We start from the raw sequence: 71799 nt of genomic DNA, 5'->3' as shown, positions 1-71799 counted from the left end.
TCTCCGGTGAGTCTCGCCGGAGCCGCCGCCATCTGCATTGCCGGAAACTGGGAAAATTTTCAAAACTTCATAACTTCTTCATTTCTCAACCAAATCCCACAAAATTGGTACCAAAATGAAGCTTACAACAAGTAAAACAAAACCTTACCACTTTGGAGCCCTAAAACCAACGGAATCTCGCCGAAAAAACCCACGATATTCCGGCTAATCCTGCAACTCACGATCCCGATGTCCAAAACCTTCCAACGAACCACCCCAAGCTTCCTAAGGACCTCATTAAGCTTCCTACAAGCTTCAAATTTCCTGAAAGACAACATTTCATGTATGCATAAATAGTGACCAAAATCGGGGTTCCCTGGTTCGACGTGAAATTGAAGGATTTCCTACCTGAAATGGGTATGGTTGAACTCGTAAGAACCTCATGAACACAAAGCTATAGTTCTCTACTTCGATCCGTAACGTTTTTTAGTGCCTTGGTTCTTGTCCAAACGAAAAACGTAGAAGAGAAAGAGAGAGAGAGAGAGACACGGGATAGGGCAAAAGATGAGGATGAGAATGTGGGTGTGTGTGTGTGGTCCAGATGCAACCAACCATAACCCCAAAACAACCACACAATGAAACATAACCACTAGGGGCAAAAACATCATTTCACACCTACGATACGAATAATCCGGGACGGGCTGTCACAACCTACCCACCTTAACAAAATTTTGTCCCGAAATTCATAGCAACCACTCACACCAATCATTAGCGATCAAAGAACAACTGAGGATACAAATCTCTCATCTGATCTTCAGTCTCCCAAGTAGCCTCCTCCGCTGAGTGATTCCTCCATAAAACTTTCATTAAATTCACAGTCTTGTTCCTCAGAACCTTTTCCTTCCAATCTAGAATCGTTACTGGTTCCTCATCATAAGTCAAATCTGGATTAATTTCCAATGGTTGAGGAGGTATCACATGTGATGGATCCGCAACATAATGAAGAAGCATGGACACATGAAAAACATTATGCACTTTAGCCAGCTCAGAAGGCAACTCAAGCCTGTAAGCCACTTCACCAACCCGTTCAGTGATCATATACGGTCCAATATACCTGGGACTTAACTTACCTTTCTTTCCAAACCGTACAACACCTCTCCACGGTGAAAGCTTCAGAAACACCCAGTCTCCAACTTCATACACTCTGTCAGTAGCATGTCTGTCTGCTAAGCTCTTTTGTCGATCATGGACCGCCTTCAGGTTAGACTTGATTACCTAAACATTTTGAGTAGTCTCCTCAACAATTTTTGGACCCACCAAAACTCTTTCTCCGACCTCTGACCAACATAAGGGTGTACAACAAGATTTACCATACAGTGCCTCAAATGGTGACATGCCGATACTCGAATGAAAGCTGTTGTTGTAGGCAAATTCCATTAAATCCAACCGCTTGTGCCAAGCATTGCCAAACTGCAACACCGAAGATCTCAACATATCCTCCAACGTCTGAATGGTCATCTCTCACTGTCCATCTGTCTGAGGATGATATGCCGTACTATAGAGTAATCTCGTACCCAAAGCTTCTTGAAAAGCCACCTAGAATTTAGAAGTAAATCTTGGGTCACGATCCGAGACAATCTCACTGGAGCACCATGGTACTTCACAATCTTTGATATGAACAATTCAGCTAATCGGCCCAAAGAATACTTTTCCCTCACTGGAATAAAATGTGCTGACTTAGTAAGCCTATCAACAATCACCCAATTGCCGTCAAAACCATTATATGTACGCGGAAGCTTGTACACAAAATCCATAGTAATGTTTTCCCATTTCCACTCTGGAACGGGAAGCGGCTGCAACAACCCAAACGGCTTCTTTCTTTCAGCTTTAACTTGTTGGCAAACGGCACACCTACTCACATACTCAGCTATCTCTCTCTTCATACCCGGCCAATAATAAAATGGTTGAATGGTATGATACATTTTAGTAGCTCATGGATGCATCGCATAAGCTGAGATATGTGCTTCATCAAGAATTGCTTTCTTTAAATCCAAATTATTTGGCATAAACATTCTACTCTCCTGCATAAGCATGTCATCTGATTCACGAACTCTGAGATCCTTCCTTTTCCCCTGATTCCTAGCTTGAATTATTTCCTGAGTTTCTTCATCAATCATCTGGGCTTCAAGTACACGATCAATTAAAATCGACCTAACTTGAAAATTAGCAAGTAAGGCTACCTCCTGATCTTCTACGTCTAACCTCACCTCCAGTTGACCTTAAGTCTGCCAGAAGAGGAACATGACTAACGTACAACGCATTGATACGGCCCTGAGATTTCCTGCTAAGTGCATCAACTACCACATTCGCACGACCAGGGTGATAATCAATCGTGCAATCATAATCACTAAGCAGTTCCAACCACCTTCGCTGACGAAGGTTAAGATCCCTCTGCATGAAAAGATATTGGAGACTCTTATGATCCGTAAAGATCTTGCATTTTTCACCATAATGATAATGTCTCCACATCTTCAACGCAAAGATAATAGCCGCTAACTCCAAACCATGCATAGGTTAATTCAATTCATGAGGCTTTAATTATCGGGAAGCATAAGTAATCCCCCTACCATGCTACATCAACACACATCCCAGACCATTTAAGGAAACATCACTATAAACTTCGAAATTACCACTATCGTCTGGAAGTGCCAAAACAGGTGCGTGAGTGAGACAATACTTCAACTGCTGAAAACTCTGCTCACAATTATCATCCCACTCAAATTTAACATCCTTCCTCGTTAACCTCGTCAGTGGTAAAGCAATCACGGAAAAATCCTTTACAAACCGTCGGTAATACCCTGCTAAACCAAGGAAACTCCTCACCTCAGTGACGGTTTGTGGTTGCTCCCACTTCTCCACAGCTGCTACCTTTTAAGAATCTACCAAAATACCTTGAGCAGATATGACATGTCCCAAAAATGCCACGTGATCTAACCAAAATTGACACTTGCTAAACTTAGCATACAGTTGGTGTTCCCTCAACCTTTTCAACACCCAAGTAAGATGTCAAACATGCTCAAATTTAGACTTAGAGTATACCAGGATATCGTCAATGAAGACAATGACAAACCTATCCAAATATGGCTGGAATACTCGGTTCATCAAATCCATAAAAGCTGCTGGTGCATTCTCCAATCCAAATAACATTACCATAAAATCGAATGACGATAACGAGTCTTGAAAGCTATTTTAAGGACATCCTCCTTACTGATCTTCAACTGATAATAACCAAACCTCAAATCAATCTTGGAAAATACACAAGCACCTCGAAGCTGATCAAACAAATCATCTATATGCGGCAATGGATAACGGTTTTTAATTGTTACCCGATTCAATTGTCGGTAATCAATGCATAGCCTCAAAGTCCCGTCTTTCTTCCTCACAAACAACACTAGAGCTCCCCAAGATGAAGTACTAGGCTGAATAAAACCTTTATCCACCAATTACTGCAACTGGACTTTCAATTTCCTCAACTTAACAGAAGCCATAGAATAAGGAGTCAAGGATATAGGATTAGTACCTGGAAGCAAATCAATGGTGAACTCCATGTCTCGGTCTGGCGGCAAACCAAGTAAATCATCAAGGAAAACATCAGGAAAATGCCTAACTACCCTTACATCCTCCACACTACTAGGAGCAACATCGTTCAACACCACATGAGCTAAGTATCCTTGGCAACCCTTTGATAACAACCTTTTTTGCTCGCACAGCAGAAATAACGCCATGTCTCACCCCACTCTGCTCACCCACAAAAGTAACCGTAGGTAATCTAGGACAATGGAAGGTAACTATTTTCCCGTAACAATCAATATTGGCACGATTGAAATGCAACCAATCCATGCCCAAAATCACATCAAAATCAACAATATCTAACGAGATAAGGTCAGCTGGCATAACAACATCTTCCACCATTGCTGGACATCCTGGGTACACATGATCAACAATACATCTCTCCCCTCTAGGCATAGCAAACTCTAAATCATACCCTAGAGGTGTAGGGTGAGGATGCGTCACTTGAGCAAATGTATGAGAAATAATAGAATGTGTAGCACCACAGTCAATCAATACTCTAGCAAAATAACCAAGGATATTTAACTTACCCATGATCAAGTCTAGATTATTCTGAGCATCCTGCAGAGAGATATTGTGGATATGCCCCTGGGTCTGCTGCCGTCCACCATGACATCTACTAGTCTGACCACTACGACTCTGTACACTACGCCCCTAACTAGGCTAACCGGACTGTCTTGAAGATCCCGCACTACTAGCAGCAATCTCCCCCTACTAAAGTTGTCCTCCCTGGTACCACTGAGATCCACCTGCTGGAACTAGATGATACGGTATATAGCCACCAGAATACTGGGGATACCCACTCTGCAAATACAGATCCTGGGGATACGGATATTATCCTGGCGCATAAAGAACGGCATCACCCTGATAATAATAGGCACTACCACGACCCATCTGACCATAACTACCAGGGTCAGGGACCTGCTAGATCGGCGCAGGTGGTGGCAAGAAAAACTGTTAGGGCCTCTGCTGACTATGGGGACAATTTGCAGCTCGATGTCCCATCTTCCCACAAGTGAAACAACCACTGCTGCCTCTCTTGCACTCTCCAAAATGCCGATTATTACACCTGCGGCAAACTGAAGCGCTTCCTCTACTAGTATCACCCTGCCTCTGGCCTCCAATACCCCCAGCAAATCTACCACCATGACCCTGACCAGTGGCACTAAAACCACCGCTAGAAGAACTGGAACTAGTCCTACCTTGCTTAATAACTCTAGGTCTTACGAGGTCCAAGAGATGCTTGACCTTTGCCCTTGTTGTCTTTCCTCTGGTTGCTATCTTTTTCTTCCTCCTCACTTTCGCTGGGCATGTTCTCGGAATCCTCAATCCTCAACAGAATCTCATAGAACTCCTGGTAAGAGTCGCAAGGGGTAGTGGTCGCCATAGAACGCCACTTCTTCTTAGTACCCAAACGGAAACGACGAAGCATCTCACTCGGATTGGCAGCAACCTCCGGATAATAACAGGATAAATCAGTAAACCTCCGATAATACTCGTTTGCCGTCAACTTCCCTTGCATCAACTCGGTAAATTCCTGCTTTTTGCGATCTATGTAGTCAGGAGGCACAAACTTTTCTGAAACAACTCCCTAAACACCTCTCAGTCAGTCCTTTCCTCTGGGGTCAAACGACGAACCTCCTGCTCCCACCAGGATGCCGATTCCTTACCTAAGAACCAAGATGTCGTCTCAACCCACTTCTCAATAGGGAGATTGCCCTGATTATGCAACACTCGGAAGGTCTTTTCAATATGTTCTAGCCACCACTCAGCTCCCTCAAAACCCTCGTGGCCCTCGAACTTATCTAGCTTCAGATTGTACATAGTCTCCAGATGAGTCCTCTGGGAAGGGCAAAGCGCCGACTGAATAGCGGTAACGATAGCTTCCCTCAATTGAGCTACATCAGGGAAACTAGGTTCATCAGAGCGATGTGGTTCCATACGATGCGGCATAGTTCTGATAGAAGACACCAAAACAATTAAAACACTCACAAAATATGCAGGACTGCCAAACCTATGCTCTAATACCAAACTGACACACCCCGACCGAAATCAGGGCGTGCTGGCTGTCATGTGAGAGTGACGTAACCATGTGCACAGTGCAGAAGCTAAGAATAATAATAAAAGTACGAACAAATAAAAACCAAACTACACGCAAAGTAATTAACATACGTGTGCAAGCGTACATGTGAAAAATAATATTCAGAGCACAGAAAACCTAGTGCAGTCCGGAGGAACAAACACCAACTAAAATACACCCAGAGGGGGTCCTATAGTGGTGAGAATCTGTCAGATATGCCGTGAATCCCTCAAGAGCCACCAAAAGAGCAATCCAAACTAAAACCTGGAGGGGCGCAAAACAGAAAGTGTGAGTGGGCAAAAACAAAGCTTTTCAAAATCATTTCATTATCAAAGGTTCTAACCCCTCGTCGTAAAACCTGTATAGTTTCCCAGAAAAATAGAATATACACATATATAAAAAACATGCTCATAAAATATTCCATGTCGAATGCCTCCACATAAAATGTAAGTAGACCAAGTAATGCCAATCAATGCAAGTAACATATCAGCTGGAGTTACCTAACGTGACCTGTATGGCTGAATCTAAAGCTCAAATCTCCAACTCACTAACTATACCTGCACACGTGTCGGAACCACCTAAAATGGTCTGTACGATAGGACTGGGTGTAAATGAATACGCTCAAGGGCTACGATCACGTGAAGACTGGGTGAATAATTGCGGGTCACCTACGAGTCGGAACCATCTATAGTGGTCTGTACAACAGGACTGTGCACCTAACTTGGATCCAAGATGAGCATGTGGTGCGGGAGGTGAATATCACGTGAAGGACTGTGCCCTACTCTGGACGGGAGCACTAACACCGAAGGTGCAGGTTATGAGCTCTCTACGCATCTCACATAACTACTAATTAAAATTCATAATCATAACTTACCTGGCACTTACCTATGCGTCCACAGCACCAAACATACATATATGCAACTACTAATGGATAAATAGATTGGCAAACACTATGCCTGGCATTTAAAACATATAAACATTTCATTTCATTTTCTGGGAAAAACCACAGTATATAGGTATATACAGAAAACCAAAAGTCCACTCACTGGTATGTAGAAGGGTCGTAACCCCCTTGGCTCGAGTGACTGCGCTCGTCCTCGGGATAAGTCTCACTTATATGCGAAACAACTATAAAAACGTTAATTTAAAGCACATAACCAAAACTAGGTAATAACTTCTCATACAATGCTCAAATGGGGTGTATGAATACACCAACGTGATCTATTCAACCTCACGAACATCCCCATATTTTTAAAATAATTTTTCGACGTCCCACGCGCCCCCACGCGCAGGCACGTGCCTGGCATGCTGACGGAATCCCTAATGGCGTTAGGCAATATTTCGTCCAACAGTAAGCATATTCCGTTAAAACTAACCTGCCGCCGTTAAGAAAATTCCGTTAACTTAATGGAATATTCCCCTGTCTTCTTTGGTGAGTCTCGCCAGAGCCGTCGCCGTCTACGTTGCCGGAAACTGGGAAAAATTTCAAAACTTCATAACTTCTTCATTTCTCAACCAAATCCCACGAAATTGGTACCAAAATGAAGCTTACAACAAGTAGAACAAAACCTTACCACTTTGGAGCCCTAAAACCAATGGAATCTCGTCGGAAAAACCCATGATATTTCGGCTAAACCTGTAACTCACGATCCCGACATCCAAAACCTTCCAAGGAACCACCCCAAGCTTCCTAAGGACCTTACTAAGCTTCCTACAAGCTTCAAATTCCCTGAAAAAAACAACATTTCACGTAGGCATGAACAGTGACCAAAATCGGGGTTCCCTGGTTCGATGTGAAATTGAAGGATTTCCTACCTGAATGGGTATGGTTGAACTCGTAAGAACCTCACGAACACAAACGTATAGTTCTCTACTTTAATCCGTAACGTTTTTGAGTGCCTTGGTTCTTGTCCGTACGAAAAACGTAGAAGAGAAAGAGACACGGGACAAGGCAGAAGATGAGGATGAGAGTGTAGGTGTGTATGTGTGGTCCAGATGCAACCAACCATAACCCCAAAACAACCACACAACGAAACATAACCACTAGGGGCAAAAACGTCATTTCACACCTACGGTACGAATAATCCAGGACGGGTTGTCACATAAATAACCTTTTTTTTTCAAGGGTAATAACATTTTACCCCCTCAGGTTTGGGGTCAATTTCAATTCCTTACAACATCTTTAAAACATTTCAATTTCATACATTTACTTATTATTTTATTTCAATTTCATACATCTGTTAGAAAATCTGTTAAGTTAACCGTTAAGTGATGACATGGCAAATATGTGGTCCCCATTTGTGCTGATGTGGCTGCCATATTTGTGCCACGTGGCTAAACATTTAATAAAAATTTTAAAATATTAAAATTATTATTGTTATTATTATTTATATAATAAAATAAAAATAAAAAAAAAAGGAGCCTGAAACCCATCCCTCCCCGCAACCTCATCCCATCCCACACCCATCCCATCCCATCCCAGCCCACCCCCACCTCCCGTTCAACCCCCCACACCACCCCAATGCGAATCCTTAAAATAAATTTCATCCTTGAAATTTATAAGACCTTAACCGTTGTATGAGTAAGGTAAATAAATCTAAAAAGACAGAGAAAAATATATATCAAATATTATAATAATAGTTGTAAAACATTAATGAAGTGTTTAGTTCGAGTGGTTGCATGGAGACTACCCTTCCATATAAAGTGGATTGCACTTCTCCAATTTAGGCCTTCCAACTCTAGCATAACACCTCTAATTGAACATGATAGGAAAACAAAATTAGTCTTTAACTGAAAATCACATAATAATGAAATCAATATAGAAACATTGATGGTTAAGTAAATCAGAAATATAACTCACCAATCACCTTATTAATTGGATTCTTATATTCTCATCAGACACCATTTAAAATTTTATCTCATCACATTGTCCAAAACTATGTAGGAATGAGATATAACTAGCTCATCACACAACCTGTAATTGTTTAGGAATGAGAATTATTATCGACATTACCAATTCGTGTAGGAATGAGAATTTCACTTCGCATTGACCATTTTCGTCCTTTTTCCTTTGTGAGTATGAATGAATTACATCCAAATTTGTTTCAGCATCAAAATTGTATATGAACTTACTAACAAATATTACATAGTCCGAATAAATTGCAATAGTTATTATATGTATAAAATCATCAAACAAATAAGCATACTTAAATCAAGAGACACCGTTAAAACACTTCAAGTTTTTGTGAAACAAAACTCAAATTCCAAAAGAAATGGATCACCCTTTCCTTATCTTTGCAGTGCAATAATATGAGTCCAAAAGCGAAGTCTAGCTCACAAGAAACTACCCATCTAGGCATAAGTCCCATCCCAACTTACTCTATAAAAATCAAACGTAATACTTTCGAAATCATTACACAGAATGTAAAATTAGAGTCTATTGACAAACATTTTATCCTAGATATCTAATCCCTAGGCTCTGATACCATTTGTCACACCTCGATCCGTAAATAAGGATCATTCACGAGTTAGGATGTGAGCCGTATCTTAGCTGTAGAAATAAATTCTACAACAAAGAAATGGTGGAAAATAAATAATTTGTAACGATTACACCATACATCATATAACAAAATCTTACATAAAATTTATCGAATACGCAGCAAAATAACAATAGTGCACAAATTAATTCACAACAAAAACTACCAATTAAATAATAGTTAGAATGTAATAATTTTTTCATTTAAGGAAAACTTCAATCCTTGAATATCCTCACAACTCAAACACTTTACACAAGTGAGCACATGACGCAACACAACTCTTTTTCTTACTTCGCATGAATGCTCATGTATATACCATGTATCAATAATTATATGCTCTATATAGAATCTGCAATACTAATCAAAATGGTTAGTAGCCAAAATTATACTATATTATCAATAACAAAATATTGATAACACACAACAATATAATTGAGAAATATTACTTTACCATTTTACTTCATCTCTCTCTAGGTGATATTGATGCATAACCCCATTTGAGATTTCGTAGAGCAATTATGTTGGAATATAGCTTGCTCAGTTGCACGAGTCTTAACCCCAACATCGTCGTCGTTCGCCATAGCTCCCATTGGTGAGTGTGACTCGCCAAGCGTAGCAGTTGTTGTTGCTTCTTGGTGGTGGCGTTTCCGAGACTAGTGAGGTGATCGAGACAGACTATGTTGGATGCCTTGATCATTTGGGGTATAAAACTCTAGTTGTTTCTAGTTGTATATTAATGGGATTTCATATCATTACTTCATTTTGATCTGGTTTTGGGTGTACTGATGAAGCTTTGATCGTTGAGTATGAGTGCTTTACTTGACAACTATCTCAAAATGTGAATGCATACACACAAGATTTAAGTGGTTCATCAATTTGGCTACGTCCACAGAGATGGTTTTTTTGTTTCAATTTCACTATATATGGAAGATTTACAATACATGATTTTAGCTTAAGGGCAAAGGATCTCAAAAACTCAAGTTTTAAGCTTTTGTATTTAGGACAAATAGACCGAGAAATGATGTTGGCACCACCGTGGATAACTCTAACAAAAGATGTGGTAGATATTAAGATGATTGAGGATAAATTATAGCAATCAAGATTGTGACAGGACAAGAATTTGTCAATCTGATTAGTGTACGTACAGTGGGTTGGATAGGAGCCTAAGAACAAATTTTGGGAAGATTATGAGCAAAATTAGAGGTTCCCATGGTGCCCATGGTTTTGAGAGAGAAACGAGGAGGGAGAAGCCATTTTGGATTTTGCAATGGCATACGATCTCTTTTTCGCCCATACCTTCTTAGAGAAGATCATGTTATCCCCTACAAGAGTGGGTCATCAAAAACACAAATAGATTTCTTTTTGTTAACTGAAGCAGCCAGCCATTGTAGACTTAAGCAGCCAGCCATTGTAGACTTATCCAGCCATTATTGACTAAAGAAGCAGCCATTGTTGGCTAAAGAATTAGGTGAAATCCATTGTAATTAATATAGTAGTTTCATAGCAGTTTTTTATGACTTCTTGTACTAGTTTCATACCTGATCATCATTGCTTGTATTCCTATATAAATCCTCCGATTGGGAGATGAATAGATCAAGAAATTAACTCTATTTTGGCATGGTATCAGAGCCATTCTGATCCAAAAGGAGTTTCTATTTTGATTAACCTACTGGCACTACTGCCATCTACCCCATAAGACCTGCAGAATAGCAGGCCTTCTACTTTCATACGAATCCAATCTCTCTTTGGCCATATCTGCCAACATCACTACCCATATTGAGCTTGTTAACCATATATATTCCGCTGCATCTCTACCTAAATACTACCCCATACCCTATAAACCATACCCGTTGGAATCACCCAACAAACCCGTGCCATTGCCTCTTCCTCCTTGCATTTTGTTCCTGCATCGTTTCAATAAAGAGAATTTGTTGCAGTAGTAATGGGTGACTCCAAGACCACTGTTTCAGCTACTGTTACACAAAATGATATGTCTCTGCATATCACCCCAGACAAGTTGGATGGGTCCAACTATTCCTCGTGGTCCCAAAGTGTCCGCATCTACATCACTGGCAGAGGCAAATGGTCTTATGTCAGTGGAAAAAAGAAGGCACCAGCAGAAGCCGATGCATCGTATGCTATATGGGAGGAAGAGAATGCCATGGTTCAATCTTGGCTTCTCAACTCCATGACTAGAGATTTGCGGGCCATTTTTCTCCGACTCTCTACTGCAAAAGATGTTTGGGATGCTGTTACCCAAACTTACTCAATTGAAAAAGATGCATCAAAATTATATGAACTTCGCCGTCAAGCACTGGCGACTCGCCAGAATGGTGAGCCTTTATCTGCATATTATGGTAAACTCCAGCAAACATGGCAAGAAATAGATTTCTTACGTCCTGGAAAATTGAAATGTGCTGATGATGTTGCTGCTCGAGAGACAGAAATTTCAGAAGAAAGATTGTATGATTTTCTGGCTGGCCTTGATCCACATTTAGATCATGTTCGCAGTCAAGTTTTGACTCAAACACCTTTGCCATCTGTTCGTGCTGCTTATGCTCTTGTGAATGCTGAAGCAAGTAGGCAAACCATTATGTTGGTTGGCCCACAAGTGGAAGGATCAGCCATGGTAGCTGCTCCGTCTCGATTTCCCCGTGGAGTATCGAATTCTCGATCAGGTGGATCTAAAGTTACTGATACAAGGAAGTGTACTTATTGTGACAAGGATAAGCATACTAGAGACACTTGTTTTAAGTTGCATGGATATCCTGATTGGTGGGTTCAAAAGAAGGAAAATCAAAAGAAAAGCATTGTTGGATCACAAGCACACCTGTCTACACCAACGCCTTCCGTGCCTCGAGTAGATCAATCTGCTCACTCAGTTTCTCCTACTACTGCTTCCACTTCCTTAGTCGACGCAGGTAACTTTGGTTTTGCTTTGAACACCACATTTGGTGCTCCAAATAAACCTTGGATCATTGATTCGGGGGCTTCTGACCATATGACCAATAACTCTTCATGGTTTGCTTCTCACACTACTCCACCTTTAAATACCGTTAAAGTTGCTAATGGTAGTACCACTCCAGTGCTTGGAGCAGGCTCCATATCATTAACACCATGCCTATCTCTCTCATCTGTTTTACATGTTCCTAATCTTTCTCACAATTTGCTTTCTATTGGTAAACTCACAAATCAACTAAACTGTCTTGCCATCTTTTCTCCTACTCATTGTTGGTTTCAGGATATTCGAACGAAAGCGTTGATTGGTCATGGTAGAGAGAGGGGAGGTCTATACTACTTGGACTTACCACCAGATTGTGAGAAGACAAGTTACAGTTGTCAAGTGGAAGCTAAACAATTTGAAGCTTCTGAAAAAATTTGGTTATGGCACAAAAGATTGGGACATCCTTCCTTTCAGTACCTGCAACATCTATTCCCTTCCTTATTTTCTAAAGTCAAGGTTTCTAATTTCCATTGTGAAACTTGCATCTTTTCTAAAAATCATCGTGTCTCATTTCCTTTAAGCTCCAATAAAAGTGATGTTCCTTTCTCTCTTATTCATTCTGATGTTTGGGGACCATTTCATATTCCTACTCATACTGGTGCTAAATACTTTGTCTCTTTCATTGATGACTGCACTCGAGTTTCTTGGGTATACTTACTAAAAAATAAGAGTGAGGTTATGTCTGTTTTTCCAATATTTCATCAAATGATTCAAACCCAATTTAATGCTAAAATTCAAGTTGTTCGATCTGACAATGGGAAAGAGTATTTGAATTATGGACTTGGAACATTTTTTCAACAAGAAGGTATCATTCATCAAACATCTTGTCCACATACTCCTCAACAGAACGGTATAGCAGAACGTAAAAATCGTCACCTCTTGGATGTGGCTAGATCTTTATGCTTTGCTATGCATGTTCCTAAACGTTTTTGGGGTGATGCCATTCACACAGCTGTTTTTCTTATCAATCGCATGCCATCACGTGTTCTCCAATTTCAAACACCTATCCAAACCCTTTCTCAGTATCATTCTCTTCCTTCACTCCTTCATATTCCTCCAAAAGTGTTTGGTTGTGTCTGCTATGTTCATGTCCACATGCAAAATCGTGATAAGTTGGATCCTCGAGCCATCAAATGTATGTTTATTGGCTATTCTGCTACTCAGAAAGGGTATCGATGTTACTATCCTCCCAATGGGAAATTTTTTGTCTCTATGGATGTTACCTTTCAGGAACAAGAGGCTTATTTTTCAGAGGGAGATTCGGTCACTTCTCTTCAGGGGGAGATGGGGAGCAAGGAGGAAGAGCAGTGGCCACTTGACATTGGTGGTATGCATTTTTCGGATGAACACTTGTCTGATGCCGGTGATGGTCCAAATTTGCCTAATGATGAGGCAAAGAGTGGAAAAATATTGAAGGTATATGAGAGGACAAGAAAAAGGGGAGATAAAGGAAAAGAAAAAGAAAAAGTGGCTGATGAGATAGACCACCCACATATAGATCCCCTCATTGACCAACTCTCTGACCAATCAGCTGCTACTCATACGAATTATCCTGAGGTAACCACTCATTCTCCTTCTCTTCAGCCTACTATATTTGATGAGTCCAATCATGAGATTTCATTAAGTGCTGATCCAAATGAACCACATCATGAGTCTGGTTCTCGTTATCCTATTCGAGAAAATCGAGGGATACCCCCTGTTCGTTATGGTTATTCTTCTACAAAGGGTATTCAATATCCTATATCTAATTTTGTTTCATCTCATCGCTTGTCAGACTCTTATATAGCTTTTGCAAACCAATTGTCATCAGTCTCAATTCCTAATAAGTTACAGGATGCTCTTAAAAATCCAAAATGGAAAAAAGCTATGATTGAAGAGATGGAAGCTCTTCGAAAAAACTCCACTTGGGAACTGGTTAAACTTCCTGAAGGCAAGAAACCTGTTGGGTGTAGATGGGTGTTCACAGTAAAGCATAAAGCTGATGGTTCAGTGGAGAGATACAAGGCCAGATTGGTAGCCAAAGGTTATACCCAAACCTATGGCATTGATTATCAAGAGACATTTGCGCCGGTAGCAAAGATCAACACTATTAGGGTTCTTATGTCATTGGCAGCAAATCTGGGGTGGCCTCTACGACAGTTTGATGTGAAAAACGCATTCCTACATGGAGACTTGGATGAAGAGGTATACATGGATCTTCCTCCTGGATTCACTACCACTTGTGATATTGGCAAAGTATGCAGGTTGAGAAAGTCCTTGTATGGATTGAAGCAATCACCAAGGGCATGGTTTGGCAGGTTCGCTCAATCCATGAGAAGTTATGGGTTCAAGCAAACTCAGGCTGACCATACCTTATTTCTTAAGCATGATAAAGGTAAACTTACAGCCTTAATTGTTTATGTGGATGATATGGTGGTTACAGGTAATGACGTCGAGGGAATTCAAAAACTTCAAATGTATCTAGCCAAGGAATTTGAAATGAAGGACTTGGGTACTTTGAAATATTTCTTGGGTATTGAAGTTGCAAGATCAAAGCATGGCATTTTTCTTTCTCAAAAGAAATATGTTATAGACTTATTAACTGAGACTGGGATGTTAGCTTGTAAACCTGCAGACACACCAATTGAGCAAAATCATAGATTAGGAGACTATCCTGATCAAGTTTCGGCTAACAAGGAAAGATACCAAAGATTAGTTGGGAGGTTGATTTATTTGTCTCATACACGACCTGACATAGCCTATGCTGTAAGTGTGGTGAGTCAATTTATGCATAGGCCAAGTGAAGCCCACATGGATGCTGTACAACGCATTCTCAGGTATTTGAAGTCTGCTCCTGGAAAAGGCTTGATGTTTTCCAATCATGGACATCAAGAAGTTGAAGGATACACTGATGCAGATTGGGCTGGGTCGGTAACTGATCGCAGATCGACTTCTGGATACTTTACATTTGTTGGAGGAAATCTAGTTACTTGGCGCAGTAAGAAGCAACATGTAGTGGCTAGATCCAGTGCTGAAGCTGAATTTAGAGGTATGGCACACGGCGTGCAAGAATTGTTATGGCTCAAGATTTTGTTGAGAGAATTGGGTTTCAATTCTACAAAGCCATCAAATCTTTATTGTGATAACAAAGCCGCCATCAGCATTGCTCATAATCCAGTTCAACATGATCGAACTAAACATGTTGAAGTGGATAGGCACTTTATTAAGGAAAGGTTGGTTGATGGTACCATTAACTTGCCTTATGTGAAGAGTGATGACCAGCTAGCAGATATTTTAACAAAGGCAGTGTCAAGTAGGATTTTCCATCTTTCACTCAGCAAGTTGGGCATTCGAGATATTTATGCACCAACTTGAGGGGGAGTGTTAACTGAAGCAGCCAGCCATTGTAGACTTAAGCAGCCAGCCATTGTAGACTTATCCAGCCATTATTGACTAAAGAAGCAGCCATTGTTGGCTAAAGAATTAGGTGAAATCCATTGTAATTAATATAGTAGTTTCATAGCAGTTTTTTATGACTTCTTGTACTAGTTTCATACCTGATCATCATTGCTTGTATTCCTATATAAATCCTCCGATTGGGAGATGAATAGATCAAGAAATTAACTCTATTTTGGCACTTTTTAACAAGGAATCTTGGTCGTGGAAGGAGGAGGTACATGAAAAGGTTAAAGCTAAGGATGAATGTTGTAAAGCCTTATACATGATAGAACTGATGAAAATTGTGAGACATATAAAATGGCGAAGAAGGAGACGAAGAGAACCATGAGAGAATCAAAGCTAGCGGCTTTTGAAGATATTGTGTAAGCGATTAGATACCAAAGAAGAAGAGTTTAATATCTATAAACTGGCTAGAGCAAGGGAAAGGAAGACAAGAGACTTAAACCAAGGTACATCAAGGACGAGAATGAAAATGTTCTAGCTACGAATAACGCAATAAAAAACAGATGGATAACTTATTTTCATAACCTTTGCAATAAAGGACATGATTGGAGTACTTCCTTGGGTGAGTTGAGTAACTAGGAAGAGTATGAAAATTGCTCTTTCTACTGTCGAATCAAGAAAAAGGAAGTGGTTGTAGCTTTGAAAAACTTGAAGCATAGGAAAGGAGTGGGTCTGATGACATACCGACCAAAGTATAGAAGGTCTTTGAAGAGATAGGTATAACATAGCTCACAAACTTTTTCAGTAAGATTTTGAAAAAGTAGAAGTTGACAAATGAGTGGCAAAAAAGCACTTTGGTACATATATACAAGAATAGGGAGATGGCGATGTGCAAAATTGCATGAATTATAGGGGTATTAAGTTACTAGTCATAGAATGAAGCTTTGAGAGAGTAATTGAGCATAGACTGAGGCAAGAGACACAGGTCCTAGGCAATCAATTCGGGTTCATGTCAAGTTGCTCAACTATGAAGGCAATCTATCTCTTGTAGAGATCAATACAACGGTACAGATATATGCGAAGAGTTACACTTTTTGAAAACGTTTTACAAAACTTTATTTTTATAGGCACACTTTTGTTTTTCTCCCCACAAGGACTTAGTAGCAATGCTTGTGTGACGAGGATTTCTAACAATCACTCATATGTATGAGGTTTCCCCTTCCGGTATAATCATTATGTACTTTAATACTGCAATTTAAGGGTTCAACCCGCTCACATGCGCACTTTAGGATTAGTTGCTTTAAGTTTTAAATTAATAGCACTTTCCACATCACCGTCACTTTATGACTTGGTCACCTTCTAAGTATCGGCCAACACAACTCCAATGTCCAAGTGGACACTCTGGGCATGGTATGTCATGAAGCCTGAATGTGGTCACCAAGGAAATTTATGATTGTAAAAAGAAGTGTTAATTTGGTCATGCTTCAAGTCCTCACTTTCACTATACATACAAAAACAACTAACAACATAAGAGAGCTTATCACCAATTCATTACAAACTATGTCATGATTTCTATAAGAGGACAAATTATTCTATGCCATGGTTCTTAATGTAAATAGGCTGTAAGTAGATTTTCACATGTATGCAAAATGGTCTTGCCTATCGAATATATGTAAAACTCGCAGCACTGCGCAAGCAAGCACTCTTGCTAATCATAACCGTATTAGTTTTCGTAATGTACTCCTAACCAATATAGCCTCTGTCATTCATGTCAATATCAGCAACACAAATTTGTTTTCTTTCTAAAACGGCTAACTTCCCAAGATTACATTAAGGGGCTGCCCCTATCCCTATTTGTTGACAACTATGAAACTGCCTAGTTAGTGAAAACAAGAAAAAAGAAACAGAAACAGAAGTGATTTTCGCTCCCCTTTTGTCCTCTTGCACTCTTCAGTTTGTTTATGTCCGTTGATTCTGCTTTGATTGACTCAAGTCGATACTAAAGCGAGAAAAAAGGGAGTGCATGAGGGTAAACGAGGTGTAGAAATTACTTCATAACAAAAAATGCAGAAAACGAGGAAATCTGCCTTAGTCATTATGGTATACAACCATATGTGTGATGAGAGAGAACGACATGGTTGTACAAAACCGGTGACACCCAAGAATTGCATGTAGAGCAGAAAGAAGATGCTGAAAAAGTGAATAATTTGTTTAGGTTTTTGAATTTCGTAAGTTGCTCTATCATTGTTAATAAGAAAATAACGTCCCACATCAAAACTTGGAACACCAGAAGTTACGGCTTAGTTTCAACTGCAGTAATGTTGGGTGCAATGCATGTTCACCAAGTTTGTTGTCAGGACAGAATATTACCCATCAATGTAGGTAACACAATAACAGTCTGAGGTTCTCACAAGATCAAAACACCAAAAGCTCCTTCATTCAGTGGCAGCTGTATCCTCAGAAGCGGCACTTCCTCGATCTACGTAAAGTAGTACAACAAGATAAATGGCTTTTCTGTTCTTTTTATTTTCTTAAATGTTAGGGAGAAAATATGGAAAGAATAATTAATTTGCAGAAATGGCTTTACAGAGTTCTAATGATTAGCAATACCTTCACCATCTGCTGGAGCACAAGGAGACTTTCTGTATCGTGTTTGCTGCTGTGTGGGCTGAAGCATGAAAAAAAAAAAGAGTATTAAAGCAGCGATAAAATAACCAAGGAGAACAATGGAAAGTGTAAATTATCTTGTTTTTATTCCTTGAAACCTCTAATGCATGGAAGGAGGGGAGGGGAAGAGAGCAGATTAACATGAATTGAAAAATATGAATATTGATGTACCAAAAACAGAAGGTAAATTTTTCCTGTTTAGCTCCTTGATTTTTTTTTTTTTTCTATTTATCCATTAAGGATTCGTTCCAACTTTAGCATCCTTTACTCCGGCAAGATTATACTTAAGATGCAAATACTTGGCATATGTGCTATTTATATCCAATACTTCTCAAAGAGAATGAAATTCTTCTGTTACATCACATTTCAAACAATATGTCATGAATTTTTTGAACATCATTGTCTTGTCGTGAACCCGTACAAGTTTGCCATCTCATCTAAAAGCCTGATATTGTGGCCTGGTCAAGACTTCGGAGCAACATTGTCTTTCAACCAAACTACCAATAATATACTCAAGTAATTTCAACTGCTTTTTAGCACCATAATCAGCAAACAGAACTCAACTAGTTGACATCACAAACAACGACAACAACAACAACAAAGCCCTTTCCCACTAGTTGACATCACAGCAAGTAACTTTTTTAAATGCGGAGTTCTCAACATTCAACGTGGCCAAAAACTCTCATCTAACAGAAAGTATTAATTGAAAACATTTAAGACAGCCACATCAGAAAGAAAAGGTGACACAACCACTTTAGAAAATGGCAAATACCTGTAGTTTTGGCCGAAGGGCTTCAAGTGGTCCCTTTGGCTTCTCAACCCCTTGCTGTTATCCAAAAAGCATCAAATGATATGAAATAACTAACATAATAATTATTTTGATACTCTGAAATAATTATTTGTTGCAAATACTGTAACAGGGTAATATTCAGTGTTAAGAGGACTACCTTTCCAAGTGCCCAATCAGCAGAATCAAAATAAGCACGTTCATGGTCCTGAGATCAATAAGCATTCATAGATGAAACACGGTACAAACTAGCATATAATTCGAACAAGACGTGACAAATATCAAATTCAAATATCACCTTCGAAATTAGTGGTGGTTTTTTTGGAATGATTCCACCATACTTTTTCTTTAAAACTTCCTCCTAACAGAGAGAAATAAAAACTTGGGTCAATCCTCTATAGCAGTACAAAGAATTTGATACAAATAATTTTTCCCTACACATTTCTACAGAAGTAAATAAGGTTCTTAACAATAACGTATGGAACACAACCTCCTGTGGGGAAGAATTTTCAGACCCCTCATCCACCCGTTGCTCTTTGCCGTCCTCCATCCCCAAAAATAACGTCGTCACACCACCCTGAAATACAAACTGCAAGAGCATACTAGTTACTTTCAAGTCATCAGCCAACGCCCAATGAGTTTACACGCAATGAATATACTATAAGCCCACAAGTTGCAACTACAATTAAACAAGAGAAAATACTCGTTTAATATAATTTCAACTGTAACAAATATACACCAAGGTTAAAACTCAGGTACAGCGACAATCCAATTAGTTAGAATATAAAACAACAGTGAATCGGAAAGGTTGTAGACTAATTCATTGGCACAAACAAGTATGCTACGATCTCCCAAATTCATACGCGGCAATCGTCTAAACATTTACATACCACATTTTGAACTCTTATTGTAATAAGGAGGATTATTGCACTAAGGGTTCAATATCAGTTCCAAGTAGGTCCATAGTTCTTTGTAAGACACCTCGATCAGCTAAAACTACACATTTAACATTCACCTCAATTTCCTCAAAAAGTTCAACAAAAATGCTGACAGTAATAATCAAACTTTATTATTTAACATTCACCTCAATTAATCTTCTGAATTTCGACCTAAATATATATAATATTAACTGAAGAATTATGATTCAAGATGATAAAAACATTGAACAATCAAAGAAACGCGAAATTAGCTGAAAATTCTTCAACCAAAAAATGGGATATTGATTGAGAGATACAATTCCTTAACCTAACATTACTTAATTATACATTTCTTTTCATATCTGTAACAAATGCAGTTGTAATTTGATCAGCATTCATCATTAAAATTTAGGGAATGAGAAGCAATAAAAGTCGCGGAAGTTAGAAATGCAATTCAAAATTTAAGAGAAAGAATTAAAAATTCAAAAAAAAAAAAAAAAAACACTCGAGAATTCGTACCTGAAAGCGATCTAGATGGATGAAAATCTAGAGAGAGAAGAAGGCGAATCTTAGAGAGAGAGAGAGAGAGAGAAGGAGGAGTATAGGGTTTAAAATGGTACGAGGGGTGGGAGAAGAGGGAGGGAGGAAATCTCGTCACATGGTGCGAGGACTGTTTCTACATTTGGTGGTAGTGATGATCCCCATCCATTATTTCGGTCAATCTCATTTTCTGCTGACTGACTCACTTAACGCGTTTTGTTTTCGTTAATTTCTCTCCCAAACAACATACAAACCAACAAACAATATTTTGTTAAAATTTTGCTTACCTTAATTATTTCCCACTTTCACGAATAGGCAATAGGGAAGTGATATCCACACACTTTTTTTACTTCTTACACACCTTTCTAATTTTCGGCCATCGGATTAGATGAATTGAAAAAAATCAATAGACAGAAATTAACAAAAGATGTGTGAGAAGTAAAATAGGGTATGTGAATAGCACACCCCTAGGCAATAAACACCAATAAACCATATATATATTAAAAAGGAGACCACGTGGTGGCTAATTTTCGATCATCGGATCGGATGAATTGAAAAAGATCAATAGACAGAAATTAACAAAAGGTGTGTGAGAAGTAAAATGGGGTGTGTGGATAGCACACCCCTAGGCAATAAACACCAATAAACTATATATATATATATATATATATATATATATTAAAAATGAGACCAGGTGGTGGCTTCATCACGACAGTCCACCATTCCGAGGGCCAAGAAGACTCAGTCTTCCTATGGCCACCAAGAATCGAACTTAGGATGTCCGTGTGAAATACAGGCCTAAAATTCGTCATTAACCACTAAATCATCATGTGATAGTTAAAGACCAATAAACTTCACTATTTATTATATAGAGCTTGATGAATTTTTGAAGAGCTATACATTGATTTTGAGTGAGTTTACTTAACTTCTATAGAATTCATGGGGATTTTGATTGAATTCTATATAGATTTTGATGAAGTTTGTGAGAATTTATCATGAATTTTAATACAATTATGTGGATTGTTGTAGACTTTTTAATGATCAATTTATAAGCATTGTTATTTTTAAATTTTCATTATTTGAAATAGTGATTGTGACTATGACAAAGTGGTCGTATGAGATGGAGGAAGTGTCGCATGTGATTTTTGGTTATATTGTGGTAGTAAAGGTGGTGTCTTTGGTGGTGATAATGATTATAATAAGGGTGGAAATATTGGTGGCGATGTGGTGTTGGGGTGGTGGAGTAGGCATGGGGCGGTAGTGAGGGGTGGTACAGGTGGCGTCGGTCATGATGAATGTGGTGTCGATGGTGGTCATGGTAGTGCCAATGATAACAACAAAAAGTTAGTCATGAAAGGTTGCGGTATGGTGATGCTAATAGTGAGAAGATGTTGGGGGTGATGGTGATGTCATGATTTTCATGGTAATGTGGTAGTTGTCGGCATGGTGTGGAGGTAAAGGCGGCTGTGGGGGTGGAGGGATGGTCATGGTAAGGTAGTGGGTGGTGACATGGTGGTGGAAGTATAGTCATTGTTTTAGAGTGGATGACGAGTATATTATCAAAAGTGAAAAAATGAAATCCATCAAAATCTTAGGGTAGATGTTGGATTTTGTGGGACCAACATTTTTGGGCCCCTAACATTTGGCACCTCGGGTGGTGAAAATGATTGGAATTCCCACAACACATGGCACTTAGATGATCAGACGATTTGAATCAAAACAAGAAGTTTAGTCATATCGAAGTAAGATACTCTCATGAGCTTAGCCAAAATCGAAATAAGTTGGTCATATCGGAGCAAGCTAGCCAGATCAAAGTAGCCAGGCTACTCTGACAATGTGACTAGTCAGAAGACCAAGCGTGGTCAGACATTCTTAGTCAGTCAATCTAGACTTAGGCCCATATGGATATTACTTGTCTCCCTAGAAGGAGACCCTAATTCATATCAAGTTATGATATCTAGAGATTAGGCAACGTAGCCATAATATTAGGAGGACTTAGCCCTAGTTTGGTACTGATGTGATTTTGAAAAAAGTGGCTATCAAAAAAAGTTGGGAGCTTTTTTATGTTTGGTAAACATTCAGTTTTAGCTTTTCTTCACAGTTTTGGGTGAAAAAAAGCCAAAAACTCAAAGCTGCAAAACCCAGCTTTGAAAAATCAGCTTTTTTTTCACATTTGTTTTATATAAAAGTTTATCAAACACTATAATACTGTTTTTTTTTTTTTTTCCAAAGCACTTTTACAAAAATGTTTACCAACACTCTGCTGCTTTATTTCACAGCTGTTTATTCTCACGGTACAACAAAAGTAGTTTTTTTTTAAAGTACAGCAATACCAAACCAGCCCTTAATCATTTATCCTAGATTCCTTCCCAGATACTCTATCAATCATTAAGGATTACTTTCTTTAATACAAATGCCCTAGCTTGAGCATCTACCAAGGGATCTCTTTAATCATCTGATACATCAACAAACTTAGACTCTACGAGACATCACCCATATCTTCTAAACGCCGCCATCTACATATTAGACATATTTCATAGAGATTCATCTCTCCTACACGCCTCATCTTAGACTTACTAGTTTAGGATGGTTCTCGACGTAGCCCACTTCACACCACTCCGTCTCTAGAGCTACATCTGTGATTTGATTATCCTTTTTGGAGATATGTTGGTAGTCCATTACGAATTCAGTCACACCCCCCAATCAACCTCATTCACTTCTCATTTGTGTTCATATGAAGTTTTGATCAGTTATCATCGCCATCCACATATGTGCGCAAAATTGGTTCTAACAAATTTGATATGACAAAAACCTTACTTTAAAAGCACTCAAAGTCCTTAACTTTTGAAAATCCTTCAAATCAATAAATATTTTTAATACACTTATATTTTTGTAGGCTTGCAAAAAGTCATACTTGAATACTACAAGTTTTTCATTGACTTTTGAAATGTCATAAAAAGTGTTTAGTTAATACATGGTGACTTTTATTAATTCCTTAATATATATATATATATATATATTGTCAAATGATAGAATTTGTTAGAATAAATGTTAGATTAGCCATCGACGGGATTTGAACCAACGCCGTCATGTAAGGGCTCAATACTTTAAAAATATGTAATGAATACACATGAATTTTAGAATCAAGCAAAGAGAATCAAAGACCATTAAACTTCATATAAATGTAGAGACGAATAATTTTTATTTTGAGCCGATTAGATATGAAAGAAAATTTTCTCTTATTACCATATCATCTTAGAGAAGATTGAAAGGGATGAGTAACACATGTTTTACCCTTCAAGGAATGAGGGTTCACGGTGGTGAGATGAAAAATGGGAGAGAACTAACATAGCTTTTTCGTGTCGATTCTCATAAACGGCGCCAAATGTTGATACATAAAATCAGATCGATCTTGGACAAACTTAAATTCAACCGTAAATCACACAAACACACAATAACACAAAGATGTATCGTGGTTCACGTTTAATTAAGGTTACGTCCACAGTGGTATTTATATGGTTTTAGTAAATTGAGGGTTACCTTCCCCTCTTACATACATCATGAGCTAAGTAGTGAGGTCCAATATATGAAACAACAGACACAAATTTATGGAAACTTTGATTCCAATTTCTTGTTAACCAATATCTATATTAAAATCCTATTGGTTTGAATATTTTAATTTAAGGGCAAATATTAATTTCAGTATTAATTAAGAGATTTTCCTTTGCTAGAAAGTCTAAACATTTATTAAATTCTCCTTTTATTTATGGAAGTTTTCAATATACTAAAATTTCCTTTCAATTTAAAATGTCTATAACTTGTTTGTTCAAACTCGAAATTGCGCATTGTTTGCACCTATATGCTCGTGGGCTGAATTCTACGGCAAAAAATTGAGAGAGATGTGTAAAAAGTAAAAAATGAGTGTGTAGATAGCACTACACATAATTTAATGTATTGTACGATAATCTTGAGCAACCAAGGTATTGTACACTGTCCAAAAGCCCCATCAATAATAGTTTTCAGTCTACCCTCAATGCTCAACTTTTGGTAGTTCCTTATCTTAGCCATCCAAAAAGCTCGATGAAGCGCAATAGCCTCAATTATTACCATATCATCTTAGAGAAGATTGAAAGGGATGAGTAATACATGTTTTACCCTTCAAGGGATGAGGGTTCACGGTGGTGAGATGAAAAATGGGAGAGAACTAACATAGCTTTTTCGTGTCGATTCTCACAAACAGTGCCAAATGTTGATGCATAAAATCGGATCGATCTTGGACAAACTTAAATTCGACCGTAAATCACACAAACACACAATAACACAAAGATGTATCATGGTTCACCTCTAATTAAGGCTACATCCACAGTGGTATTTATATGGTTTCAGTAAATTGAGGGTTACCTTCCCCTCTTACATACATCATGAACTAAGTAGTGAGGTCCAATATATGAAACAACAGACACAAATTTATGGAAACTTTGATTCCAATTTCTTGTTAACCAATATCTATATTAAAATCCTATTGGTTTGAATATTTTAATTTAAGGGCAAATATTAATTTCAGTATTAATTAAGAGATTTTCCATTGCTAGAAAGTCTAAACATTTATTAAATTCTCCTTTTATTTATGGAAGTTTTCAATATACTGAAATTTCCTTTCAATTTAAAATGTCTATAACTTGTTTGTTCAAACTCAAAATTGTGCATTGTTTGCACCTACATGCTGGTGGGCTGAATTCTACGGCAAAAAATTGAGAGAGATGTGTAAGAAGTAAAAATAAATGTGTGGATAGCACTACACATAATTTAATGTCTTGTACGATAATCTTGAGCAACCAAGGTATTGTACACTGTCCAAAAACCCCATCAATAATAGTTTTCAGTCTACCCTCAATGCTCAACTTTTGGTAGTTCCTTATCTTAGCCATCCAAAAAGCTCGATGAAGCGCAATAGCCTCAATTATTCTACATAGGCTATTGCGTTGAGCTTGAAAGACTCAAACGATGCTAAAATATACACGTGAATATCATTTGAGTAATCTTTTCACACCAAAATGTACACACGAGCATCGTTTGACTCTCGAATAGAAAAAAACATAGGATCCATCAAAATGAAGTTGAAGGTTGAATTCCCTTGAACCTTGCACATGGCAATATTTATATTATCTGGATAAGAGAAGTACCACTTGAATATTTGATTCCTCTACAATAATCTGGTGGTACTCTCTTATCAATTATGAGAAAACCAAAAATTTGAATCTCTCTTTTCCGATTTCTTCGCTCATACAAAACAATTAACGTTCATTTCCAATAAACCAATGCATCAAAATTGTTGATGCGACACAAAAATTTAATAAAAAGGTAAAGATTTAAACAAAAACAAATACGAAATATAAAACATTAACTGAAAAGTGATTAACCAAAACATTAATTTAAATAAAAAAATAAAATAAAAAAAACTAGATACACCCTCTCTTCCTCTCTCTCTCACCTCTGCTACAACTCCCTCCATCTTTTTCCTCTTTCATATTTTTCTCTCCTCCTCTCGTTCTCTTTCTTTTGTTCCTCCATTTCCTCCTTCTTTCACTCTCTTTGTACTTAGGGAGATTCAAAGCGTGATCAACGATATTGTTGAGAATGAACGTCACATTAATAAAAAGGAAGAAATTTGCACATCGATTTAAGGTTGGAAAAAACGCCGCCGCACATTGAGCTTTATGTCAGAAGCACTAAAGACTAAGAATTGAGTAAGAAGAAATGAACGGAAAAAACAACAAAGAAGAAGAAGAAAGGAAAAGCAGTAATCAATTTTTGGGGTTATTACTGTAAACAAACTTTTATCATAAAAAAATGAGGTTTTTTTGGTCAAACTAATTTACTTCCATTAAAAAAAGGCAAGTACAAGGAAAAATGCATTCCAAAAAGGCAGCTCACTACCTAAATACAAGCCCACCAACAAAAAGGGAAATACAGAAGATAGGCCCAAAAGTGACCAGTTGAACAACAACCAAAAAACCTTGAGACTGTAATGGAACCAGCAGCCACCAGATGCACATCCATTGCAAGGCCATCACGACCACCAAGAGGACAAACCAGCAGAACAAATGGATTAACAAAAAATGGGGGTGAGTAAGCCACCCGTGCAGGAAGTGCTCCCATAATCCTACCATATAGTGCTAAAAGCATCATCAAAAACCATTTTCTTTTTCTTCTTTTAATCAAAGAGGCCTTATTTGTGGCACATCAACAAATTCAACCAATTTAGAGCTTGTTTGGAAGTACTTTTAAAATAGATAAAAGCAGTTTCGGTGAAAATATTTTCAAAACCATTCCTTAATAAAAATACAAGTAAATTATACTTCTTAAAAGAAGCACATCATTGATATTTCTTATATAAAACACTTCAAATACTTTTAGAATCAAAAAATATTTTCTCTAAAAACACTTTTAATTATTTTAAAAGCATTCCAAAATGAGCTCTTATCTAATTTGTTAATGAACTTAGATGGTAGGGAAAAATTGAGACCCAAATAGAGTTTTTCGAGAAAAAAATGAAAATGATAAAAAAGGGTTCAGCCCTTAACTGTTCGACCCAAACAATTCAATCTAAACCGCATTAAACCGAATCAAGATATTATATTTTTTTAGCTTTATTTAAGATAAAACCAAATCAATCCGAAATCCAAATCGCTAAAATCAAATCATTCCGTAATCCAAATCGTGCCAACCATAATTTTTTGTGGAACAATTTTTTTTATCTTGAAAGGGAAAAAGGTTAAGACGAGTGTAGAGTTGTAGTATCCTATCGTAGTGGCTGCTGTCGTGTCGTTGTCATGGCAAAAATGGTGAAGATTTTTGTAGAAAATCGGAAACAGATGGCAGCAAAGCAGAATACACAATCACACTTGTTCGGTTCCGTATCCATAATCCATAATCCATAATCCATCCGTCCATATCCTAAACAACCACAGACCCACATTCCTTACTTCCTTATCCACGCCCCTTCCACTGCGCGTGCATTACTCTCTACACGATGACACAATACAAAAACATCACGAAAATAACGATTTTCTGTTCAACACGATAATTAATAGGATCGTTATCAGATGATTCATTACGAATCAGTTAATAACGGGTATACATAGGGGTAACCCATTTCGACCTGTTTAAGAAAATTTATTTTGATAATTTTAAAGTTTAATTACTAAAAAAAACTTAGTAATATTGTTTTATTTCTTTTCATAATTATTTATTCATAATTTAAACGGTTTATAATATTTGCTTTTTAGTTTATGTGGAAGAGTACTAATGTGGAAAGTCTTACTAAAAACATTATCAATATTATGCTTGAAGAAAATATATCAAGTTAAAATTCCAATATCGTTTCCAATGACAATTGATGAAAATTGTAGGTTTTATTGTAAGAAAATGTGCAAAGTTTCACAACCTTGAAATATAGCTCCTTTCATGTTGCAAATCCTTTGAACATTTGACAATTTCTAATGTGTTAATGTATTTTTCATTATACTCTTATTTTTGGGTATGTAACACTTGAAACACAGATGTATTTATGTTTTGAATGTGGCAATGTAATTGTATATATTAATTTGGATAGTGTTATTTGCATTCTAAAAATCTCATTATACGCTCATCACAAGTGTATTTTTCTTTCCTAATATAAAAAGTTTGGAGTGTAGAATGAGATTTTTGAAGTACTAATAACAATTCTCTTTTTAGTATTATGATTTTCATTTAATTATTTATTGGTTTAAAATATACTTCTTTATAACAGGTAACTGCTAGAATCATATCACAGAATATTTTTACGTAACGTTGTAATCCTTATTTATTTTAACGGATGATACACAACATAACTCAGTAAGATATTAAATATGACACAAATACGAAAACCATGACGTAGAGAAGTGGTGTAAGTAAAGATATATCGTACTCACGTGGGTCTAACGCTAAAAGACAAAACCCCCACCTCAGCTGCCATAACTCCTCCCTCCCTCCCATCCTCCTCTCTCAATCTCTCTCTCTCACTCATTCCCTCCCTCCCTCGCACCATGGCCCCCACCATCAATGACCTGCCGGAGCCCATACTCTCCACCGTCATCACCTTAGTTTCCGACACCCGGACCAGGAACTCGCTCTCCCTTGTGTGCAAAAAGTTCCTGAGCATGGAGAGGGCCACGCGCACATCCCTCACGCTCCGGGGCAACGCCCGTGACCTCCACAGGATCCCGATTTGCTTCACGGCAGTCGCCCAGCTCGACCTCTCACACTTATCCCCATGGGGCCACACTCTGCTCTCCCCCTCCGCCGCCAACACTGACCCTCTTCTCCTTGCCCAACGCCTCCGTGACGCCTTCCCATTCGTCACCTCACTCACAGTCTACTCCCGATCGCCCCGTATCGTCCAGATCGTCTCCCATTTGTGGCCGGGGTTGCGCCGCGTCAAGCTCGTCCGCTGGCATCAACGGCCCCAATCACCCCTCGGCGCCGACTTCGATCCTCTGTTCTTGGCCTGTCAGTCGCTCTCAGAGCTCGACTTGTCAGAGTTCTACTACTGGACGGAGGACCTCCCGCCGGTTCTGGAATCCTATCCCAAGGTGGCTCGATCTCTCACCAAGCTCAATCTCTTGACGACGTCGTTTACCGAGGGGTTCAAGGCCAACGAGATCATATCCATCACGGCGGCGTGTCCGAAACTGCAACATCTCCTGGTGGCGTGTATGTTCGATCCGAGATACGTAGGCTTCGTCGGCGAGGAGGCGCTCTTATCGATCTCCACGAACTGTCCGGAGCTCAGAGTCATTCATTTGATCGATACGACGTCGCTGGCCAACGCCCACAGCGAGCCAGATGACGACGGTTTCACCGCCGAAGACGCACGGGTCGGGCGCGCGGCGCTAATCGACTTCTTCTCGGGGCTTCCGCTGCTGGAAGAGTTGGTGCTGGATGTTTGTAAGAACGTGAGAGACAGTGGGTTGGCGCTGGAGGTGCTCGGGTCCAAATGCCCCAGGCTGAGGGCGCTCAAGCTGGGCCAGTTCCATGGGATTTGCTCGGCGATTGGGTCCGAGCTCGACGGCATTGCCTTATGTGCCGGGCTGGAGTCGCTGTCGATTAAGAACTGTGCCGATTTGACGGACATGGGGTTGATTGAGATTGCGAGAGGGTGTTGTAAATTGGCCAAGTTTGAGGTCCATGGATGTAAGAGAATAACGGTTAAAGGGTTGAGGACGATGGCCTGTTTGTTGAGGAAGACTTTGGTTGATGTCAGCATCTCTTGTTGCAAGAATTTGGATGCCGCGGCCTCGTTGCGGGCTCTGGAGCCCATTCGTGATCGGATTCAGCGCCTGCACATTGATTGCGTGTGGGAACCGGAGGATGGTCATGGCTTTGATCTGGATCAAGTAAATGTCGATGATTATGTTGGTGACGGCATTGCGGTGAATCGGAATGGTGATGATGGTGGCGGTTACATGGACTTGAATTGGGCAGCCGAGTACGAAAACAGAAGTAGGAAATGTAAGTTGGGGATGGATGGGGAGTGTTCCTATATGCCACCAAGCAATGGCAATGGCAATGGAAACAGAAATGAGTTTTGGTACGGTGAGAGCTGGGAGAGGCTGCATTATCTTTCGCTTTGGGTTGGGGTCGGTGAGCTGCTGACTCCGTTGCCGTCGGTGGGTCTCGATGATTGCCCCAATCTTGAGGAGATTCAGATTCGGGTTGAAGGGGATTGCTGGGGAAGGCACAGACCCACGCAGCGAGATTTCGGGTTGAGCTGCCTCGCAGGCTATCCTTGCCTGTCCAAGATGAAGTTGGATTGTGGTGACACGGTGGGTTATGCACTGACAGCCCCGCCAGGACAGATGGACCTTAGCCTCTGGGAGAGGTTCTTCCTGACTGGGATTGAAAGCTTGTGCCTAACGGAACTCGATTACTGGCCTCCGCAAGACCAGGACATAAACCAAAGGAGTCTCTGGCTTCCGGCTGCGGGGCTGCTGTCGGAATGCGTGACATTGCGGAAGCTTTCCATCCACGGCACAGCTCATGAGCATTTCATGATGTTCCTCATGAGAAACCCGAGCCTGAGGGATGTGCAGCTGAGGGAGGACTACCATCCGGCACCCGAAAATGAAATGAACATTTGACAATTTGTAATGTGTTAATGTATTTTTCACTATACTCTTATTTTTGGGTATGTAACACTTGAAACACAGATGTATTTATGTTTTTAATGTGATAATGTGATTGTATATATTAATTTGGATAGTGTTATTTGCATTTTAAAAATCTCATTATACGTTCTTCATAAGGGTATTTTTCTTTCCTAATATAAAAAGTTTGGAGTGTAAAATGAGATTTTTGAAGTACTAATAACAATTCTTTTTTTAGTATTATGATTTTCATTTGATTATTTATTGGTTTAAAATATACTTCTTTATAACAGGTAACTGCTAGAATCATATCACAGAATATTTTTACATAACATTGTAATCATTATTTATTTTAACGGATAATACACGACATAACTCAGTAAGATATTAAATATGACACAAATACAAAACCACGAGATAGAGAAGTGGGGTAAGTAAAGGTATATCGTACTCACGTGGGTCTAACGCTAAAAGACAAAACCCCGCCCTCAGCTGCCGTAACTCCTCCCTCCCTCCCATCCTCCTCTCTCAATCTCACTCTCTCTCACTCATTCCCTCCCTCCCTCGCACCATGGCCCCCACCATCAATGACCTGCCGGAGCCCATACTCTCCACCGTCATCACCTTAGTTTCCGACACCCGGACCAGGAACTCGCTCTCCCTTGTGTGCAAAAAGTTCCTGAGCATGGAGAGGGCCACGCGCACATCCCTCACGCTCCGGGGCAACGCCCGTGACCTCCACAGGATCCCGATTTGCTTCACGGCAGTCGCCCAGCTCGACCTCTCACACTTATCGCCATGGGGCCACACTCTGCTCTCCCCCTCCGCCGCCAACACTGACCCTCTTCTCCTTGCCCAACGCCTCCGTGACGCCTTCCCATCCGTCACCTCACTCACAGTCTACTCCCGATCGCCCTGTATCGTCCAGATCGTCTCCCATTTGTGGCCGGGGTTGCGCCGCGTCAAGCTCGTCCGCTGGCATCAACGGCCCCAATCACCCCTCGGCGCGGACTTCGATCCTCTGTTCTTGGCCTGTCAGTCGCTCTCAGAGCTCGACTTGTCAGAGTTCTACTACTGGACGGAGGACATCCCGCCGGTTCTGGAATCCTATCCCAAGGTGGCTCGATCTCTCACCAAGCTCAATCTCTTGACGACGTCGTTTACCGATGGGTTCAAGGCCAACGAGATCAAATCCATCACGGCGGCGTGTCCGAAACTGCAACATCTCCTGGTGGCGTGTATGTTCGATCCGAGATACGTAGGCTTCGTCGGCGAGGAGGCGCTCTTATCGATCTCCACGAACTGTCCGGAGCTCAGAGTCATTCATTTGATCGATACGACGTCGCTGGCCAACGCCCACGGCGAGCCAGATGACGACGGTTTCACCGCCGAAGACGCACGGGTCGGGCGCGCGGCGCTAATCGACTTCTTCTCGGGGCTTCCGCTGCTGGAAGAGTTGGTGTTGGATGTTTGTAAGAACGTGAGAGACAGTGGGTTGGCGCTGGAGGTGCTCGGGTCCAAATGCCCCAGGCTGAGGGCGCTCAAGCTGGGCCAGTTCCATGGGATTTGCTCGGCGATTGGGTCCGAGCTCGACGGCATTGCCTTATGTGCCGGGCTGGAGTCGCTGTCGATTAAGAACTGTGCCGATTTGACGGACATGGGGTTGATTGAGATTGCGAGAGGGTGTTGTAAATTGGCCAAGTTTGAGGTCCATGGATGTAAGAGAATAACGGTTAAAGGGTTGAGGACGATGGCCTGTTTGTTGAGGAAGACTTTGGTTGATGTCAGCATCTCTTGTTGCAAGAATTTGGATGCCGCGGCCTCGTTGGGGGCTCTGGAGCCCATTCGTGATCGGATTCAGCGCCTGCACATTGATTGCGTGTGGGAACCGGAGGATGCTCATGGCTTTGATCTGGATCAAGTAAATGTCGATGATTATGTTGGTGACGGCATTGCGGTGAATCGGAATGGTGATGATGGTGGCGGTTACATGGACTTGAATTGGGCAGCCGAGTACGAAAACAGAAGTAGGAAATGTAAGTTGGGGATGGATGGGGAGTGTTCCTATATGCCACCAAGCAATGGCAATGGCAATGGAAACAGAAATGAGTTTTGGTACGGTGAGAGCTGGGAGAGGCTGCATTATCTTTCGCTTTGGGTTGGGGTCGGTGAGCTGCTGACTCCGTTGCCGTCGGTGGGTCTCGATGATTGCCCCAATCTTGAGGAGATTCAGATTCGGGTTGAAGGGGATTGCTGGGGAAGGCACAGACCCACGCAGCGAGATTTCGGGTTGAGCTGCCTCGCAGGCTATCCTTGCCTGTCCAAGATGAAGTTGGATTGTGGTGACACGGTGGGTTATGCACTGACAGCCCCGCCAGGACAGATGGACCTTAGCCCCTGGGAGAGGTTCTTCTTGACTGGGATTGAAAGCTTGTGCCTAACGGAACTCGATTACTGGCCTCCGCAAGACCGGGACGTAAACCAAAGGAGTCTCTGGCTTCCGGCTGCGGGGCTGCTGTCGGAATGCGTGACATTGCGGAAGCTTTTCATCCACGGCACAGCTCATGAGCATTTCATGATGTTCCTCGTGAGAAACCCGAGCCTGAGGGATGTGCAGCTGAGGGAGGACTACTATCCGGCACCCGAAAATGAAATGAGTACGGAGATGAGAGTGGATTCGTGTTGTCGATTTGAAGATGCACTCAACCGGCGCCCAATCCTTGATTGAACAAATCAAACTAATGATATGTAGTTTATGAAATCGGAGAGGAGCAATGTACGAGTTCCCAACATCTTGTTCATGCCTCACTTTTAACGTTTTTAATTTTCCATCAATTAATATCTTGTCATCGTTTTGCCAAGGCCAAACTCTTTACTAACATAAATAACACTTGTCATTCTCTAATTCGTCTGTTGACAAGAATGATTTATGAAGTCCGCCTTGAAAAATAGACAAATCGATTTAATACGAGACCATTTTTACCCATTTAATTTAAATTTTATTGTTTCTTGCAGACAAAAATGACCTATAAAGTCCAACTTGGAAAATAAACAAATCGAACCGTTAAAGCTGATGTGATGTAGCCCCACAACTAATCTCCATTTAAAAAAATAATAGAAATCTCGTTCCTGTAAATAGTTGTCGAAAGCATTTTCGTAAATCGAAGGTCCAACCAAAGTTCGTAAACAAGCTAATTCTTTTCTTTTTTTTTTTCTTTTTTTGATTGCACAAAAAGCGTTGCAGCGGAACATCGGAGGATGCAAAATGAAAAGCCAATAAAAAAAAATAAAAAATAAAAAAAAGGGAAATCAAATTTATGAGTATACAAAAGATGAGAAATTGACAAGAGGAAGAGGTTGAGGATACACCTTAAGCCGAGAATACAAAGTAACACCTCTACCATGTTTTCTATACACACAAAACATTGTGTCAGCAGAGTGAGTACTCGCAGTCTAACAGGCGGGAGAGTATCTCCTCGCAGCTCGGTCGATCCTGCGGTTCCGTCCAACAATCTGTACAAACGTTGCAAAACTGTCAGCTCGGAAGCCTGACTATTCACGGAAAATGTATAAAGCTCGACATTTTTGTTATGGTTAAGCAATAGATCACCTGAAATAAGCCTGCCTAGCGGACCTTCAGGGATCTCCAACCGGGAACCTTCATTCGCGACAGCGTAAACTACCTGAATAGAAGAAAGCTAAATTTTTAACTCAAAAAACTTCTAGCTTTCTCAAAATACCAGGTGGTTGGATTGTCCTAGCTATAGGTCAGAACAAGAGCGAAACTAATTAAGTCATATATATCTTACTGACCCTCTCTGGTGGAACGCCTTCCCACGGTCTATTTAGAGTGCAGAGCTCCCACATTAACACCCCAAGGCTGAAAATATCACATTTTTCGGTGAAGGGTTCATTTCGTATAAGCTCAGGTGCCATCCATTCCGGAGTTCCTGCAGACGACGAGTCCTTCATGTTTGTCTCGGACATTATTCTCGAGAGTCCAAAGTCGCAGATCTTGACAGTCCAGTGCTTATTCACGAGACAATTTGCACTTTTTAGATCACGATGAACTATCTTCATCCGGTGCATGCACATCAACCCCCTTTAGTAGCAAACAGAAGATTCGAGTCACTACTTATCTATACTATAATATAAAACTGAGCAAATTTATCAAAATTCTTTAACTTGAATGTACAAGCAGCCCTGCGGGATTTGGACAATGATAAGATCCTATATGCAGATTTAGCTACATCATCCGGAAATCTCATGAAATGCTGAATTCCCGAGTTCATCCTATCAAAACATTGAATGGTACCTAGCGTACGGAATCTTCTATCCTACACAACTGCTAAGAAGTCATGCAAACTGAGATGACGTAAGCTCAAATTGGTTTTGTATTTCTGTGTTGAACGTTTAGAGACAAAAACCAAAAGAAAGTACAGAAATATTTCAAGCATTCGTCAACATATAGGACCTAACCGCCTTAATCAGATTGATAACATTTCGATAGGCATGACTAAGAAACTGTCGATTTCAGAGCTACAGTTGTTTATCTTTTGGCAGTTCTCTTTAGAATTCAGATAAGTCGATTTCAGAGCTAGTAAGTCTGAATTTACGAACCAAAAGCCATAGATAGTGTATACACGTCAGTTCCCTTTAGGATTCAGATAAGTATAACCAAAAGCATGTACCAACAGATTTATGTTCTAAAAGTGTAATGAATGGATTTTAGGAGCTTGAAATAATGGAACAGCATACATGTTCTTGAAAATAAATGTGTCCTGTGAAATTTTTTTCATAAATCATGGATAGCAAGAACAGACCTGCATATGTCACGCAACATTTTTAGTCTCCTTCGCCAGCTAAGCTTCTTCTTCTGGCCACTCAAATGAATCAAATAATACAAAGATCCCATCTCCATGTATTCTGTAACCATTGATAAGCGTGGAGGCTTTGTGCATGCACCCAGAAATAGAATAACTGCAGAAAACATCACATTCAATTCCAGAGCAGTATAAAATAAGGAAAATATACATCAGTATTTATCTACTATCTACTATATCTCCACCGTATACAAACAACCACAGACAAATGAAAAATGGAAGGTATAATCAGAACAGAAAGTACCATTAGGATGCCGAAGGCGACTGGATACCCACGTGCAAAAAGGGGGAAAAACATAGAGCACATTAGAAAACTATATGGATAATAAAATAAAAACCTGCAGCACAAAATAAAAAAACAGTACAATGATCAAGGTATCTTTGAGAAATACCTAAGAATGGATATCTCATTGCAGAAGTCTTCCATGTTTTCAGCAGTTAGGTCTTGCTCTAAGAAAACCTTTACTGCGACATCTGTTCCATTCCAAACGCCTCGAAAGACTTCTCCAAAGAACCCTAAATGCAGAAGCAATCAAAAAAAAAAAAAAATTCAATCAACTAAAACTGTATTTTTAATTTTTCCGGATGAAAATTTAGATGCTTTTCCAAGGAAAGTTGAGCTTCATCTTATATTAACATCACTATTATTATTTTTTTGGTGCGGGTTGTTCACAAAACCTTACAAATTGCAAGGAGATGTTGGGCATGTAAAAAAGCAGCCTGAAATTCAGAAGCTTTCTTAGGGAGTTACAAGGTTAAAGGAGAGCATACTTTGCTACTAAAGGACCAAATCCAATTATATTTTTCCCGACCTTTCTTCTATTCTCCCAACTTATTTTCCTAATTCTCTACATTTAGAAAAAAATTGAGGCAGATGGGTATTTCATCCCACTATTATATCTTTATTTATCTAACGATGTGATGATTTGTGTAATGAAATAAGGAATTCTTCAAAATTGAAAAAGAGAGGAAAAAACAAAAAACAAAACAAAAACAAAGTAGAAACAACATTAATGACAAACACTCCTTTCTTTTCACAACAAACTCATTTCTTTTACCTCACGAAACAGATGGGTTCTCACTTATCAAGCCAACATCATAGTGAAGTATTGTATGTTAAACAAGTGATTCTTACCTATTCCAACACGAGTTCCAACAGTCAATTCTGAGAAATCAATATTCCATTCCTGGTAAGGCAATAGAGGCTTATTATCAAATGTGGCGGACTCCAGAATTCTGTTCCATGTTAGGACCAATTCATCATATGTCGTGAACTCTGAAGGTCCAATTCTATCAGACGTTTGACTTCTGTACTGATGAGGAGATGAAGGTAATGACATTGCTTTTTGAGAACTGATTTGATCCTGGGGAAGCAAACGTATAGCAATCTCAATCAGAAAATTCACCACAATCATCTAAAGGAAAATTTGAAACACGAGGTAACAAAAAAATTAAAGCTCAGAAGCTGACATTAATTGCTTCATAATAAACTGTTGGAAAAAAAAAAAAAAAAAAAAAAACGTTCTTTTACAATCTTAGAGAGTATAATGATAAATTAAAAGGGGCACTCCAAATATCTCATTGTGCACTCCAAACTTTTATATTTAGCCAAAACAAAAAAAAAAAAAGTACTCATGAGGATTGCACAATGACATTTTTGGAGTGCCAACAACAGTTCCCTAATTAAAATAAAAAAATAAATAAAAATACAAGCGCTTAAGTTGTTAGTATTTGATGCTTGGAAATCATCCACATCTATCCAATACAAGGTACACAAGTGAAACAAGATCTATGAAAATGAAAATTTTAGTCAACATTAAAATTTCCTATGACAACTTGAATTTAATTAACTTGTGTTGCCTATCGTATGCATCTCTCATTCACCTAAGAGAGCAGTCAAGAAAAGTAGGTTACCGGTTGTATATTAAAAATCATGTTCCTTCTTAAGATTGAATAGGAATGTGTTACTATTATTACCTTTAGGCTTTACGTTATGCCATTAGTCATTACATTACTTCATAAGTGAACAGGTAGATTCAAAGTAGGGCGGGCAGCAAGACTAGAGCACTAATCAGAAAAGGGGTATTTAACTACATTATGGAATGAAGATCCAGGAGTAGTTGTGCACTGGATGTAGAAGCAATGTGAATAGTTGACGAGGAGGTTATAAATGGGTAGAGGAGACCACAATGCAAGACATTGCAAGAGAATTTGTTAGATGTAAGAACAAAGTCAGTTCAAAATTTCATGCATCTGACGACTGGGAAACAAGACTTCATCTTAATACGTATATATAAACACACAGAAACATACATAAAGATTTAGATTTATACAATTCCAAATTGCAGGCTTAAGAATTACTGTATATCCAGAGTTTAAACTACTAGTAAAGATGCCACACCAAAACAACAAGCATATATGCATCCACCAGCCAGGTGATCAGACTCAAAGCCCCAAAATAATGAAACTAGGAAACACACAAAATCTAAAAAACAAACAGTGCAGTTACCAAGTTGACTATCCTCCCTTCAGAACACAAGCATAACCATTGATTTCCAAACAAAAAAACATATTTTCACCATGGGCTTATCATAATAGCATACTCAGAGCATTGACAAATTTTTATTTCATGTAGATGTGCTTCAGTTACTGCAATGAAGAAACATACATTTTTCTGAAGACCAGATCTGTCATCCTCACCCTGCTCTCTCAAAAGTCGATTCTGCTTCAATGTTTCATTCATCGCTCGTACAGCCCTATACAGTTCATTAGATTCATAGTTATTAATTGTACAAACATATCCAAAAATCAGATAAAATAACATTCTCTTTATGGTCCATCTCAGTCAGGCATTATTCTCTAGTTAGAGCTGAGTGCGTCCACATGAACAATACACTAGACGCCAAATATTCAACAACAACAAAGCCTTTTCCCACTATGTGGGGTCGGCAGACACCAAATATTCACATCAACAAATTTTCATAACTGGCCAGAGATAATATTTACAAGAAACTTGGCTTAAGAACAAAAACTGGCCACTGACTACTCCATGTTGGTCAAGCAGAACTAAGTATACCAGTTTTATTTGAACATTCAAGCAAAATTTTTTACATCACACAGTAAATGTTTTCAATTGATAGGAAATGAGAATTTTGAAGAAGGAAAGAAATTATGTATACTACAAGCAACGTTATGCTAAACCTTGCCAACCAAAGCAAAACAAGCACCACTTAGTACAAAATTACTAGACCAGTCAAGAGAGATAACACTCAGTACATGTGGAAGAACAAAACTAATTTTCATGATAAAAGAGGTGAACAAAAAGTGATATGATTGCAGTGATGCTGCATTTAATTTGTTACTGTATCAGCTCCAGGTACTCTAAAATGTGGCCATCACTACTGTGATGCTGGGACTCAAAAATTACATGTTAACTTGGCCTTCGGTGTAAGGTGCAACAGTGCAATTGTCGATAATCTACACGACATCATTTGCCTGATGGTGATTTCCCATGGCTCCTCACGTTAGCAAAGCACCTCAGAGCACCAGGGATCAATACCATTCTACCATTCAAATAAAAAAGCAGAGCTCTAAAAAAAAATATCGTTTTATTGACCTATTACCACTTGATTGAATCATGGGACCTGTCTGATATAACTTTCAGATACTTTCAACAAACATTTAAGAATCACAATCAAATACAAGATGAAGAACACATCTTAACAGCATAAAGACAAGATAACAAGGAAAAAGGTATAATAATAACCAATAATTTTTTAAACGTAACCAATAAACTGAAATGAAAAATGCCAAAATATATTTACCAGGAGAAAAAGATCAGCTTACACACAATGGAGTAAGTTCAGTGAAATCGACAAACTATAGGAAGCAAAGACCTTTTGAAAATAATGAAATAAACGTCAACCTTACGATATCATCACCAATCTCTGGAGTAATACTCATGCTTCTTCTTCTTAATCTGCGAGCTTCTGATGTTGATGCACCATCTGACCTGTAGCTACAATCAAGAATTGAACACAAATTTAAGACCACACACACATATATATTATTTCTTTAAGATGTGTAGATTGAGCTGTGAAAGAAACATCGCATACAAGCTAAAGCAAAGATTAATCACACAAACTTATCCAATACAAAACTCAGCAGACAATGTAACATCAACCTGTTAGGGATGCAACTAGTTGAGCACAGGAGACAATGAGAGGAATATAATGAACAATTTAACAACAAAGATATCGAAATATGGGAATACAAGCATTAATTTTATATACCTGAAGTCATTTCAATGGGTTTTTACATTTTATCTTGAACTGAAACCCTCGTATCAAGGAGGGATCAATTCCAATACTGTCTTTTTCTGGCCTATCTGAATAAACAAGGGATAGCTTTTGGGCCCAAGCTTGGTTTAAGATTACTGATTATGTAATGTCTGTAAGAAATATATGTTCGAAAGTCATATGCCTAATGTGACCCTATAAATTGCACCCAACACGTTGTCATTCGCAGGATACAATTCCATTCCAACTATTCCCCACCCAATCTTGTAAACATGAAAATTATAAGGCAATCAATAATGTTTGTTGGTTACGTAATAAGACCGCAATTAATATCCACTGCCTCAGCGCAGAAGAAACTTGTGGATTATTCACTAAAGCATTCATCAAAGTTTCTATACAAAGGGGTACAATAGAATTAATAGATATAAAACCTTGAGGTAGGCATGTCATCAGCATAATCTCTAAAAGATTTCCTATCACCACTGAGCATGGACCGCCCACGTGCCCGGAATGAAGGATGCTCTGGACTGAAAAACCAGAAAGACAAAAAGGAATAACTACAACGGCAACTATATGCAATGACATTGCTTAAAGAGTAAAAGGTCATCCTACAAAAGCAACTTTAGACATGGGCCAGAAAAATACACAATATCATGGAAAATCTTGGGAGACCATATAAAGAACAAAAAAGAAGTATCTGACCTGAAAATTGATGTTAAAAATGCAAGCATTTCTATGAGCATGCTATTTATACAGCAATGGCACCAAAAAGCTAAATCTTGATTCGCAAGAATATTATCCATCCTAAATATAACTGGAACAATATAAACTATCACAATTGATAGAGACCATGTAGTCCATCAAGAAGTCTGCACCTTATTGGCATTATTGGGAGATTAAATGAAAAGATGGCACCATATATACATGTATTGTCTGACTATTATTTCGTGAGACAGGGTTAGTATATTTTTATAGCCTCGGTTTCCTAGGTCACTAATAAAGTTGGACTAGTAGTACAATCGCCAGCTGAACTTTCTATTTATACTGGACAAACAGTTCCAGTAACCCTTAGTAAAGCACTGACTTGAAGCAACCACAAGATTTGCTCTCATCAAACCCGTCACTACTACTTACAACGCACAAAAAACCTCTGCCAAATTCAGTGACCTATATTTTAGGGTCACCACTTTTTTATAACCATAATAAGATACCAAATCTGTGTTACTCAAAGGTCCCTTACCTAATAGTTTCGAACAATTAATGAGAAAATAGAGATAATAACAGTTTGAGAATATAGATCAACAATCACTCCCAGCAAAATATTAAATATCAAAATTACTCAAATGATAGGTAAAATCATGGTCGACTTTTTTTCTATTCTTTTTGTCTTGAAATATCGTGGTTTGGTTCATAAGACGCATCTTATGAACAGTATCCCAAGGGCGTACAATAAGCCATCTGTAAACAAGAGGACACACTAAAAGATGCACTGAAATACAGCTAAAACCACAAGTGAAGCAGACCATATTATGCTAAAGATAAGACAACTTTTTGAGAGAGAGAGAAAGAGAGAGAGATCACAGTGCTATCTTCTGAAAAAAGAAGATAAAGTTTTGGCATCTGGAATAAAAGTTTGTCACTTCACTTTACTTATCAATATGTAAATTCAACACATGAATTACTGGAAACCAGGTTGAGTTTATTGTCGAAGGTAGCTTGTATGATTTCATTTTTCTCTCGTCTCTTACATAGGACAACTCAGTAGAGTCAAGTTCCTACTAGTCAAATCATGACACAATGCAAGTATAAATATAAAAATGGGGGTACTAAGGTCCTAGATCCGCACCAAAACATGATCTATCATCATGAACTACAGGAGTTTTGAATCTTTAAAACTTACAAAATTAAACTTGAAAGACATCTTTGAAAAACACATTAGGATTAAGAAAAACCTTGAACTAGCAGTCCGCTGTTCAGCAATGGCCGTCCTCCGACTACGCCGCCAAAATGTAGTTGCAATGTTGGGTTCACTATGTGATAAACTGAGGAGGGATTAATAAATTAATTCAATAACAAACAACCCAGTCCCGTGCATTAGAAGTTCAAAATCAAGCAAATTTAATAACGAACAACCCACAGTCCCATCCATTAGAGGTTCAAAATCAAGCAAATGGCAAACAATAGGACAAACTTAACGAGAAGAACAGAATACACACACGGAATGGGATGGTCATAGGAAAAAGCCATTTGAGAATTAGAGTTTGACTTGTCAGTTGTCAAGACAGGAAACATAAATCACCTCAGTTTTCCTTCCATGGAAGTAATTGGTCGCAACATCATATTTCGTAATGAGGGACCTTGTGCATTCGAGGGCACATCAAATCTACCTCGGAACTGAGGGCTATCATCTTTTTCAGCACTGCAACAGAAAAAATATGAAACACATCAGTTTTCTTGTAGTGCATGCTTGTAACAACATCAAGCATCACAGGTTCCAAATTTCTAATTTTGTACCAATTTAGGATTTACAAACCACATCAGCTAACCTGTCAGGATCCACTCTCTCTGAGAATCCATATAGAGGACTGTTCGGTTCTAGTGGTGAATCACACGAGTCATTCTCTGCACTATCACTCTCCCCAGCTGCAGAAATATGGGTCAAAAAAATTGCCTTGGTCGATCTGGGTAACAGCTTACCAGGAAACCGCATCAGGTCAACCAATAATTCAACAGAGTTCAATACAACTACCACCGACATATGCTTATATGAATCTACAGACTCAACGGCTCCATCAATAGGCAATCCCTGATACAAAAAAGAAACACAAGGAGGGAAAGACAGCATTTCACATTTCAGTGCTACCGTAAAAACTTATGGCATATATTTGACAATTTCTTTATCATTTCGCTGGAAACTCTACAAAATCCAAAAAACTAAAAAAAAAAAAAATCAAACTACAACAGTTAAACACCATCAAATAAATGAAAAGCTTACCACCATTAGCCTACTTTCAAGACCTACGGTGTCTGCCAGAACTTTGAATAAGATTGCTCTAGGACGGCATGAACCATGTTTTATTTGCCCCAAAAGTTGAACTCCTCGATTCTCAGACATGTGGGAGGTTTCTTCAAGTGCAGCTTTTGCTGGACCTTCTGCATTTGGCCTCTTATAAAAATCGGAAACCTGTGTAGGCATCGCAGACAAAGTTAAATCATCTTCCTAATGATGTAAACATGTCCTAAATTATTAATCAAAGAAATCACAAGTGCTTATGGGGTGAAGTGCTAATTTAGTCCCTGAACTATCACCTTAATGAAAATTACGTCCCTGAATTATTTTTTTGGTCAAATAAGTCCCCAAATTCATTAAAAATTGCTAATTTCATCCCTACTATTATATTCAAAGCTATTTTATCCAATTTTTCGACAACTTAAGTCACTTGACACAATTTAGAGTGTAATACCATCCTTTTCTCACCTATAAGCCCTTAACATTTCATATAGGTTGTGAATCTAATGTGTAATTGACCCTCCAAAGTTAACTCTATTCACTATTTCTTTATGCAAAATTACCAATCTGCCCTCCATTGTGTATCACATGCAAGTAACGTGACTTAAATTGATGGAAAATTGAATATGGTAGCTTCAAATTTAATATTAGGGATGTAATTGGCAAATTTTTATAATTCAAGGATTGATTTTTCTGAAAAAAAAAATAGTTTAGGGACCTAATTTTCACTCAGGTGATAATTCAAGGACTAAATTGGCAGTTCACCCTATGATATATATAAGTAGAGCAGAATAGTTAATCTAACATCAGGTTTTAGATAACACATATTCCATGATTCAGCTCTCATTTATGTTTATTTGTATATGTAACTGATGAAGTTATATGAATAGGAAAAGAGAACATAGCATCAGTCCTGAACCAGGTAGCTTATCTACATGGCATTGTGATTCGTCATTCATATCTAGGTTAGATCATAAAGACATGAATGGTATTAGTACAACATGTAAGTGGCAGTCTTTGACAGTTGAAAACATTAGAGGTAAGGCATAAAGGAATGAATCAAACAGAAAAAAATAAGATCAATTGAGAGAGTGTGTGCTCAAGGTAACTTCAACATAGATCCATACAAACAAATAAATTACTCACCAATCCAGCAATCTTTTTTATCATTACAGCTGGATTTGAGTTCAATCCTTTCACCAGAGCCACAATAAGTTGCTTCAGCATGGACAGCTTTTTGTCTTTTGCAGTATCTACAAGTATGACATCGGCTTTCAAACCCTCTGCCTCAAGAGCATGAAGCTCATCAAGAGTAGGAATATCATCAAAGATCTCCTTGAGCCTTTTCTCCTGTATAATGTCATATTTAATCAATTGACATGATCAAGTGTCAACTACCAGTAAACAAGTGAAAATGAATCAAAATAACCAAAGACAATGATAGTTACAAGTGGATGGTACACCACTAAATCAGCAATATATTGATAATGTTGCACTTATCTGCATTTGTGCATATACTCTTTGAACAAGCGAGTGGTGTATTTAAGGTTTCTTGACATTTTGAAAGTAAGGGAAAAATTATACAAAATGTTTCTTGGAAATTGTTTAAAAGCGTGCACGCGAACAGACAACACAAGTACCACTGCACCTAAAACTTCCAAATCTTTATTATCTGTCAAAGAAAATCTTCCCTTAAACCCAAAAAGAAATATCTGATGGTATGAATATTTACAAGAACAATATGAGAAAAAAACAAATAGGAGGCATTTTCTTTGTAAAACCACATCCATCTCTCAAATACCCAGGTTCCAACATTGACTGCACAAGACGTGACAGGAAGCAAGAACAAGAACAGCAATTAATTAACGACTCAACAAAAAGAAAATAACAATTAAGTATCACTAACAATTAATCTCACCGGAATGACAGAATAGAAACCATTGGGAATAGGTTCTAAAAGCATTCCAGTTTGCCATACAACTTGTGATGCCTTCTGGAATGACAACACATCTTGATCTGAACTTCTAGGTGATTCAGTACTACTCAATGATTCTTCTTGGGATCCCAAAGAAACAGATCCAAATTTGTCCACGAAATCTGAAGGCCACCATGAAGCATTTGGAGGCCTTTGCTCTGCTGGCCCTGTATCATCTCGTGTCTCCTCCATGTCTTTAAGAATCTTAAATTCAAAACCATTTCGCCCCCACTTCTTACCCCATAAAAGATATCTTTAACCTAACTGCATTCCCTTACAAAAGAACGAATTCCAAAATTTAATTGCAATGACTTCTTCAAGCTGGAGGTCATAAGACCTGCAAAATACATGAAAGGCCAATGTTTGACATCAGAAAGGACAATTTAAAAGTAAAATATTGGAGATCACTATAGAAAGGCATGACAGTCTTCTGAAGAAACCACGAAAAGTCTAGCAGAATATACAAGAAGAGAAAATCTTGTTCAAGCAAGAGTTTGTCAAAATTAAGTAAAATTGCAAATGATTTAAGGTAAAAAAATTTCCATGAATATGGTATATACTAAAATGTCAAAATTATGTAAATTTTCAAATGGTTTATAGTAAGTGCAATGTACTAAAGTTTGTAAAAATTTAGCAGATATGTAATTTAACTTCCTATACATGGCTAAAATAAAATTCAGATAATACATGGCTACTAAAATGGCATTGCTCTGTCCATAATATGTGCTATACTTTACATGTACTTGCTGCCCACACTCCTTATACACATCAACTCAAAAAGAAAAAATAGCAAAAGATCGGTCATAATCAGAAATGAAGGTAGTTGTTTACATCAGAAAAGTGTTGAAAGTGGGGAGAGCTAATGGAGTGGGATAACATGAGAAGGTAGTAGAAAGCTAAGCTAGATGGATCCATGAAATTTTTAGACATTCAAAATATTCAATATGACAACCAGCCATTTGAGAAACTCCATCTATATTGTATAATTAACCAATAAAGTTTAGCTTGTGCCATTTAGTGAACTCATATTATACTATAATCACTAAAATTCCATAGACATGATACTACATAAGCTAGTTAAAATTTCAGAATAAATTAACATACACTTATAATTTTCTTCAAGTGCTTTCATAAATTTTAGTGGCAAATAATACCATTACTCCATATCTTCACAACTAAACTAGTATAACAAACAACTAAAAATTGCCATGACACTTCAAAAGCATCCTGAAAAGCCTCTTCTGCTACAATTACTGTCCTGTTTTTATCCAACTCAGCATCTAGATCAATCAACTTCATATTCAACTAACTATTATATCACCTAAAATTTAATGGAAGTGGAAGAGCATGAGAAATATTGGAAGCAATCAGCAAACCTAAACACATTCCCAAGCCACACCAACTGCAAGGAGTACATGAGCGAAAAAAACCAACCTATTTAGCCAACCATCTGCTGGGCGTCCAAATATAACTTCTAGGGTTATGCCTCAAATGAAACTGAAAGCAATTAGCAACTAAATACTTTACCAACTCACACCAACAACACTTAATGAAATTGAAACCTCGATGATGCATCAATAACAAAAGGTAAACCCTCAATTTTTGACATCTATAGCACGGCAATGCTATTTTTCTCGTCTCCTATCCCTCAAGTTGCGCCCATTGCCACCGAACAAGTACATACTTGGGGGTAAAAAGTACCTCTCCAAAAACACCATTTGAAGAGAACCCGTGTCATCACCACAAAGAAAACCAGTTTTCGTCTGGCCTCAGCACACAAGCAGTTGGATTTTATCACCGGAACCGGACCAACACATACTTCAAAAAGACCTGATTACACAATGCTCCTCCTCAGCCACTCCAAATCGCCAATTCGCTTACACTCGAGCCCCACATTTTGTACACAAAATCTAAATCTAGCTCGCACTAATCCATCAACACACAATTCGACATCTCAAAAACTCAGAAATCAACCATTCCACAGAAACAATGCAGGATCAAGAAACCAAGACGAATTACAACAAAACAAAATCGAAAAGGAAGCAAGAATTTACCACCAGCAGATCCGAGCATTTGAATCCCAATCCCCGCTTTGATGCGGTAGCATTTGAATCTCAACTCCTCCTCATCTCATATCGCCCCCCACGTCAAACCCTCACAGATTCCCGACGAAACAACCAAATTTGCGTATCTGCGTAGGCGACGTATACGTGGATTCAAGAGAAACCTCTTTCCGATATATATATATATAAATAGAGAGAGAGAGAGAGAGAGAGAGAGAGAGAGAGAGAGTGGGTACGTGATGCAAACGAGGAAGAAATGAACGAGAGAGAGAGAGAGAGGAGGAGATAGGGGAAAGCGATGGGGTTTTGGAGAAAGATGGAGGTGGTAGTCACGTGCAGAGCCAGGGGGGATCTGGGGACCTCTCCCCGACAGCCAGCTGGCAGAGAGGGTGGCTCACCAACATCTACACCTTTCAACCGCGTGAAACACCCTTTTCTCTTTTAAAACCTTTATTGTCATATTAATTACTACTTATTTAATAACAAACAACAACACTAATACCCGCTCTAAAGAAAATTGACATCCGATGCTGCAAATTGCAACTTTTTTTTTTTTTTCTTTCAAATATTTAAAATAAGTTTGTACATGTCAAGCTGTGAATCACATCGAAGAAAAGATACCTGCATCATAGAAGAAGGGAAAACAAAGTGTTACTCAATGGTTAGAGTTCATTTAAAATTCAAGTAAATTATTAAAAGAAATATGAAGTAATTGAGTTTTTTTTCACTCAAAAATAGAATTTATTATGATCGAATAGAAAATTTTACTGCAAATTATTGAGTAAACTCAAGTCTGACTGTACTCCTTATTTTTTTTTTTTTTTTGGTAAATTACAGTTTAATATGTCAGAAAAACATATCTAAAGCATTCTATGAATACGTTAAACAAAAACCGACAAATAAGAACGGCTACTTCAAAAAAAATCTAAATTAACTATATGTTCAAGTATTTTCTGATAAATAATTAATCAGTTATTTTTATAGTTAGAAAAAAAAAACACTTCTAAAAAATTGTATACTGAGAATTTTTTTTTTTTAACAAACAGTAGTATCTACACTAAGGGTGAGGAAGTAAGTTAAGTTTTATAATAGGCTTACCATAATAATGTGGTTCAATTTCACTTTTAATGAAAAAAAAACTAATAAAAAAAATACTATTAAAACATAGTAAATGATATTTCCAACAAAATAATGAAAAAAAGGTCAGAAGCGTGAAAAGTAGTGGAAGATATAAATAGGCAAACAACAACCACAACAAAACACTACCTGTCTTCTACTACCCCCACCTGTAATTTAGTGTACCAACGGGTACAGCTGCTTTTGCTGGACCTAGCTAATCATTCAATACTTGCCCCTATGGCAGCTTAAGCAAGCTTACTTCAAAATTCCAACTTCTAGGTAGGTATTCTGCACGTGCCCTTTTTAAATTAGGTCAAGTTTTTTATGTGCTGCTATTCAATTATGGTAACCTCTCTTGCTAGTCTTTCAAATTTGTATCCTCTCTAATTTCTACCGCAAACGCCAAAGCAAGCCCTTCATTCGTTCAACAATCCTCATTGACCAGGTATATATTGTGTTAATCAAGGCATAAATCGTGAGTCTTGCCTTTGTCGAGATCGTTGTTACGATTGAACAAGCGTAAATGATTGACAATTATTTCGAGTTATGTATGGAAAAGTATTACATTCATGTATGCAGAGCGTGGTCACTTTTTGTATGTGATGTTACGTGAGCTACTACTAACTATTGATGTTTATAGAAAGAGAGTTTATCGTGGAGTTTATAAGCTCTTATAGAAAGAGAACCTATAACAAATTTATAAATGCTATTAACTGTCGGTTGAGAATTGCGTACTTTAATTAGTCAAATTCTTAGTAACTATGAAATGAGACTGATGATCATTTTAGTATTAATGCATTATTTTCATATTAAAATGCATACCTATTATATTATATTTCATTTTTAGGGGGAATGGGCTTAGCCTCACAATAGGCTAGTAATAATGTGGCTCAAACTCGCATTTGGTGAGAATTGAACCTAAGATCTCTCACTTACAAGTAAAGAGGAATATTACTATATCGTAGTACTAAGTTACATTATATTATATTAAATAAGGTTTAAAGGTTAGCTCGTGTGGTAACTCAAATTTTAGGGTTTCAATGGTTTAAGATGTATCAAAGTGGGTAAATATGTTGCACATGAAAAAAAATTTAGCCTGACACATCTAAAATTTGGCTCTTCAATGACTGATTTCGTTCAGTTTTTTTTGGGACAAAATCAATTTCTTTTGCACTTAACATGCATCGTAAACCGTGACTTGTCACCAGTTGTCTTCCTTTAAAAAAAATGCATTGTAAGCGGTCCCTATTGGACTTTTTGGAACTTTTAGATAGGTATAATTATTTGTATAAGTATTCTTTAAATATATAATTATTTGTATTATTAAAAATAAAAACTTGATGTCATTTCTTAATCAATAGCATTCTTTGTTTCCTCAAACTGGGAGTCTCCGAGCTAGGTCGAAAACCCCTTTGAAATTTCTGGAGTTGAAGACCGTCTCCGTGGCTTAAGCGGCCATGGAGGAGCAGCTCTTTTTCCAGATAATGATCTAAAGTGGAACCTCAGTTATGGGCTACCTCAGCAACTTTTTGATGGGGGCTATATGTCACGCCTCGTTCCCGAAATACATGTTGGATCGACATATGATGCAAGAATATTCATGTTTAACTATCATGCATTACTTCTGAGACATTATAAAAAACAAACCAATGACTCAATATCGTAGTATCTTTTCCTGCTATTTTATAACTATATCTAATTTTGTGTTATATTGCCTATGTACCCAAAGACTAGATCAAGCCATGCATAGTTTACCAATCCAAACATTCTCATGGCTTATCTAGTGGAAAAACATAGAGTTCTAGAATCACTCAATAGAACTCCCCAGGTATGAATCACTAGATTCCAAACTACTTGACGAACCAAATAACAATCGGCATTGTCATTTTGTCTTTCACATGTCATAATATTTTCCAACAACAATTCCATAGTCACAACAAATAATCGATTCCATGAATCAAAGATGCAAAATATTAATATTTAACTACGTTGACAACCAACAAGATCAAATATCACTTCACTAATTTTAATAAAGCCAACATGCATAAGGTTTGCAGGATTTCCCTACCTAAAATCCAAAGTAATAGCATTGTAACCCTAGTTTACAAACACAAGCAAAGACCTTGAGCAACTCCTATTCACAAGAACCTAACGTTTCGGACTAACTTAATGGAATCAAATAGAAAATGGGATTCCGAATCATGCAACAAAATCCATAAGGAATAGGATTCCAAATCACTCAATGGAATCCAACTAGCAAGTTGTCGCCTATAACGGATTTACTGAGCAGAACCATTCCTTATAAAACCCTAGATAAGTAGTGATCACCTATTGCATATATATTAAGCATGATCACCCCTAAAATGCATATGGTCCCCCATCACGAATTAACCAAGCATGACCATAGGCATGCATCTAATAATGTGGTCCTGGTCCCCCATTGTGGATTAACCAAGCAAGACTATACTATAGTACTTAGCAGTGATCATCCTTCGTTACGTGTATGGTCCCCCATCACGGATTAACCAAGCATGACTGTATCCTATCAGTGTCGTCTCAGAGATTTTGGGGGCCCTGTGCAAAATTCATAAAAGGGGCCCTTCTTATAAGACATTTAAAAAAAAAAAAAAATTGAACAACGTATTGATGCTAAAAAGCAATATTGAAATAAAGTTTAAAACTAACTAACCATCTGTTTCTAAATATTATTAAATGTAAAGAAAGTTACAAAATAACCATAGTACTAATAACTAACAATAAGTTCAATCTAAAGAAACCAAATAAACAAAACTTAAAAAAGTCTAGCACTGAAGCTTCACTTAAAGATGGCTCTTTGTGCATTTTTTGCTGCAAAATCATCAATTAAACTTCATAATCAATTTTGTCTAAAAAATCACTTTCAATCGATAACAAAGCTAGTCCATTTAACATTTCCTACAACATGGTTGACCGCAAGTATGATTTTAATAACTTTAATTTTGAGAAACTCCTTTGTGCAGATGCAACGGTAACAGGTATAGTCAACAAAATTCTGTATGCAATGCTTGCAGTCGGGAAACAACGCATCCTCTTCAAGTAGTTCAATATGTCAATGGATGTCTTTATTTCTTTTGGCAAACGTTCTTGTAAAAGCTTCAACTCTACTAATAATGCATCCCCATCAACATCAAAGAGCTCATCTTTCTTGAGAAAGTTTTGAAGCTAATCACAACAATCTTTCATATCATTGTCTATCGAATTCAACAGTTCTGAAGTGAACAAAATCCCAAATATATCATCATACGCTTGATATTCTTCAAACCTTCTCTTTAGTGAACCAATAGCTTGATCTATTATATACAAGAAGTAATGAACCCTAAAATATTCCTCCACTGATTGTTCAGTTGGTTGGGATGATTCACCTTCATTCTCATCAAAATGTCTTTTTCTACGAACTTGACGCTTTTCTGGAAACACGGGATCAATTTCCATTTCAATAGCAAGTTTTTAGCATTAATCATAGCCTCTGCAAATCCAGTTTCTCTGTACTTTTCAAAATAAGCGATCAATCCTTGTACTTGTTCTATAGCAACATTAATAAGCATATCGTTGATGAAGCATATCGTTATTTCCATGAAAAGTCAGTGTGTGTTTAGCTAAATATTTCACAATGGAAATCAACCTTCGTAATAACTCCCTCCAATGCTCTTTTTCTTTCTTGATCTGGTCTTGCACAACTTTGTCAATTGTTTCATTTTTCTGCAATCTAAGACACAAATCGATCCAAGTGGTCATGTTCGAGATGTGATCAAAACTGTTTTCATGCTCTTTAAGCCTCACATTGAGATGTGTCCAATCTTTGTAGCCCTCATTTGCTAATTGACATTTGAGAGGCCCGCTCTTGAACAATTTACAACAAAAGTAGAACACTTTATCAACATCCCTTGAATATACTAACCAATCTCTATCATGTTTCTCTCCATTGGATAAATATCGAGTGTAAAAGGCTGCATTAAAACGCCTATTAAACTGATCTTTAGGACATTTCTCAATTGATAGATCTCTTGCAGGACTTTTTTCTGCCAACAAATCAATCCATTTAGGATCAAGACTATCCCAAATTTGAGGATCATAAATGTTTGAGGAAATGGATTCACTCGGTTGATCAATGACAATAGGAGCATCCTCATGATTATCACTCTCATCAAGGTCATCATCAATTTCATCATTGACCAAATCATCAACTAATTTCTCATTGTCATCCTGTTGTTCCGTAATTAAATCATCTACTGAACTTTGTGGTTCTTTTTCTTTCAGAAAGAACATATCAATAGCTCCTTTTTGAGACTGAATCAATTGTTCAACTTTTCTTTTTCTTTGACACTTCAAGTAGCCAGATGAATATTTTCTAGCAGGTGTCATCTTTTATATCTCAAAGAAAATCACAATAAAATTATTGTAAGTATGAACAATGAAACCTGATAGTCCGTAATACATGTGTGTCTAGCGATTTTTTGTGACTACTCTTCTCTTGATTTTGTCCTGAAAGGTACAAAAGAAAAAAAAATCATTATAGATTAGAAATACCCAAATCTTCAAGTTTCGAGTCAATATACTTAAATTAGTAAATATCTTATTTTGATCTAAGTCTACATCACTGTGGTCAGTTGAAATGTCTTCATGATTTGGAAGGTTTTCTTTAATTTCATAAATTTATAAATTAGTGTTTAATAATTTGTGGGAAATATAACAATGGGACGAAGAGAAAAAGGAATTACACTGGGAGAATGGGACACTCACATTGGCACAACGTTCTGGTGCTCTGCACTGAATTATTTGCCTCTGTAATGACGGTAATCTGGTGTGAAAAGAAGAAAAGTGAAACGCAGCAATGGGATTTTGGCATGAGAGAGAAGTAGTCTGAATTGTTTGCCTCGATAATGCGGTTCTCCAATTGATTAACTTTGCCTAGTAGTTGGCTTTTAACCTTTAAGCCTTTTAGGTAGTAGTCTGACTAATGGTTTTTAGGTAGTAGACTAGTAGTCTGATGGCTTTTGGCCCATCAGATTTTTATATGTATATATTTTGATTTGATTAGTATTTCTATATATTATTTTTATATAATATTATTTTATATATATTATTATATTCAATAAAAAATATTTTTGGGGGCCCCAAAATTTTGGGGCCCTGTGCCAAGGAACCGGTCGCACTCCCCCAAAGCCGGCTCTGTATCCTATGGTACCAGATAGTGGTCATCCATCGCAGATATACCAAACATGATCTCCCTTAGAACGAGTATGGTTCCTTATTGCAGATTAACCTATCAAGACCACATCCTCCAATACTAGGTAGTGTTCCCCATTGCGGATATTATAAAATATATCTTTTACAAATAGGGTCATTCAATAATCAAGCTAGTTTTAATTCTGATTCAAGTGAACTAGTAAATAACGTTAAATAGAATTAACATCTTTCCTACTATGATTCTAGATATTTTAGTAAACAACTTTAACATGAATCTAATTCTGATTATGCTCAACCCAATTTCTCCTTAATTCAATTCCCCTCATTTTGATTACAGATTAATAAACAAGCTATTAATCTATGCCAATCCTTTTTGAACAAATTGGGTCCTTCAAGCTACCAATACTTATTTGGCATACTATATTCTCCTTAAAGAAATACAATAAGGCTTCAAATGTATTAAACTGAATGTATATTTAACATTACTGTCGATGAAATTATGTATTATTGCCCGACGAACTGTACCTATTTCGTCGGGCAAACATCAAAATAAAAAAATTTCTTACTTTTTTAGTTTAATTTCAAATGGTTGAAAGATAATCGAATTTGATGATTGGGTCCCTTTTATCTATGATTTTAACCTTAGACTTTGGTTATAATTTATTCATACTTTTTACACATCACTTTCACTTCATGACTTCGTCACCCTTTAGGTGTCGGTTAACATACCTTGATTTTGATGCCACGTGAATATTCGAGTTGGGGTGTGTCAACCTAATGGCAAAATGTATTATGGGTGGCTGGGAGAGCTCATAGAGCGTGAGTGGCATAAAATCCCAAATTACCTTAGGGCAGACTACGTCTTATTCCTTAGGGTAATTTTGTGGTCTACTCACGACGTCAAGGGTAAAACCATCATATTGAGCACATAGTCTACGTGTCTTTGTCCTATTGGATGTGGTTAATTTATGTCGCCACAACAAGAATCTCCAATAATATAGGAAAGCAATCTGATCCTCAGTTGGGTTAGGTTTTGTGTCTTGAGGAGCAAATAGGTCGCCCTCGACAAGGCTTATGGGCCTTGCCTACCTTTTCAGAGCCCAACAAGATGTGGTGGCATCGTGGGTCCGTTTGCTTAGCCCAACATTATTGGAGCTATTAGTCCATAATCGGATTACGAAGGCGCACTTACTTCTATCCGCCTTACTCCAGCTAGTGAAAATTCATAGTCCCACACTTAAGGTAATATTTTTTCTTTCATTCAGAAGCTTTTTTCCCACTAGGTGTTTGGTAACATGACAAGGTTTTAATGTAGCACCTATATTGGGTTGGTCATACCTTTTAACGTGAGTGCTAACCGCCACTTGATCATCTCAAGCATTGATTTTGCATGACTCATTTTTTTCTCACTTTGGTTTTTTGTCTTATTGATATTACCGTGGTCAAGTTTTGGCACTATTCCAAAAATCATGCCTAGGCGCTAGACTATTAGTCACCGTCCAAATTAATCTATAGGTGTTTGAAAATTAAGAAAATGTGCTTAGACCTCCTTAGGCATCCGCCTAGGCGCCCGCGTAGCCCGTCTAAACGCACTTAGGCACTCGTCTAAACCTGCCTCACCTGCCTAGGTCAGGACTTTCACTTAGATAGAAAATCGATAATTTTTATTTTGGATTTTAATGTTGTTCAATAAATTGTAAGAGACTTGTTTAATATTTAGATGAACCAATTATATACTTGTTCCTCATATTTTCAATATGTTATAATAATTTTATCTACATGTCATTTTATTTATAATTTATATATCCTAATACAATTATGTATTTTTGTGGGTATAAATAGGCACTTAGTTATACGATATCTAATAAATTTACTTAAATCCATCTAGACTCCTGCCTAGGCGTCACCTAGCCGCTAGGCCCCAGCCCATAGTGTGGAGCCAAAAATAATCAAGAAAATTATAGAGGTGACACGTGGACTTTTGGGTAAAAAGGACAAAATAACCCTCAAGGCACACCGAGATTCCCACGCGCATGCAACGGACAATAACGACTCAATCAAAGAAGAGTCAAAGGTGATCCAAATGGTATTTATTCAAAACCCTCTCATCACTCCTCATCAAATCTTTACCCACAAGGTAACTCCCAATTATTCTTTTCAAATTGGGATTAAATACCAAATTAATTGATTAATTGCTAGATATTATTTGACATAATATCTTACAATTAGAACCAAAATTCCACCATAAGTGGCTGGTCCCTATTTCTCCAAATAGGGCTAGTCACACCCCTATATATTGCTCCACATTTCTTCAAAAACCTAAGTTCATTCTCTCCCTAAAATTCCTTAAACACTTTCTCTCTCAAATTCTAACTTTGGCATCAGAGATTCTTCGCCCAAAGCCCCCCTCCCAATTCATCGTGGGCGCATGAGGCTCTTGACCTTAATCTTAGGTGTTATTATTTTGCAGGTGCATTTTCGTCAAAGGAGAAGAAGGCAAAAATTTGCATCCATAAATTGGTGATTTCATTAGGAGTCTTGATTCACACACTCGAAGAAGACTCTCGCATTTAACGTTCCTAATTTTTCGTTCACTTGTAGATTTTCCCACATGTTCCTATTCTTAGATTTTTTTTATAAATTCTTTGAAATAACCAGGGAAGAAATACAATGACGAATAATTTTGGAACCACGACGAACAATACTCTCTATGGATTTTCACCCACACGGAAGACCGATGAGTAGAGGAATGACAGCCACCATCATTGCTAACAACAACCTATATAGTGGCAGAGTGTAGCAGTAGGCCTCCTATGCCATTTCTATCCATGAAGCCCTTGTCGCCCAATCAGAAGCCCAGGACCAGGAGGCCCACGAAGATCGATGATGCGGCTCAAGCTAAGAGACACAACCAAGCAATGAGCCTAGCCAATGCCTACAAGCAGGCTTATAAAACAATCTGATCTAGGAACCCATTTGTAGGCCCAAAGTTCTGATCTCACATGGCAGCAGGTGGAAACATTTCCAGTGAGCCTAACTTCCTAAATCAGGAGCCTAAGCCCCAAGCATAGTAGGCCTCCCCACGCGCAAACCTAGCAACGGTTCCAGTAGCTTCCCAAGCCCAATACGCGCGCACTCCAGTAGCCCAGCAGGTTGACCCGTGCCTAGATCCACGTTTGCGCCTGGGTGACCCATTTTGGTGATCCGGACCTATTTTTCAATGTTTTTGACATATTTTATGTATATTTGGCCTATTTTAGCTTAAATTTCTCGCCCATAGTCCATTACACTTCCACCACTCAAGGAGACGTATACTGTCCAAGCTCTTCCAACCCAAAATGGTGAACAACACTTGTCCCGACAAGTCATAGGGTTGACAAGCACCCTCGCGCAACAACGACCTTGGTGAATCAGCTCTTGCAGTGTACCGAGATACAGCGTGCCCCAGACGAGGTGTCCTGAAGTAAGGACAAGGGCAGACGATAAACCTTTCCAACAGCATCCTGATAAGCAGCCACTCAACCAGTCATGAATCGAGCGTTCCGGCAATGTACACTCTCGACTAGGCTCCTAAGATAGCGTATACTCTCGTCTTAGCACGCAGAGAAGTGTGCACTCTTAATTAGGCTTACAAACAAGCATACATTCACGGTTGAGACCACACTCTGATAATCAACATAAACAACCTTCTAGGCGAAATGTTCATTTGCGGCTAGGCCCGCAAGGAGTATCTTCCACCTTACATCTGAGTAGGCAGCACAACGGATAGAGAGAAGCAGTCACTCAATCTCGCTCAAGTTCAATCAGCAGTTTACGAGAAATAGGCTTAATAGCTTCTCCAGAAATAGGCTTGGTGGATTTCTCATAACTGCCCACGCGAGCAGTCTCATCTTTCTCAATAGGCGAACCAGTCTCAGCAGCAAGAGGAATAGGCATTGGTGCCACTTTAGCAGCAAAGTCCACCTTATCGCTCTTCATAGTAGTAAGCCTCTCCAAAGGTGAATTAGACTTAGCTCCCAACGGACGTCTTAGTACAGACTTAGGCATTGGGGGCATGACAAAACCTTTACGCTGAGCAATCTTATCAACAATCATACTAGCCATTTTCAGCATGGCAAACGTCACATGCTCAAATCTAGCAGTCTCATTTTTCTTCCCATTGGAAGAAGTCAAGTCAATCACAGGCCTTTCGGCAATAGGAGGACCTTTATGAGCAGCGGAGGAAGTCTTCAGTTTTTCTTAACTGGCATTTCTTGAATAGACAGGAAGATCTCTCACCTTTATTCATAGTATGTTTCACGACAATAATCGGCTGAGCCAATGCATCCGCCTTAATCCTCTTTATCTCCTCTCTCGGAAGCAACCCACATTTCTCAAGGGGACTAAGTAGCCAACGCTATTCATGGTACTCCGCAGGGGAGCTCAACCCATACTGGCTTTTCCCTAATTTTTTCTCTCAGACCAACAGGCAAGAGGCTTGCATGCCCAGCATTCCAACAGCCCATGAGGCCCGTGACCTCCTCATTTCTCTCAATCACTGGCCTGGCCCGTGTTAGGTCCAAGAGCCCAAAGGAGATGAGCCATGCGGCTCGCCTAACACTGTGCCCCAGTGCCTCAATCCGCAACCCCAATCGCATAGCTGCCCTTAGCTCTAGACAAGTCGAGTAGCCCAAGCATTGGTCCTTGCCACAACACTCCTCGGCCCATGTCGAACCGACTCTTTGCCCCTACCAGCCAACATGTCGCACCATCCCGACAGCTGCCTTGCAACAGCACTATCCAAGAAGAAGACAAGGAAAATTAATTTTTTCTTACCTTGGTGAGGCACGGAGAAGATGAAGAAAGCAACGAAATAAGGTCTTTATCACGGGCAAGTGTAGAAGGTTGTTATGGGAGGGGGAACAAATATCCCCTAGTTTTCTCTATCTTGTAAGGTAGAATAACTTGTGCTATGAAGTTGATTTAATCATCTACTTAAGGTAGACTTAGATAGACTTTAGAAGTGATTTATTTCCCTTTCCTAGAAGGATCTAATTTCCAATTAAAGAGGGAATCTACATCAAAATAGAAAACAATCTTATGTTTCCTAAAGCAAAAGAAGATCTCTACATCTGCTACCCTTTTCTACGAGTAGCCCAATAAGTGTTGGGCCATTTGTGGAGCAAAAAATAATCAAGAAAATTATGGAGGCGACACGTGGACTTTTGGGTGAAAAAGATAAAATTACCCTCAAGGCACACCAAGATTCCCACACGCATGCAATGAACAATAACAACTCAATCAAGGAAGAATCAAAGGTGATAAAAATGGTATTTATTCAAAACCCCTCATCACTCCTCATCAAATCTTCATCCATAAGGTAACTCCCAATTATTCTTTTCAAATTGGTATTAATTACCAAATTAATTGCAAGATATTATTTGATATACTATCTTGCAATTAGAGCCAAAATTCCACCATAAGTGGCCGATCCCTATTTCTCCAAATAGGGCCGGCCACACCTCTATATATAGCCCCACATTTCTTCAAAAATCTAAGTTCATTCTCTCCCTAAAATTCCCTAAATGTTGTAGGCATAATTTACTGAACAATTATGGAGGCCATAGAGAGAGAGAAAGGTGCACCAATAGTAGAGAGAAAGAGAGAGATGTATAATTATGGATGTGTGTTATTCCACCCTATTATGCCTTTATTTATAGTAGCAAGGAAGGTTAATTCCTTACCCTTTAGGATCACAACATTTAATAGGTAATCTACTCCTAATAGGAGTATAAGATACACTCTCATATCTACTAGGATTTACACAATCACATTCATATTCCAATAAGACTGCAACACTAAACACTTTCTCTCTCACATTCTAACTTCGGCATCAGAGATTCTTCGTCCAAAGCCCCCCCTTAAAAAATTCATCGTGGGCTCAAGAGGCTTTTGGCCTTAATCTTAGATGTTATTATTTTGTAGGTGCATTTTTGTCAAAGGAGAAGAAGGCCGAAATTTGCATCCACACACAGCCCGACTAGTGCTAGTGTCTTTTATAACCTTAGTTTGGTGAAAATGTATTTTTATATGCACCTGTAACTTAGATTCGCCTATATTTTTATACGCACCCCAACTTATATTCACATTGCCTATGCCGATCAAAATTGCACCAATCGCTCATACACTTCATTTGAAGTCTTGATGAGCCTACTTATTAAGTTCTACAAACTCAAGAGGGAGTGTTGTATTTACTATTGATTAAATATGTGATTGTGTAATTCAATAGAATTTTAGAAGATCAAATCTTTGTATAAGCAAGTAAAGTCAAGAAGAGATATATACATCATAAAAGTTGAGCCTCTTCTCCCTATCGTCCCTCTCCTACCTTCACCCTCTAAATTTGTTCTTTAGCAAAATCATTTTTATATCAAATCTGGTAAAAATACAAAGTTTGTACCAGCCATGGCCGCGGATACAGACCTTACCTAAAACAAAAATCCTTCGATATCCGATGACATCGGCACAGAATCATATGCTTGGATGACAATCCTATGCATATTCATATTTTATAGACACCAAAAAAAAAAAAAAAAAAAAAGGTATTTGTTTTTTATATTCCAACAAGAAAGGAAAGTAGATATTTCACATATCATACCACCAATAATTGATAAGGGCAAATGAACTGCCAGCAAATAAAGAATCAAACAAGAAAATAATTTAAATTTAAGTTGATACAATATGGAAGAGGATGGGGCGTAGGGACCTCCTTTCAACTTTTATTCAGTTTTCACGTAAAGATTCAAACTCCACTGAACGGAGGAGGATTCTCTCCCATTTTAATCTTTATCTCCTTTTCTCCTCTCTTATTTGAACAGTTATAGTTTAGCTACGTCGACATCTTATATTGATTTTTTTTATAAAAATAATAAGATAAAAAATAATATGTAAGAGGAGAGGAGGAAAGAGGATGAGAATATGATGGGAGAGAATCATACTCCCCAATGAACATCGTAAATGATTGAATGCGTTGCATTGGGGGGAGAGAAGGACTACATGAAACTGTTTCACTTTTATTATATTTTTATTTGATAATTAAATGTATGTAGATACATAAATTTCGATGAAATACAAACTCATTAAAACATTATATTTTAACATAACAAGGCTTCACATGATATACACTGTGTGCCTCACAAATCGCACACATCGCACATGATTCATCAAAACTAGACAAGTCATTAAGAATGACATGCGTAAATATTTGGAGGAAAGTAATCAAGAAAATTTTAATTTAAATCAAATAAATTAATTGAGTTAAAATGTCAAATCAAGGGTTGCTAATTAAGGATGAAGGGTTGTTGATTTATTTGATTTAATCAAAAATGACTTGACGAAGTCAAATCACGAATCAAGTTTCAAATCAAATCTTGGTGTTTTTGTCAATTAATTAAATTCAAAATCAAGCGTCGATATAGACTTAGGAAGCCTAGAAATATGGGGCTCAAAGATAAAGAAACATCTTCCTAGAAATTCATTCACACACTCATACACTTGGAAGATTCAGAAAGCTTTCTGCATCCTTCGGAAGAACCATCAAGCACCACTACACATGCCGGTTCTTCCATCACCACAAGCCAACTTGCAATATTCGTTTATCTGAGATCAAGTTATTACAACCCTCATATCAATAACCCCTTACAAATACACTTGTACAACCCAGAGATCGAAATAGAGGATTTAAACTTTGTAATCAGGGATTGTAACATTACATCTACATTAAAATAAAATTTATTTTATATACGTGTTCTTATTTGATTTGTTACAGAAATTTCACGTTTACAGTGCCATGCGTAATGGTAAACATGTGTCATATAAGTTGTTAATAATTTATGTACGTTTTTATTTGGGTAGCCTGTGTGTCGGTCCAGTCGTATAAAGATGGTCTTACTGTCATTTTATATTTAGCATTCATTGTCCTCACATGATCTTAGGCCAAGTGACACATAAACAAACCCAACAAATAACAAGTAACGTACAATTTTTCCTTCACTTTTATTATTCTACAATATTAAATTAAGACTTATTAGTTTCTTATGAACTATTTTATGGTCAAATCAAAAGTCTTCCTCATGTTCACTGTGAAGCTTTCTCTTAATTTTTATTTGGGATGTGCTATCCACACACTCCTTGATAATTTATGTTCGTTGATCTTCTTCAATTCATCCGATCCGACGGTCGAAAATTAAAAAGTTGTGTGAGAAGTAAAATGAGGTGTGTGGATATCACACCTCTTTTGTTTTGATAAAAGCTTCCTTTTCATTCAATGGTGCAAACCATTTATTTTCAGGTCAATTAATGTTTATTTTTATAATAAAAGTTATGTTTCAAAAGCATTTTTAAATAACCAAAAGCACTATTTAAATGAAATGTGTTTGAAATTATTATTTAATAAAGTACAAGTTGATTTTGGAAAAATGTTTTTAGCAGGAAACACATCAAATGTTTTTGGAAGTCAAAAAATATTTTTGGAAAGCGCGTTCAGTCTTCCTCCTCTTCACATGTACGTGAAAGGTCTTAGATTTGATTCTCGTTAAAGGCAAATTTGAACCACGTTATTATGACTAGCCCAACATGAACCTTAACTCACTTTCTCACTCCCTTACTAGGGATAATATTGTTTGTTCAACAAACAAACAAAAAAAACATTTTCAGTCATTTAAGAGCATTTCCTAAACAAGTCCAAAGTTATTTTGATTGGATATCATTAAAGCACACATAAGTGACCCAAGAAATGGTAGTGGATACATGCAACTACGACAGAAAAAAAAAAGAAAAAAAGAAAAAAAAAAAAAAAAAGAGACTTTAAGAATGGAGATTTTTTTTTTTTTTTTGATAAATGATAAGATAATTTTAAAATTAATCATTTAAACCAAGGAATAAAAGATTCAAACACAAAACTTCAAGCACAAAAACAAAGAATTTATTTTGCCAAAATAATGAAGATTCCTTATCTGGAAAAGGGCCACTCTAATTAGTTTATTTTTGGTATTTGTTATTATTATTTATTATTTATTTTGATCGAACATTACATATATTTGTCTCGGTGTTTAAATTTGGCATTTCATCATCGGCGGGTAAGCTCTGCTCTGCGCTTCAGCCTTAATGACACGAACGTACAAACCACACACACGCTCTCTCTTCCCCTTTATTCTATTCTTTCCCTACTCTGTCCCTCACATTTCTCTTGAATTTTTTACAGTACAGTTTAGGTATTGATTCTCATACAACCTCCCTGCCTCTCTTCTCTTTCTGTGACTTGTGGTGGAGGAGTTCTCATTTGATGTATCTTTCCAAGAACCACCACCGACCTGGTTTCTCTCTCCTCTCTCTCTCTCTCTCTCTCTCTCTCTCATCAGGGTCAGTGTTTCTCTAATTCTTCACTGCATTTTTGCTCTTCTTATTATTTTTTTCAAAATTTACTGACAAATTATTTTTATCTGAAAGAGAACTGAGCATGGGTTTCATGGTTGACTTGTTCTTTGTTTCTGATTAAATGGGTTTTTAGGTTTCTTTAATTGCTTCAATAAAGATTCATATCTTTGTTAATTAGGTTGGATTAAAACGCAGTGTAATGTGGGAAAAAGTAGAATTTGATTGAGGATTAAAGATTGATGCTGGTATTTAAGTGCTGCTAGGAATCAACGGTTTGAAGCTCTTACTGGGGTGCTGTAATTATTGTTGATTTATCAGAATATTAGAAATTTAACATACTCATTTAAGCAGTCTTAGGTCTCTGGGTATTTGACCAGAAAGAAGGGATAGGACCAGTCACTTTCACAGTGTCCCTAACCTTCTGTTTGGTTACTGAGAAAGAAGAAAATGAAAGGAAGTAGGATTCGATTTTACTTGCGAAATGATGAAAATATTACCATAATTAATTACTCCATAGTTCTGTTGGGTTCTGTTGCATTTATCAATCTTTGGTAAATAGTGAAAGTTCAAGTCCAATTGCTTTATTCGTTTGTGGGTTCTCTGGGCTTCCAGATGAGTGTAAAGCCACATCCATTACTATTTTTCAGCTTGACTAAATAGTTGATCTCAAATAATATTTTGTCTTAATTTATTTTGTTCGATGTTAAGTAGGTTAATTAGCACACCAGCATGAGTTAAGGGAGTTTTAATTCAAAAACTTGGTAGCTTGGGAGGAAATCAATGCTCAATTTGGAAGTACAATGAAATAGATACAGTTTGTTTAGATCCAAGATGAAATAGTACAATGAAATAGATACAATTTTCAATCGGTATTTACACTCGTGTTTTTGCAAGGATTGAGCGGCTTATTTATCATTTGTTGGTTCATAGACATTGTGTTTTAGTAGATTTAGTTTTCTTAGTTACCTTTGTATTGGAACTTTATATTTGACACTGTCACACACTGGGTCACTTTACATATGTATTCTCTGTTATGTAGCGTCTGTGGTTCCTTAGTTTTTTTCTCTGGAATGTAATTTGATTAGAACAAGGTGCTTTGCAGGAAAGAAAATTATAGCACACAATGCTAAAGAATATGATGGAAGAGAAGCAGTTAGATCTTAATCAGCCACTTCTGTCTGTAAGACGGTATTCACCTACAGTAGTCTCCTCAGAAGCTGATGACAAAAGGAAGGCTGATAAGTCACTACCCAAGCTACCTCCTCTTCCCTTTTACAAATCAGAATTGAAATCAGGTCCGGTGAGGCATCCAGGTACTGTTCCTTTTGTATGGGAGCAAATCCCCGGAAGACCCAAGGATGAAAGAAATTCACAAACTCAGGGTCTTGAACGGCCTGCCACTACACCAAGGCTTCCGCCTGGAAGGGTTTCAAATGCTAAGAAGCAAGCATTGGATAGAGGTTCTAAACGCACTACAGCTGCTCAATCCCCAACTGGAAATGTACTTTCCAATTCTAAAAATGATTCAACCTTTGATACAAAAGAAGTTACTAAGTGTGACAGCTCTAAAGAGGGGATGGAGGATAAGGATATTTCCGATTCAGAGGATGGTGATGAGACCTATTTAGATGCACTTGACGCACTTTCGAGGAGTGAATCATTCTATTATAACTGTAGTGTAAGTGGTTTGAGTGGACTGGATGGTCCAGATATCAAACCAACTGGAACCTTCTCGACAGATCCACAGACTCGTGATTTCATGATGGGTCGGTTCTTGCCTGCAGCAAAAGCAATGGCTTCAGACACACCTCAATATAGTACCAGGAAGCAACCAGTTGCTCGAGAGCAACCAAGAGGGATGAAGGTCGCCAGTTGGAATAAGCAACATCCACTTAATCAATACAAGCCAAATGATTTGCCACATAATGATATAACTGGGGACAAAAGTGAGAATGAAGGTGATTATATAAAGATCTGAAAATTTATTAGGTAACGTTTGCGAGTCATTTCCTTGATTTCGCTTAAAATTTTATTTTTTCTTCTGCACCTTGTTCCAGGTATGAGAGTGCAAGCGCAATTGCCCATTTCTTCAGTTAGGAGTGTGCGAGCTAAATCTTCCTATGCCAGTGCTTACAGAGAAGCTAAAAATGAGGTATTTTGCCTTATTTACGTGTGTTTCCCCCAGTTTCTATTTGTTATTATTACGTCAAGAATCTTTATTGAACAGTTTCCATATTTTCTTTAGCATTCTTGGGGCGATGCTTGTGAACAAAGATTAGTGAATGGACATCAGGAAGCTGTGATACCTAAAGATAAGAATGATTTGAAATGTGAATCCAACCAGATCACCAAAATAAGTGAATGTGAGAAATTAGATGGGTCACCTGTACATAGGCGTCAGCAGGGTAGTAACATATCACCCTACCGAAAGGAATGTTTTCATCATGAAGAAAAAGGTTTTCTTGGTATTCCTGAAAAAGCAAAGAACTCCAGGGAAACTAGTAGCTCTGGAAAGTATCAAAAAGGGCACAACAATTTTAGGGAATTATTGGCTACTGAGAATATTGCTGAATGGGAAATGGGCCCAGGGAGTCCTGTAGTTGAGAAGACTCTGTATATTGATTCTGTGCATACTGTAAAATCTCCGAATTCAAATTCACATTCCTCAGATACAAAGGGCAATATGATTCAGTACAGAGGGAATGATAATGAAATTCCTGAGAAAAGTAATGAAGTGAAAGAAACCCCTTTGGCAGAGTTTTCATTCCAAGATATTGAGCACTTGGGTGATGGAAATGAGAAGGCTATAGTGCCGTTTCAAAGTTTGGAGTTTCCTGACTCCAGCTTTCTATATTGGTCTGGCAGATCCAATCAGGATGATCAAACAGATATGAGAAGTGGTTCCATATTGGATCAGGATTCCAGCAGATTTGCAAGCTTAAAAGTGGTTGACCAAGAAACAGTCAACTTGAAAAGCCAACATTTAGAGAAATCAGTTCACTGGAAAAATTGTAATGGCCTTACTCGGGACTGTATTACATCGACAACTGAAAAACTGAATGATGAGAAAAAGAGTGATTTAAAAGGCCAACAGTATAGAAAGTCAGGAACAAAAGAAAGTTCGCATAGTCATGGTCAGAATTCTATTACATTGACCAGCTCAAAAGTGGCCTACAGGGGAAAGATTGATTTAGAAAGTCGACGACTTGTGAAATTTGGTAATCAGGAAAGTGCCCAGGGCCACAATTCACGACTGCCTCTTGGACCACCTTTACCGAAATCTCCATCAGAGTCTTGGTTAAAGCGCACCTTACCTAGTATTTCCTCGGGGAGCTTGTCTTCGCAGTATTCTTCTGGTTCACAGATTTATGCTAGCAGTCAGCCTTCGAAGACTTCCTCTCTTGATACCAAATGGGAGACAATTGTTAAAACTTCCAACACACACCATGGACATCGGCGGTTTTCAGAGGTAATTCCTTAACTCTTCACCTTAACTGCTTAAATTTACCTGTTCGGTGATGGGATTTGTTTATGAAACTCAGTTTATATTTTGTCAGGACCTTCTGACACCTATACCGGAAGCTTAGAAGTCGGATGTTTATCTGAAGCTCACCGGCCTACCTGAATATCCATGCTTTCTATGGGTGTAAAGGTGCTGAATATAGTTTTTCCCTTTCACTTTTTCTATATGTTTCTCTCGAATGTGTTGCCTTCGTAAGTTTATACACAGAAGTCAGTACATAAAAACTGTATATCAACAAGCCCATTTCGTATCATATAATTTTCGTGTAAATCGCATCGTATCATTTTTTGAATTACCTTTCTTTTAGTGGGATTCTTGTGTAATGGGAACCAAAAAATGTATTTGTTTCTTCATTTCCTTAATAAAAGAAAACTGATGTAGTTTGTGCCGCTCACATATATGCGGATAAATCCTTGCGTAGTTCAAATTTAATATTTTTGTTGAGTTGATGCGCCTTTAGAATGAACATATGAGTTTGATTTACATGAAATTCGAGGCTTAATTTCTCCGATCGATTATTGAGCACATTTTGACGGCTAGTTTGAGAGGGAAGTATTTGTTTATGTTTTGCTTCAAAAGCCTAGGATTCTTATGCAGCGTTGCTAAGAAACTGTTGCAAAAGTGAATCGTTATCACATCAGTGGGGTTGCAGTTGCTAAATGTGCTGTCTCATATATTCAAAAGGAAATAGTGATTAGGGGTGGATTCAATACAGTTATCGTACTAAAACGCGCATACCGATTACTATACTAAATTTTCAGTTTGGCAAAATTTATTACTATTACCGTACCAAATTTTTGGTATACCGAAATTTGGTATGCTCCAAATAGTTCAATTAATATGGTATGATAATGGTAATTGCACTTTGTTAAACATATATATTTATAGCACATTAAACATAGTTATGGCATGGTAACTGACATCATCTTGTTTGAAGACATGTCTATAGCGCTTGGCAATGGTGAACCCAATTATTTTTTCTTACAACATGCAGATCGCACCTACTCCTTCCTTATTACGAGAAGGTTCATAAACCCAATTAACCTTAAAACAAGACCAATTACAAAATCAATTAAAAGAGATGGATGAGTGTGGAGTCCACGACGGAATGGAAAAGTTTTCAAAGAGAGAGAACCTGAGTTACTGAAGTAGTTATTTTTTTTTTTTTTTGGTTTCTGCCATTAATTAGGTCAGGTGGGGAATCAAACCAAACAAACATTATAGGTAATATTATAAACATATATATATATATATATATTATATAATTACATGTTATATAATTTATATATTCTATATTATTATATTTTTCTGACGGTACAGTAATGTCGTGGTAATGGTATTGAATATCAAAATTGTACCATAAAATTTTAGTTCGGTACAATACGGTGCCATTAGCTATTAGCACAAAAAATTTGACACAAAATCAATATGATACGGTTAACAATTCAATTAGCACGATAATTTAGTAATAAAATTCACCCCTAATAGTGATGCTTTTGGGTCAGTCGGCCGGGCACGAATGTGTTGATGTGTAGATGATTTTGCAGATTATTTCTTTAGTGAGTTCTTGATGATGTAATATGGACAATTGGAATAATCCAATTGTACCAACTAGTTTTAGTGGTTAGGTGAGTCTTTAGCTCAAGCATGTGTAAGACTCCCAACACCCTTCACGAACCACCTCCCAACACGATCACCTAAAATCACACCATCTAGAACTCGAGAATTGGTGAAGCAAGAGGCTGTAACATCCTCAAAGAACCAGCAAGAATCGCCGCCACGAGAACAAGAAAGCACACAGGGTGAACCCACGAGCAGTATCACTGACAAGGGTGAACAACAGGCAGGACCAATAATGGTCAACAAGGATGGTGGTGTGAGCACCCGAGCTAAAGTTCTACACACCCTGCCAAATATGAGCGACAAGTTGTGGTAAACGAAGGCAGTAACCGACCGGAATTGAGGATAGAGGTGGTGGAACCAAAAGATGTGGATGATGGAGGGAGATGGGGCAAAGAGGGGGTATGGGTCAAATGAGGGTGAATGGGTCAAAGAGTATGGAGGAAACGGGGGAATGGGGTTTAAATCTCAAAAAGGTGAAATCAAAGGCAAAAGGAGAATATAGAGGATGAGATCGTGAAAATTGTAGGGGAATGGGAGGAAAATTTGCAGGCAACAAGAAGAGCAAGAAAGAACTGAAACCAAGCAAACCACTGAAACAAAACACGCATTAAAAAACATGGGACTGGTACTGACCCTAACCAAAGTTAGGGCCGGCATCGACGCGGATCAAAGAGAATGAAGATCACTCACGCGACGGTGTGAAAGTCTCTCATGGGGGGAAGAGAAAGAATTTTTTTCCTTCTATAATATTTCAAAGCTCTCGTCTTTTGTAACGGTCATTGACTGTCTGTGATGATGAGTGCAAAGAACATTCTTTGACAAATCTCTCTGCCATCTTCCTCTTCATTCCCAGAAATCCAAAGAGGAAATCCCTCAATCTTGTTCAAATCTTTTCATAAATCATATACGTACACACATACATACACATAAACACTAACACGGCCTCAGAGCAGGTTTCTTTGCTTAACTGGGCGTTGAAATTATGTCTTTGTTGTCTGAAATCTCGAGGTGAATCGAACCAAGGAAACCTCTCATTTCTTCAAAACCGTGTCTAAGACCAATTCCAACAGTTGGACCCAAACTCAATTATTAAGGTCCATTAAAAGACAGAATTAAGGTCTTTAAACAGTGAATATCACCCAATAAGTCAGACGTAAAATATATTAATTTTAAATGGTTGTAACCCTAGTCCTTTTTCAGTAAGGATTTTTTATTTTTTTTTCCAACCAACAACTCAGTCAACCAAACTTCAATATACACACACCAAAACAGGCAAACTATACAAGACTACCATAGTAGAATTTAAAATTGGTACCAGGTGGAATAACCTGCAATTTAAAATCCATATACGTGCTTGTCTGACTAGTCAACAACACTCATAAATTAATATCAAATATGTTAGTTTACTCATAGCGGAAGGAATTAAATTAAAGCTCAGTTTACTAAATTGTTCCTAGTTAACTAAGATCCATTTTAGTGCACATTTTAACTTTGACAATCTTAGTTGCATGGACTTATCTCTTTGCAAATAATGACGAACATATAACACAAGCAAATGGTAAGATAAGTAAACCAGAAAAGCGATAAATTGCACATGATGTTTTTGGCTAGAAAACCCCACCTTTAGGTTAAAAAAATCAAGGATTCTCCACTGAGTCCAATCCACTAGTGAAATCAATATTCTTACAAAGTAACCCCCCAAGCTCAATTCCTAGATCCTAATCTACGGAGCAGTTTGTACCTTTGTGCAACCTTGCCTTTCACGAGATGGACTCCTCTCAATGAAGAGGCAGCTCCTCCTCAGCTCTTCACTTTGTGACACCGAAATCAAATCAACTTATGCAAATGATGTTATGATGAAGTTGATGCAAATCAGGATTCGATGCCTAATTAGATTCACCAGTCAAACACTTGAAAGATGAAACTGACGGGAATCCAAAAAGAGGTCAGCTCAAAAATTTGAAACTAGAGAAGCTTAACCTAAAACAAAGATCAAAATTACAAAAATAATGCAGCCCTAATACGCAATGATCTGGGTATCTAGTGCATGAATATGATTTTGTGGCTACGATTTTCAAGTAAGAACAAAAAAGCAGCTCCCAGCTGAAAACAATCATTTAAAAAAATATATAAATCTCCTAACCAACTGAAAATGAAACCCTACATGAAGCTTTTATAGTAGGCTTTGTTTCAGACAAGAAATAGGACAAGAAGAGACACGTCTCATATGCAAACACAATCTGAAAAGATCAAGGGTTGAAAACCACTCTCGAGAAAAAGGTTGTTAGAAAGCTCATGTGAGTTGTCTTAAAGTGTGTACCCAACTCGCGTGAAAGCAGTGAGAAGTTTTGACCAAACAGAACGAACTGAAAATAATGGCATAAAATGCGTATGTATTAACAAACCTTTGATGAAAGAAATTAAGCACTTGAAGTGATATTTCCAGCAGTATGATCCCAAAATAGCAATTAAATCCTAAATCAAATTATAGCATGTGTGGTACAATTTACAACATTTGACTAGGAAAGCAAAACAATAAAACTAGACTTCACATAATTCACTTTCCAAATGTGCATCACACGCTTTGTATTAATCTACCGAACCACCTTTGGAGTCGTGAATGAAATGAGGAATAAATGAATTCATCAGGAGTTGGAGTCGTGAAGGAAATGGGGAATAAATGGATTCATCATGAGTTGAAATTATGTACTTTTTTAAAGTGGATCTGTTTTAAAATATTTTTTCTATTATTTGGACTGATGAATTTAAATTTCAATCGCTAGATCTTTTTTTACCGTTGGATTTAAAAAAAAAAAAAATTGGACTGTTAGATCAAATTCAAAAGATTGCCCAAGCAAAACCTTGATCTGGACCATTGATAACCAACAAGCCAGAAATCAAACGACTACGTTTGAACCAAATTTGATCGTTAGATAGCTGGGGTCCCTACCATGCAGGGTCGAGTAGCCCTTGGGTGTTGTGTTTTTATTACAAAAGGTATCAGTGATATTAGGGGTGGAAAAGGAAGACAATGATTGAAAAAAAAAAAAAAAAAAAAAAAGAAGAAGAAGAAGTAGATGGAGGAGGTAGTATTTTAGTTTGTCCTAACTATTTATAAGATCAAATACAATAAAAATAAAAATATATATAGAATTTTTGACGTATTATAGTTATAGATAACCAATGATCCAGTCAGTTCTCAATAATGAAACTTCTAAGAAGTATTCATGAACCTAACATTATTGAATTTTCAACCGAAGACTTTAAATATCATGATTTCAAGTCCCTACCATGCAGGGTCGAGTAGCCCTTGGGTGTTGTGTTTTTATTACAAAAGGTATCAGTGATATTAGGGGTGGAAAAGGAAGATAATGATTAAAAAAAAAAAGAAAAAAAGAAGAAGAAGTAGATGGAGGAGGTAGTATTTTAGTTTGTCCTAACTGACACACCCCGACCCAGAAAGTCCACTTGGACCCTGAATCAAGCTGTGCTGGCCGACACCTGGAAGGTGACGAAGCCATAAAATGTGATAGTGTACAAAAAGTGAATAAATTTGAATCTAAAAGTGTCTAAGTACCAGAGTGCGCTACGAATGGGAGCGAACCCATTTCACACGCGATATCAGAGCATAAGTAAGGTACAGTAGTATGGGTAAGAATCATACCCTAAAAAATATCCATCAATACTAAGATTCGCCACAGATTCTTATCGATACAAACTCAGCAGCTAAAACGTAGAGGGCACCAAACAGAAGGTGTGAGTAAGCAATGAAACCAAGTTTCCCAAAGTTATTACCTCTCTAAAAGTAATGCCCCTAAATGTAAAACCCGTATCGTTTTCCATAAGACAGTACAACATATATACATACATCCAAACCATACTCAGAAATGACCAAAACCACGGTTTGCCATTAACTCCACCATACATTAATAAGTAGGCCAAATGAACTAAATCAATACAAAGTGATATATCAGT

At 38.0% G+C, this 71799-nt stretch overlaps 5 protein-coding genes, 1 long non-coding RNA gene and 2 pseudogenes across 14 annotated transcripts in view; 3 read left to right on the top strand and 5 right to left on the bottom strand.

The window, feature by feature from the left end:
* Positions 1–17809: 17809 nt before the first annotated feature.
* LOC137740896 (uncharacterized) lies at positions 17810–20684 on the bottom strand. The gene is made up of 7 exons (XM_068480700.2): positions 20501–20684; positions 19555–19653; positions 19363–19425; positions 19225–19272; positions 19050–19103; positions 18221–18278; positions 17810–18089 (listed from the first exon to the last, which is right to left on the bottom strand). The coding sequence occupies exons 2-7, from the start codon at positions 19612–19614 to the stop codon at positions 18046–18048; spliced, it is 327 nt and encodes a 108-aa protein (XP_068336801.1). The 5' UTR covers positions 19615–19653; positions 20501–20684; the 3' UTR covers positions 17810–18045.
* Positions 20685–28534: 7850 nt separating this feature from the next.
* On the top strand, positions 28535–30805 carry LOC148694423 (F-box protein MAX2 homolog A pseudogene; annotated as a pseudogene). The gene has a single exon (XR_015966159.1). The product of XR_015966159.1 is annotated as an F-box protein MAX2 homolog A pseudogene (transcript).
* A 317-nt stretch (positions 30806–31122) lies between these two features.
* LOC137740895 (F-box protein MAX2 homolog A) lies at positions 31123–33551 on the top strand. Its single transcript, XM_068480699.2, has one exon. It carries the CDS (start codon positions 31262–31264, stop codon positions 33416–33418), a length of 2157 nt encoding a protein of 718 aa, XP_068336800.2. The 5' UTR covers positions 31123–31261; the 3' UTR covers positions 33419–33551.
* Positions 33552–34004: 453 nt separating this feature from the next.
* Positions 34005–47325, bottom strand: LOC137740893 (serine/threonine-protein kinase EDR1). 4 transcript variants are annotated; one of them, XM_068480697.2, is made up of 17 exons: positions 46911–47325; positions 44800–45193; positions 44028–44231; positions 42867–43055; positions 42418–42677; positions 42171–42290; positions 41824–41913; positions 40303–40398; positions 39499–39591; positions 38242–38329; positions 36709–36937; positions 35966–36089; positions 35818–35837; positions 35514–35670; positions 34504–34792; positions 34301–34373; positions 34005–34203 (listed from the first exon to the last, which is right to left on the bottom strand). In XM_068480697.2, the coding sequence occupies exons 2-17, from the start codon at positions 45046–45048 to the stop codon at positions 34121–34123; spliced, it is 2364 nt and encodes a 787-aa protein (XP_068336798.2). In that variant the 5' UTR covers positions 45049–45193; positions 46911–47325; the 3' UTR covers positions 34005–34120. The 4 variants fall into 4 exon arrangements, with proteins under 4 accessions (XP_068336798.2, XP_068336799.2, XP_088555529.1 ...); XM_068480698.2 differs by having other exon boundaries at positions 46914–47173; XM_088699403.1 differs by lacking the exon at positions 46911–47325 and adding an exon at positions 46291–46782.
* A 3528-nt stretch (positions 47326–50853) lies between these two features.
* LOC148694422 (uncharacterized) lies at positions 50854–51652 on the bottom strand (annotated as a pseudogene).
* A 240-nt stretch (positions 51653–51892) lies between these two features.
* LOC137740694 (uncharacterized) lies at positions 51893–52439 on the bottom strand. Its single transcript, XM_088700704.1, has 2 exons — positions 52039–52439; positions 51893–51917 (listed from the first exon to the last, which is right to left on the bottom strand). Exons 1-2 carry the CDS (start codon positions 52437–52439, stop codon positions 51893–51895), a joined length of 426 nt encoding a protein of 141 aa, XP_088556830.1.
* Positions 52440–62324: 9885 nt separating this feature from the next.
* Positions 62325–66611, top strand: LOC137741155 (uncharacterized). 5 transcript variants are annotated; one of them, XM_088700237.1, is made up of 6 exons: positions 62325–62380; positions 62506–62663; positions 63781–64636; positions 64736–64830; positions 64924–66147; positions 66236–66611. In XM_088700237.1, the coding sequence occupies exons 3-6, from the start codon at positions 63802–63804 to the stop codon at positions 66263–66265; spliced, it is 2184 nt and encodes a 727-aa protein (XP_088556363.1). In that variant the 5' UTR covers positions 62325–62380; positions 62506–62663; positions 63781–63801; the 3' UTR covers positions 66266–66611. The 5 variants fall into 5 exon arrangements, with proteins under 5 accessions (XP_088556363.1, XP_088556365.1, XP_088556364.1 ...); XM_088700239.1 differs by having other exon boundaries at positions 62338–62380; positions 62506–62617; XM_088700238.1 differs by having other exon boundaries at positions 62365–62419; positions 62506–62617.
* A 5101-nt stretch (positions 66612–71712) lies between these two features.
* Positions 71713–71799, bottom strand: part of LOC148694421 (uncharacterized) — a 3021-nt gene continuing 2934 nt past the window's right edge. The window contains exon 2 of the long non-coding RNA XR_015966402.1: positions 71713–71799. This exon is cut by the window's right edge and continues 1165 nt beyond it. This is a non-coding gene — a long non-coding RNA (uncharacterized LOC148694421).

Source organism: Pyrus communis, chromosome 9, assembly GCF_041283825.1.
Source record: "Pyrus communis isolate YQ-2024b chromosome 9, ASM4128382v1, whole genome shotgun sequence".
NCBI classification, from domain to species: domain Eukaryota; kingdom Viridiplantae; phylum Streptophyta; class Magnoliopsida; order Rosales; family Rosaceae; genus Pyrus; species Pyrus communis.
This window is presented reverse-complemented; position numbering and strand designations above follow the sequence as displayed.

Bases quoted from the DNA above. Each gene is read 5' to 3' on its own strand.
- LOC137740896 (XM_068480700.2), bottom strand. From the start codon at position 19,614: ATGGAGGACGGCAAAGAGCAACGGGTGGATGAGGGGTCTGAAAATTCT. The intron at 18,279-19,049 runs GTATTTGCCATT...TTCATGCTTCAG, and splicing joins CCCTTCGGCCAAAACTACAG to CCCACACAGCAGCAAACACG. The intron at 18,090-18,220 runs GTATTGCTAATC...TACTTTACGTAG, and splicing joins TGCTCCAGCAGATGGTGAAG to ATCGAGGAAGTGCCGCTTCT.
- LOC137740895 (XM_068480699.2), top strand. From the start codon at position 31,262: ATGGCCCCCACCATCAATGACCTGCCGGAGCCCATACTCTCCACCGTC.
- LOC137740893 (XM_068480697.2), bottom strand. From the start codon at position 45,048: ATGGAGGAGACACGAGATGATACAGGGCCAGCAGAGCAAAGGCCTCCA. The intron at 36,090-36,708 runs GTAAGAATCACT...TTCTGCATTTAG, and splicing joins TGGAACTCGTGTTGGAATAG to GGTTCTTTGGAGAAGTCTTT. The intron at 35,671-35,817 runs GTACTTTCTGTT...TGTTTTCTGCAG, and splicing joins TCGCCTTCGGCATCCTAATG to TTATTCTATTTCTGGGTGCA.
- LOC137740694 (XM_088700704.1), bottom strand. From the start codon at position 52,439: ATGACACCTGCTAGAAAATATTCATCTGGCTACTTGAAGTGTCAAAGA. The intron at 51,918-52,038 runs GCGTTTTAATGC...AAATTGTTCAAG, and splicing joins CCTAAAGATCAGTTTAATAG to AGCGGGCCTCTCAAATGTCA.
- LOC137741155 (XM_088700237.1), top strand. From the start codon at position 63,802: ATGCTAAAGAATATGATGGAAGAGAAGCAGTTAGATCTTAATCAGCCA. The intron at 64,637-64,735 runs GTGATTATATAA...ACCTTGTTCCAG, and splicing joins GGACAAAAGTGAGAATGAAG to GTATGAGAGTGCAAGCGCAA. The intron at 64,831-64,923 runs GTATTTTGCCTT...TATTTTCTTTAG, and splicing joins ACAGAGAAGCTAAAAATGAG to CATTCTTGGGGCGATGCTTG.